This window comes from Engraulis encrasicolus, chromosome 21 (genome assembly GCF_034702125.1).
Source record: "Engraulis encrasicolus isolate BLACKSEA-1 chromosome 21, IST_EnEncr_1.0, whole genome shotgun sequence".
Taxonomy (NCBI): domain Eukaryota; kingdom Metazoa; phylum Chordata; class Actinopteri; order Clupeiformes; family Engraulidae; genus Engraulis; species Engraulis encrasicolus.
In genome coordinates, this window is record NC_085877.1 from 22,513,571 (window position 1) to 22,585,659 (window position 72,089).

At 41.7% G+C, this 72,089-nt stretch overlaps 3 protein-coding genes across 4 annotated transcripts in view; 2 read left to right on the forward strand and 1 right to left on the reverse strand.

Annotated features, from left to right (window-relative positions):
• Positions 1-23,697: 23,697 nt before the first annotated feature.
• LOC134437633 (uncharacterized) lies at positions 23,698-27,532 on the reverse strand. Of its 2 annotated transcripts, XM_063187116.1 has the most exons (4): positions 27,116-27,532; positions 26,297-26,890; positions 25,975-26,162; positions 23,698-25,468 (listed from the first exon to the last, which is right to left on the reverse strand). In XM_063187116.1, exons 1-4 carry the CDS (start codon positions 27,467-27,469, stop codon positions 24,775-24,777), a joined length of 1,830 nt encoding a protein of 609 aa, XP_063043186.1. In that variant the 5' UTR covers positions 27,470-27,532; the 3' UTR covers positions 23,698-24,774. The 2 variants fall into 2 exon arrangements, with proteins under 2 accessions (XP_063043186.1, XP_063043188.1); XM_063187118.1 differs by lacking the exon at positions 25,975-26,162 and having other exon boundaries at positions 25,382-25,468.
• Positions 27,533-32,065: 4,533 nt separating this feature from the next.
• LOC134438105 (nuclear factor 7, brain-like) lies at positions 32,066-47,298 on the forward strand. The gene is made up of 4 exons (XM_063187688.1): positions 32,066-32,177; positions 33,045-33,497; positions 34,917-34,940; positions 46,582-47,298. The coding sequence occupies exons 1-4, from the start codon at positions 32,066-32,068 to the stop codon at positions 47,127-47,129; spliced, it is 1,137 nt and encodes a 378-aa protein (XP_063043758.1). The 3' UTR covers positions 47,130-47,298.
• A 20,546-nt stretch (positions 47,299-67,844) lies between these two features.
• arsj (arylsulfatase family, member J) overlaps positions 67,845-72,089 on the forward strand; it is a 36,163-nt gene continuing 31,918 nt past the window's right edge. The window contains exon 1 of the mRNA XM_063186375.1: positions 67,845-68,764. Within this exon, the coding sequence (XP_063042445.1) occupies positions 68,460-68,764 (305 nt within the window). The 5' untranslated portion in view covers positions 67,845-68,459. The remainder of the gene's footprint in view (positions 68,765-72,089) is intronic.

Genomic DNA, 72,089 nt, shown 5'->3' on the forward strand with positions numbered 1-72,089 from the left:
CCTGCCATGGCCAACTGGTAGGACACTCGCCTGCCATGCGGCTGACCCGGGTTCGATTCCTGACCCGGGTCCTTTGCTGACCCCACCCTATTTCTCTCCCAATTCACTTTCTGTCACACTGCCCTATCAAATAAAGTCCAAAAAAACAACAATAATAATAATAACAACATAATTGAAGGCAGAATTTGACTGTTTTGACAGATGTAGGTGGCAAATGTTGCAAATGCAAATGTTGAGATATGTTGCAAAATGCCTCCTGTTGCTTCATTTCAATGTGTGAAAGATAACAATCAGTGGGCGGTTTGTTTTCACGGTCTGAGTGCTAAGTAATGGCTAATGCAGGATCCTAATGTGAAGCATATATAGAGAAAAAAATGGCAACATATCTGTTTTAGCTGCGTGTGTGTGTGTTTGTATGTGCTTGTCTCTTCATCAGATGCGACAAACATCAGAAACAACTTGGGGTGTGTGTGTGTGTGTGTGTGTGTGTGTGTGTGTGTGTGTGTGTGTGTGTGTGTGTGTGTGTGTGTGTGTGTGTGTGTGTGTGTGTGTGTGTGTGTGTGTGTGTGTGTGTGTGTGTGTGTATGTGTTTAGTGCAGGTAGAAGGTGCGGTGTGCGTCTTGTGTGTGTGAGAGAGAAAGAGAGCACAGGTCTAACAGAGGGCATGAAGTGCTTTCAGCAGTTTGATGACACTTACTGCCCCCTAGTGGCCATGTTTCATAATGTATTTCTTGAACGTATTGCCGAATTGTAGCCTGTTTCATCCAGATACCTAGTCTCAAACCTTTAAAAAAAAAAAAAAAAAAAACTCCCTCTTTTGGTAGCCAGTGTCACAACTGGTGAGCCTTAACCCATGAAAAATATTTTCCACAGATGAAGATATACAGGGTGCGATTTGTCAGAAAACCAGAAGGGGGTATGTGTTTCAGATTTCAAACAATTTCAAATGGAGTTACATGACTTATGATTAAAATCATGTAGAAAAAGTGACAATATCAAAACCAGAAGAGGGGACAATCCCCCCATCCCCCCCTACAAATCGCACCCTGAAGATATATATTTTTATTTTTGCTATAAATTGTAGCAGGGGTGAGTTTAGGATGTTTTTAGTGGTGGTTCGGAATCGGCACCACCGTGAATTAGATGGGGACCCCCTAGCTCAGCACCCTTTTAAAATATTGCATTGTATAAAAATCTTTTGACGCAATTAAAATGACAAAATTAAAGAGGAGACAGTTCGTAAGGAGTTTCTTCCGCAACTCCCTTGCTGCCATATCCCTTTCGGAGGCTATTTGGGGGTCCAGAATAAATGGAGTTCAATGGGAAAGGCATGGGCATTTAGGAGACTGGAATGTACCCCCACTTTCTTCTACGTATGCTTTATCTCGTTTACCATATCGAAAATATCTGGCTGGGGTGTTGTGGTGGCTCTGTTCTTCGTCTGAGCAATCATGGGGTCAAACGAGGTCAAATGTGTCAATTAACAGATCTGTCACTTTCTTTTGTCAATGGAACCTTCTCAGTTTCATTGGCCCTATTCTAGACATGGAGTGGGCTTAAGGGGAAAAGTAGGGACGGCTCATGATTTATTAGGCCCAAGGGCCAGACAACAAAAAAGCCCCCCTCCCCCCTTCCAGGTATGGGAAATTGTTAGAGAGCCTTTGTTTTGAGGGGTTTGGAGGTTCTCCCCTGAGAAAAAAGTAAAATACAGTAGTTAACAGTCCAATTTTAAGACAATAGGAGAGAATTCATATAAACCGGTGATTCTCAACTTTTTTTGAACAAACACCCCCTTAAGGGTAAAAGGAAAAAGGGAAAATAAATACCAAAGCAAAAAAAAGCTGAAAAAAACAAAACATATGCCTGTTTTGAAAAAAAAAAAAAGCTTATAGTGTGTATTTAGTCACTCTCTCCTTTTCTGTCTGTCTGTAATCTTTCTTGGCTTTGACTAATCTTTCACTCTTGTTATGATAGCGATAGCGATATGGGATATGAGCTGGCCTTTTCCTTGACAGGAGCTCTGGTGTCTCTCATTCAGCGACTGAAGCTCTCTCACCCAGAAGTCTGAAGGCCTAGCACTGGTGATGTGTGCATCTGCAAAAGGGTAACATGCCAGAGTGAAATACCGATTTTAAATAGCAGAACATACAGTATAAAACACAGAATATGAGTTAGTGAATCAACGTTTGGGTAGTTGACGTTTAAGGGCGTAACGCAAAAAAAAAAAGTTTTTCTTTCAAATTCCTGACAAAAATGATTGATAAAAATTGAAAAAAAATAGAAAAAATAAAGCACTTAGTGGTCTGTGGAATTTCACCTTATTTTTGCATTTTTTGGGAAAATGTGTCTTGCATCAACACATTGCATAGGCATGTCACACCGCAGGAAAATGGAGTCACACCACAGGGAATTCGCATTGCGTTGCATTGCATTGCATTGCATTATGGCCATTTTAATCCTTTTGTATAGATGACTGACACCTGAGCTCAATCTAACTTGATAATGGTATTGTGTTTAATCTTAATATGTGTTTTCATTTATAAAAAAAACTTTTTTTCCTCCTATAAGAACAGTCACACCACAGGACACCATAAAATGAACCTAAGCATTGCGTGGCAGAAAGATTGCAATATGAAAATATATTAAGAGGTTAAGAGTCACCTTAAACTTCCACAGCACTCTCCAATAACTGAGGTACTGACTGGTTAGGAGCCAGTCTTTAAGACCCTTGTAGTTGGCCTTGCAGCTGCCCATTCACAAACATTGACATACATGTCACCCCACAGGACGCAATTTGTGTTACGAAATTGAACTTGTAGTTAATATTACTGTCTTGAGTTTTTTTTCACATTCACATATCTTAATATAAAGTTAATATTTATGCAATCATGCCAAATGCTTCATACATTATTCAAAATGTTGTTGGTTAATTATATAGGCCTATATTATATTCCAGGTTTCATTAATGTTACAGTCACACCGCAGGATATTTGACATATAAACCTTTACATAAATCTTAACAAAAATGTTTCTTCTCATCTAAGACTAATATGAAACATAATGTACCACATCTTCTTTCATTGATATATGTTTTTATAGGAAGAATAACAGTTTTGTATGTTTTTAACCAATGTTACGAAAAAACAAGGCGTCACGTCTCCCACCCGTTTAATGTAGGCCTACATTATATATTACATTTATAATCCAATGTAATATCCAGGATATGATTTAGTGATAGGCCTACCTTTTACTGCACTGAACAGGCAAATGAAAATAGTCCAATGATGTGATTTACAGAAGAACTGGGCATTCCCTTGAACAGGACTCTGTGGACTCTCACCCATAGACAGTGAATCTCACCCAGGAGGAGAAGTCTGAAGACGTGGCACTGGTGGTGAGTCTGTGCGTCTGGGAAAGGGTAACATGCCATTGTAATATTGAATATAAACAGTAGAACATAAAGACAGAATATGATTTAATGATTCAACGTTTAATGTACATGAAATTATATTTAATATCCCAGGTGAAAAACCCATATACTTAAAGTGTACTTTTTTTGACTGTACTAAGTACAAAGTGTACTATTTTCGGCGATTTAAAGTGCGCTTCATTGCACTATTAGTGCGCTGAAGCACTACTAAAGCAGTACTTCAGCACACTTGCAGCACACTGAGGCTGCTAAATTGGCACCGCTTTTGGACAACTTTAAGTGCGTGTAACGCCGCATTATGTAATAACGGTGCAATATGTAATAATGTAACAAATTATTACATAATGCGGTGACAATCGCCGCATTGTGTAATAATTTACGCATTTCGTAATAAATTTCTTGAACGCATTTCGTAATAACTTTTTTCTCATCTTGTAATAAATTATTACAAAATGCGAAATTTATTACGGAATGCGGCCGCAACTTTTTTTTTTTGATGGAAATGTAATAACATGGTGCATTATGTAATAAACTATATGGATATGTATTTTCTGCACTTGGATTCACTAGGCACAACACACACACATAGTCTCAGTGACATGGTAGTCACTGCCCTCTCTCTCTCTCATTCTTCTCAGTTATCAAACTGCTCGAGAGTCGCGAATGATGCGGTTAAAACCGTTAAGAAATCATTTCACAACTTTCTGCTACATTACACCAATTTACAGCGACATTAAATATGTGGCGAGAGAGAGAGAGAGAGAGAGAGAGAGAGAGAGAGAGAGAGAGAGAGAGAGAGAGAGAGAGTGTGTGTGTGTGTGTGTGTGTGTGTGTGTGTGTGTGTGTGTGTGTGTGTGTGTGTGTGTGTGTGTGGTGTGTGTGTGTGTGTGTGCGCACGGAGACAAACCTGGCCCATATTGATCTTAAGCCCCATCTTGGCTCTTTGGAAATATTCTTACCATTACAAAGGCTATTTTAATATTTTCCCCCAAACAACATGAATCAAACCCCAGGAAAAGACCAACCATTATAAGTGACTCGTGGGGAGCTGTCCATGCTGGTGGTGCTTAATTTTTCCCGATATTTGCCCGTGGAGTAGTGAGTCTTTCATGTCTGCCTACATGACCTTGCGCGCCAGGGTCTGACCATGGTGCTTTTTGCTTTTTAGCACCCGAGAAAAATGCCACTCTTGTTAAAAATTACATAGGTATGCTTACGTCCTATTCAATTCAATTTCAGTCCACTGTTCAGTAGGCCTATTAGGCTGCAATCAAATTCAATAGCCTATGCTCATCCACATGCACGCGAAAAACAATAACCCAAGCGGCGGGACTAATTCGATTATATTCCTTCCAAAAATGTCCGAACGTCACAAAAATCAGTTATTTGCATTGTCCGTAATTATACCAAACAAAAAGGTATCAATAGAAGAAATCAAGTCTTCAGTTTCGATAATCCACGTTACAAATCCTCAACAACAGCAAGCCATTCCTTCTCTGCTATGAGGCAGGCAACGGAACAAGTGCAGACAGTAGGCTATATGACCACGTTGATGCTGCACGGCTTGAAGGATTCTGTCTAAATTAAATATCTTGGATAGCCTATATAGACCTAGGCCTAACTAGATTTGTTGCAATACAGATTCATTTTCTATAGCCAGAAGTGTTCCATTGGACTGACGAAACCGAACACGATCAAGTTTGCAACTTCTTTCCCTCATGCGCTGTCCGTCAGCACCACCTGTCATTGGACGTCCGATTAGCTTTCATTACGTGCTGAGGGAAAAACTCTCGCCATTAGGCCTATGTGCTGTTGCACTGTTGTGAGGGATATCACCAAATAATTTAGATAAAAGTCAGAACATTATTTTGGCAATGAAAGGCACACAGGTGGCTGGAAGCTCAAGCAGTCTTCAGTCTGTTCATTTAAGTTTGTTGGGTGCTCTTGGATATCGGGTATCAGTTCATGTAGAGAGAAGAGTTCACCCAGGCACTCCAAAATAAGGTGTCCAAACGGGAAGTTACATTAAAAAGCCTTAAATGGTACTGGGCTGGGGTTACATTAAAAAGCCGACATGTTTCGACCTCGCCAGGTCTTCATCAGGGCTACGTTCACCATTGAAAAGAAAGGCCTCCCTTAAATAGTGACATCACCACATGTGACCCATTACGCACTACACACATTTGCGCACACCAGAGAAAACAAAGATTAAAAATAGCCTGGGGTAATAAGTGATGCCACAGAAAAAAATGACCAGAAGTACAAATAAGCATAACAAAAAAACAAGTAAAATCAATATCCTCATTTAGACCAGGATAGCGCATGGCATCCAGTTGGTGTATCCAAAAAGTCTCCCTCTGATTAAGTCTTTTTAGCCTGTCCCCACCCCTCGGAAGAGGTTTGATATGTTCGACGCCCTGTATGCGCAGCAGAGAATCATTTTTACCATGGTATTCATTGAAATGTTTCGCCATGGGATAGTCAAAATTGCCCACTCTGATAGCATATTTATGTTCTGCTAGCCTATCTCGCATGCGCCTTTTTGTGCGTCCGATATAAAAGAACCCTTCAGCGCAAGGACAAGTTAGGCGGTATATGACAAATGTAGAATTGCAATTAATGAAATCTCTCTGTCCGTATTCTCTCGTGGTTTTAGTATCCACAAAAGATTTGGCTTGTGAAACATTTGGGCAGTGAGGGCACTTCATACATCTATAGGTGCCAATGGGTTTACGCAGCCAGGTTTCTCTCTTTTTCACCTGTAGGTGAGAGCGCATTAATTTATCTCCTAGGATGGGTGCACTCTTTAAAGACACCATGGGTGGTTCTGGGAACACCTCACGTAGTTGCGCATCACTTTCAATAATGGACCAATTGTTCTTAATAATTTGCCTGATCCGCGTCGCTTGTGTAGCCTACTATATGTCGTAACAAAAAAGGACGGGACTGCTGGTGGCGATGATGTTTCTTTTTGGTCAATAACGTGTTGCGTTGTAGGGAGCGCGCTTCACTGTATGCGTTTTGGATGGCTTCAGGGTGATAGGCTCTATCACTGAATCTTTTCTCCATCAGCTCGGCCTGCTCGTGAAAATCATTTTCGAAATCACAGATACGCCTTAATCTCTGGAATTGGCCGTGTGGAATATTTCTAATGAGATGCGGGGGATGGAATGAATCCGCTCTCAGAATGGTGTTCCGAGAGGTCGCCTTTCTGAATAAGGTGGTGTGCAGCTGTCCCTCCGCGTCTTTATATATCGTCAAATCCAGAAAGTTAATATTAGTTAATGAATATTCCAAGGAAGCCATCCAAAACGCATACAGTGAAGCGCGCTCCCTACAACGCAACAGGTTATTGACCAAAAAGAAACATCATCGCCACCAGCAGTCCCGTCCTTTATTTGTTACGACAGTTCATAGATGTATGAACTGCACCCACTGCCCAAATGTTACACGAGCCAAATCTTTTGTGGATACTAAAACCACGAGAGAATATGGACAGAGAGATTTCATTAATTGCAATGAGGATATTGATTTTACTTGTTTTTTGTGATGCTTATTTGTACTTCTGGTCATTTTTTTCTGTGGCATCACTTATTACCCCAGGCTATTTTTTTATCTTTGTTTTCTCTGGTGTGCGCAAATGTGTGTAGTGCGTAATGGGTCACATGTGGTGATGTCACTATTTAAGGGAGGCCTTTCTTTTCAATGGTGAACGTAGCCCTGATGAAGACCTGGTGAGGTCGAAACATGTCGGCTTTTTAATGTAACCCCAGCCCAGTACCATTTAAGGCTTTTTAATGTAACTTCCCGTTTGGACACCTTATTTTGGAGTGCCTGGGTGAACTCTTCTCTCTACATGAACTGATACCCGATATCCAAGAGCACCCAACAAACTTAAATGAACAGACTGAAGACTGCTTGAGCTTCCAGCCACCTGTGTGCCTTTCATTGCCAAAATAATGTTCTGACTTTTATCTAAATTATTTGGTGATATCCCTCACAACAGTGCAACAGCACATAGGCCTAATGGCGAGAGTTTTTCCCTCAGCACGTAATGAAAGCTAATCGGACGTCCAATGACAGGTGGTGCTGACGGACAGCGCATGAGGGAAAGAAGTTGCAAACTTGATCGTGTTCGGTTTCGTCAGTCCAACGGAACACTTCTGGCTATAGAAAATGAATCTGTATTGCAACAAATCTAGTTAGGCCTAGGTCTATATAGGCTATCCAAGATATTTAATTTAGACAGAATCCTTCAAGCCGTGCAGCATCAACGTGGTCATATAGCCTACTGTCTGCACTTGTTCCGTTGCCTGCCTCATAGCAGAGAAGGAATGGCTTGCTGTTGTTGAGGATTTGTAACGTGGATTATCGAAACTGAAGACTTGATTTCTTCTATTGATACCTTTTTGTTTGGTATAATTACGGACAATGCAAATAACTGATTTTTGTGACGTTCGGACATTTTTGGAAGGAATATAATCGAATTAGTCCCGCCGCTTGGGTTATTGTTTTTCGCGTGCATGTGGATGAGCATAGGCTATTGAATTTGATTGCAGCCTAATAGGCCTACTGAACAGTGGACTGAAATTGAATTGAATAGGACGTAAGCATACCTATGTAATTTTTAACAAGAGTGGCATTTTTCTCGGGTGCTAAAAAGCAAAAAGCACCATGGTCAGACCCTGGCGCGCAAGGTCATGTAGGCAGACATGAAAGACTCACTACTCCACGGGCAAATATCGGGAAAAAATAAGCACCACCAGCATGGACAGCTCCCCACGAGTCACTTATAATGGTTGGTCTTTTCCTGGGGTTTGATTCATGTTGTTTGGGGGAAAATATTAAAATAGCCTTTGTAATGGTAAGAATATTTCCAAAGAGCCAAGATGGGGCTTAAGATCAATATGGGCCAGGTTTGTCTCCGTGCGCACACACACACACACACACACACACACACACACACACACACACACACACACACACACACACACACACAAACACACACACACACACACACACACACACACACACACACACACACACACACACACACACACTCTCTCTCTCTCTCTCTCTCTCTCTCTCTCTCTCTCTCTCTCTCTCTCTCGCGCCACATATTTAATGTCGCTGTAAATTGGTGTAATGTAGCAGAAAGTGCGAGACATTCGCTGGCCTCGTTGCACGCAACACGTTGTGAAATGATTTCTTAACGGTTTTAACCGCATCATTCGCGACTCTCGAGCAGTTTGAGAACTGAGAAGAATGAGAGAGAGAGAGGGCAGTGACTACCATGTCACTGAGACTATGTGTGTGTTGTGCCTAGTGAATCCAAGTGCAGAAAATACATATCCATATAGTTTATTACATAATGCACCATGTTATTACATTTCCATCAAAAAAAAAAAGTTGCGGCCGCATTCCGTAATAAATTTCGCATTTTGTAATAATTTATTACAAGATGAGAAAAAAGTTATTACGAAATGCGTTCAAGAAATTTATTACGAAATGCGTAAATTATTACACAATGCGGCGATTGTCACCGCATTATGTAATAATTTGTTACATTATTACATATTGCACCGTTATTACATAATGCGGCGTTACAACAGTGCAGGCAGGGGCTGTCTCTGCTGGTGTGGTAGGTAACAGGTTGGATTCTGTGTGCTGTGTATTGTCATGTGTATGCTCGTCAGTGTGGGTGTGATGATCTTCCTTGGTGTGCAGGAGATGTCGCCGGTTTCTCCTGTACTCCTGACCTTCAGCGGAATTACTGACCTTGGGCGACGACTCATGAGTAGTTGAGCTGGCGATGCGAGGTTATCCACAGGTGTGTTGCGGTACTCGAGCAGGCTCAAGTAGGGATCTCGCTTGTCAGCTTTGGCCTTGTTCATCAAAGTCTTTGCGATTTGCACTGCTTTCTCAGCGAGGCCATTGCTCTGAGGATAGTGTGGGCTTGTGGTGGTGTGTGTAAACTCCCACGCGCTGGCAAAGTCCTCAAACTCCTTACACTTGTACTGCGGGCCATTGTCTGATATGAGAGTCTCTGGTATTCTGTGTCTGGCGAATGTTGCTTTGAGCTTGTGTATGACTGCTGAAGCTGTGGTGGTGGTTAGCTTGTCAAGCTCGAAGTATCTGCTGTGGTAATCCACTGTGATGATGTAATGGTCGTTGTTCCTCATGAACAGATCAGACGCAACGGTTTCCCACGGTCTCTCAGGGATCTTGTGACTCAGCATGGGCTCTTTGGTGTTGGAGCGTCTGTTCTCCAGGCAGATGATGCATTTCCCGATCATCTCATCTATCTGTTTGCTCATGCCTGGCCAAAACAGAATGTCTCTTGCTCTCTCGGTGGTTCCAGAACTCAGCGATGCTCGGAGGGCACCTTCTCCTCTGCTCAGGCCATCCCTCTGCGATTGTTCTTTTCAGTTGTCTGAGCTGTGGATCTTTGTCAGTCTCTGTTTGGATTAGTTTAAGCTTTTCATCACTCACAGGTAAGTTGTCATAAAGCAGGTGTACTTGCATGTCCATACCTTCACTCAGGCTGTCATCCTGGTCTTCCAATGACTTTCTGGATAGCGTGTCTGCTACAGGAATGTCTTTGCCTTGCTTGTGGACGATGGTGAAGTCGTACCTCTGCAGCTGTAGGAACATGCGTTGCAGTCTTGGTGGTGCTGCTGCGAGTGGCTTGCGGACGATCGACTCAAGAGGCTTGTGGTCGCTCTCGACGGTGATGTGGTGACCATAAACGTACTGGTGAAAGCGTTTACATCCAAAGAGTATGGCGAAGAGCTCCTTCTCGATCTGAGCGTAGTTGACTTCACACTTGATGGGTTTGCCGTCTTGTAGTAATACTGCACCTAGGCCGTACTTGCTGGCGTCGACTTGCAGTGTGAGTTATTTGTCGGGATTAAAGTATGTCAACACTGGACCTGGTTCGCGAGTGATGAGGTCTTTGATCTTCTGGAAAGCTGCCTTGTGCTGCGTGTCCCAGATGAACTCACTGGACTCTTTCAACAGGTGACGTAGTGGTGCGTTGATGCTTGCAAGTCCTGGAGCAAACTTGGCCAGATAGTTGATCATGCCAAGGATGGTTTCGAGCTCACCTTTGTCTTTTGGCGGCTTCATCTCTCTCACGGCGGTGATCTTGGCAGGGTCTGGCTTGACTCCATCTTTGGTGATGAGGTGACCAAAGTAGCTGACTTCTGTAGCGCAGACGATGCTCTTCTCTGGGTTCAGCTTCACTCCGCGTTCTCTGGAACGTTGCAGCATTGCACGCAGGTTGTCTTTGTGTTCCTGTTCGGTCTTTCCGTAAATGAGGATGTCATCCACTATTGCCATGACGCCCTGTAGGTCCTTGTAGGTCTCGTTCACCTTCCTCTGAAACTCATCCTGAGCTGATTTCAGGGCAAAGGGAAGACGCAGGAACCTGTAGCGCCCAAACACTGTGTTGAATGTTGTTAGCATGGAAGACTCCTCTGTGAGCTTGATAGCCCAGTAGCCTGACTTCGCGTCCAGGTCTAGGCATATCCTCAGCTTGCCTGTGCGGGGTTTTTCTGCTGCTACCATGGAGTTGACCCATTCGGTTGGCTCGGTGACTCTTGTGATGACGTTTTGCTAATGTCAAGTCAAGTCAGTCAAGTCAAGTCATCTTTTATTGTCACTTTCTTCATATGCACATACAAGGGAAACTAAATTACGTTCTCTCTATATACCATGTCAGTACAGACATATACAAGACTGACATGTTACAGACTGACATAAAGTGCAAGACATGACAGATAGCAGTGATGGACTGGTAACAATAAGTGGTCAAATAAATAGAGTACAAATAAACATTTAACATTTAACATCAACATTTAACATTAAACATGTAAACAGAAGATTATGTTGATGTTAAATGTTAAATGTTTATTTGTACTCTATTTATTTGACCACTTATTGTTACCAGTCCATCATTGTTATCTGTCATGTCTTGCACTATGTCAGTCTGTAACATGTCAGCAGATGTAACAGCAAATGTCAAGTACTGATGTTGTACTTACAACACTGCATTATTTCAGCATAGCTTTGCCACAAGGTGGCAGTAGAGTGCCGTCACAATTTGCAACACACACACACAAAAATTAAGCTTTGACACAATGAAACGTATTCATTTAGTGTACAACTTAGTTTATATACTTAGTACGTGTATACAGTGAGTCCAATATGTATTTGATCCCTTGCTGATTTTGTTGGTTTGCCTACTAACAAAGACATGATCAGTCAATAAATGTTATGATAATATGTATTCTAATATGGAGAGACATAATATCAAAAAGAAAATCCAGAAATTAACTGAAGAGAATATATATTAATTTATTTCCATTTCATCGAGCAAAATAAGTATTTGATCCCCTGCCAACTGATTACCGTTCCAGGCCCACAGACCAGATGGGCACTTCCGATCAACTTGTCATCTGAATTAAAGACACCTGTACATACTAACATGCATAAAAGACACATTGAATCAGCAGAATCAGTCCATAGTATGAGTGAATCAGTCACACTCCAACCTCACCAGCATGGGAAAGACCAAAGAGTGGTCAAATGATATCAGGGACACGATTTTAGACCTGAACAAAGATTAAATGGGCTGCAAAGCCACAAGAAAGAGACTGGTATTAATGACCCAGCTGTTGATGCATTTCTTCCAAAATGTGAGGAATACAAAATGACTATCCATCAGACTGTCTGGGGTTCTATACAAGATTTTACCTTTTGTAGGGATTTGATAATCATGAGAACAGAAAGAAATCACCCTAGAGCTATACGGTATGAACTAGGCAATGATATCAAAGCTACTGACCAAAATCACAGAGAAAACTACTGGTAGCACTTAATGCCACAGAGGTTTAAATTCCTGTAGTGCACACATGGTACCTTTACTTCAGAAGGAACCTGTGCAGTCCCACTTGAGGTTTGCCAACGGACATCAGACTGATTTAGGATATGATAAGGAGGTGCTGTAGTCAGATGAAACCAAAATCAAGATGTTTGGCATTATCACAATTCAATGTGTTTTGAGAAAGAGTACTACTCTCCATGGCCGTAGTTACATTTGAGGCTACCGAGGTCCGGACCTCGCCTATCGTGAGAGGTTTTTTTTATTATTATTATTATTTTAACGGCAAATATGACCAACTGAAACACACAAAAACATCTATAAACCTTTGTGAAGCGTCCTTTGCAAACTGTGTTGTTAACATCCATGTGCTATGTGTTCTAGTTTTGCCTTTGTGTTCTGTTTTTGAGAGTAAACAAGATTGATGAATATCGCAAGTGGTGCGACTCGTGGGAGAGAACGCAACATCGCAAGTGTTTGGTCGCGTTCATGACAGAGCATTGCCATGCTTTCTGGTTGGAAAAATGCATTGAAATGGCAAAGTGTGCGTGTGCAGCCTGCGCAGTAATGTGCCGTCACGAACGCGCCCATTAAGCACGCGCTTGGTGAGATCTCCGCTATCAGAAAGCCCGCGCTTGATGAGATCTCCGCTGACAGAAAGCCAACCGTTGTATAGCCTACATAAAGCTCATGCGTAACAAGTAGGCTATGGTGTCTTAAAAAGCCATTTGAGTCATTATTTTAAGAAGGCCGGCTGCTGCATCAGCTGCTGCATAAAGGTAAACGCAGGATATCCATGAAAGGTAATTGATTGTAAATTGGAAAGCATGTGATAAACACTGATAGAGGAGGTCACCGGAACATCTTCAGGTGTGGATATTTTCCTGCTCATTTGGACAAGTGCCAAGACTATCGACGTTGCCACGTCTTCGTCAGAGTCACTCGCAGTAGCCTAAATATCCACACCTGAAGAGGCTCCCGTGACTACTGTCTCTGCACAGCCGTGACGCATCGGATGGCTCAGGAGCGCGGAGGATAGGCTACTTTTCTTTCTCATTGAAAGACTTTTGTCCTCTGCGCTTGTGAAGATAACTATAACAAGTAAATAAAAACAAAACGTTTGATGCGACTCTAGGGAGAAAAAAGTTTACTCCAAAATAGGTGGTTTGCACTACAGAGCTATCCCTGTATCTTTGGAGGAAAACAGCTGAAGTGTAATTTCATTGGGAGAAAAATATGAATGGCTGAGCAACTTGCCATCTGAGGATGTAGCTTATTGTGCAACTTCAGGGTCAAGCTTTAGTTTCCTTACAAAGGGCTTTACTGATTGGGAGGATGCTGTTTATAATAAAAGAGGCATGATACCAAAGCATAGCCATTCAAAGGGAATAGGCTGAGTTGGCAGAAAACTACAAGATATTTATTATTATACATGTCTACATATTTACTATTTCACATTAGGCCTATACATTCATAGAGGAGGGCCCTATATATAGGCTTGTGTAGCCCATATTTATTTATTTTATGAATTAATTTTTAATTTATATTTTATATTAATAATAACATTTCGGCGCGCGCTTTGCGCGCGCATCATGGACCTCGGTTACTTCACATGGCTGGCTACGGCCATGCTACTGTCTATGATCCCAAGAACACCCTCCTCACCATCATGCATGAAAGTGGTATCATTATGGTTTGAGGGTGTGTGTGTGGCCAAGGCACAGGACAACTTCACATCGTCAACGAATGGATGGAGGGAGACATGTAATGTGCAATCCTGAGTGCAAACGTCCTTCCCTCCACCACTACACTGAAGGGTGGGCCATTTTTGGATCTCCCAACATGACAATAATACACAACATACAGTCAAAGCAACGAAGGAGTGGCTCAATAAGAAACATATTAAAGTCTTGAAGTGACCTATACAGTCTCCAAATATTAACCCTATAGTAATTCTATGGAGAGAACTGAACGTCCCATTTGCCAAGCTACAGCCACAAACTATTAATGTTTTAGAGATAATGTGCAAAGAAAAATGGGCAAAAATATTTTCTACTATATGCACAAACATTGTCATCAACTAAAAGAAGCATCTGACCTCAGTGCTAGACAACTAGGGCTTTTCCACAAAGCACTTTATCTTCTTTAGCTAGAGGGGTCAAATACTTATTTGCCTAAATTAAATACAAATAAATTAAAATATATTATTTTAAGTTATTTTCTGGAATTTATTTTTGATATTCTGTCTCTCCATGTTTGAATACATATTATCATAAATTTATAGACTGATCATGTCTTTATTAGTGGGCAAACCGGCAAAATCAGAAAGGGATCAAATACATATTGGACTCACTGTATTTGGGGGCAGGCTTTTTTGCCTTTGTTAGGACAGTGTAGTGAAGAGTCGGAGAGAGAGAGACAGGGTCGGTTTGGGAAGTGACCTCAGGCTCCGCCTCCCTCCATTTTCACATCTCCGAGATTTTCACATCAGGGGGGTTAGGGATGTGCGTCTTTTCTTAAGAAAGCCCAGACATCATTGATGCTTAGCTGTCAGCTGTTTTCTGTTCTTTGTTCTGGTGACCCACACTTCCCTCTTCATTATACTCCATAGATTTCCATACCAAGTTTTTCTATTTTTAAGAAAAATCTCATTCTAATTTGCCAGAAATGAAACTCCATTGAAAGTCAATGGAATGTTCTGTCTGGAAAATTAGAATTGAAGAGTTCAGATGCAAAACCCCCTAAGTGCCTTTTCAGAAAATAATCTTAATTCATTTTTATTTCATACAAAGCTATCAAAATTACATCTTTTTTATTTTATTTATGGAATATAACTATTTATATGTATTATCACGTACATGAATGTAAACAAAACCAACAACAGGGTTCTCTAAAAATATAGAAGTGCAGGGGGCGTATTACAGAAACTTCCTATCTTGAAAATCTTATCTTATCTGTCTAGTTACCGCGGCAACGGCACTTTAGGACCGAATTTAGGAAAAGCGTATTACAGAACAGCGTTTCCTAAGTTGTTTTGCGCATCCTATCTTAAGTTAAGAAAGGGGTATTACAGAAGCATCCTAACTTCGAAAAATCCCAAATAATTGGTCCTAACTTTAGGACAGCCACCCAGCTGTCCTAATTCCAGTTATCCATTGATTTGTTAGCCAAAATGTAGCTGGTGTTTATCACCATTTACCCACGCTCAGCTTGCTGTTTCAGCCAGAGCTAACAGTGAAGTCTATCCGGGAAAACAACGCAATTGTGAACGGATGAAATGTTAATTAAATTAGGCTATATTGACTGACCCAAACGATGTGTGAAGGGCAGAGTTGATGATAAATATACCCGACTTCGATGTGAAGTCCGATATCAACTTCCTTAATTGACAGCCGACCATGGGTCAAGCCAAGTCGGCTAATTGTCATTTATTTATATACATGCGCTGGCCATACAAAGACATTTCATGAAATTACGTCTTAACTGTTTTGCGTGCATTCGCTTGGAAAAACAAAGCATTGGGATGAAAATATGGAAAATGGGAAGCACTTTATTGGGACTGAAACCACAATGCATTTGGTCAACTTGAGGTTGCAGGCAGCGAGAGTGACCTAATTTCGTCCTCACAGATGTTGCTGTATTATAAATCCGTTCGGTGGAACGTCACTAATAAGTGCGTTATTTAAAAGTAATGATCTTAAAAAGTTTAGCGAAATATTTACGTCCTCTTCCTCTCTGGTTTAGTATCACGCAGACCGCGAGATGCAGCAGCAGTCAAATCTGTGTATTCTAGCTTGCGTCGCACTACTGTTGCTAGGTAGCGGTGCATTTGTTGTCAGGTAACAGACATAAAAAGTAGATCGTAGATGTTTAGATCGCTACTTTAGGATTCCTAACTCAAGATAAGATAGGATTTCCAAAGATAAGATAAGAATCCTAAATGAAGTTAGGATTTGTTTCTGTAATACCAAACTGGAAAAAATCTTATCTCAAGTCAAAAGTTAAGATAGGACGACTGAAGATAGGAAGTTTTCTGTAATACGCCCCCAGGTCTTNAGAAATGGAGTNAGGAGGTTTTGCATCTGAACTCTTCAATTAGATTTTTCGGTAACGCTTTAGAATAAGGATCTTCCAATAAGCGTTTATAGTCACTAGCAAGCAGGTAGTAATACCCTTACAAGTGCCCAATAACATGCTTATTAACTTTGTTAACATCTTATAAGCTGCTTATTATGTGGTTTATGTTTTTAGTCTTATTATTTACATCGGTACACATATCCATCTTGATATGCTGTCTAATACTAGATATGGAGGCGTCGCGAAATAACAACATTTTCAAGATGGCTGCCATGTGTACCGATTTTCATGCTTTTGCTCATATAAAGTTACTCATCAGATGTTAACAACGTTAATAAGCATGTTAACAAAGTTAATACGCATGTTATTGGGCACTTGTAAGGGTATTACTACCTGCTTACTAGTGACTATAAACACTTATTAGAAGAACCTTATTCTAAAGCATTACCATTTTTTCTTAACCCTCATGCAATGCCACTGCCATTGACTTCAATGTTAAACACAGTCAGGTCAGCAGTCTAACCCATGACTGCGGTTTTGAGTAATGAACAAGGCTGAGACTTTTTAAAGGCTCAGGAAGCTTTTACCAGTGTTTAGAGTTAATTGGTTAATTCAGATGATTAGGTTAATAGCTTGTTTAGACAACCTTTTCATGATATGCTATTTTTTTTAGATATGAATATTGGGTTTTCATGAGCTGTATGCCAAAATCATCAATATTAAAACAAAACAAGACCTGAAATATTTCAGTTGGTGTGCAATGAATGTAAAACATATGAAAGTTTATTTTTTATCATTACATTATGGGGGAAAATGAACTTTAACACAATATGCTAATTATTTGAGAAGGACCTGTAGGCCTATATTCACTGTAAAAGCATGCTGGATTCATGATGAAAATCTGTGCTTGTTGAGGCAAAAACTGTGAAAGTGAAACCTTAAAATTGTTGCCCAACCCAGGCCATATGGGTGCCCCACAGATTCATACCATTCTGCCGTTTTCCTCATGAAAGTAGCTGACTACGCTTTTCCAATTTGCCTGGTCAGTTACAGTAAAGGGGTTTTCAAGTATAACCACAAGATACCAGAGTATTAGTTCAACCAACCATGAAATCTATCTGGCTCTCAGACTTTAAGACTGCTGCATATAGATTTTATGTTATATTACAATATTTTACATTGTTTTACACTGTTTTTCTGCTCAATAACAAATGTTCATCACAAAAATAACCCATCTTGAATAAAAAGTATTGTGCATTAACGCACACGCACACGCACTAGTAAAAATGTTAACATTGACAACAGACTTACAAACACAAGTGTGAGCACAGCAGTTTAATATCGAGTTCGTCTGACACCAATTCTTCGCACATTACTTCTGGCTTTTATTCTATTGTTATTTAGGTTGCTGCACATCATACTACAGTATCTCTTCTAGATTGTTTACCTATTCCAAATATGTATGCTTTCTCTAATCTCTTTACTATTGTCAGTTAACACCGCATTTATTTCACATTTATAGCCTACAGTTTTCTAGAAAACTTCTCAAGCCCTACAAAACCTGAGACACAGTTTGTTTTATACAATGATTGCTAGCCATTCACGTTTGCTTACCTGTTTCCAAAGTATACGAAACCATTGTAAATGTTCATGTAGCTTTGAACTTTACACTTTGACACTATTAATGTCTGAGTTATTCGACACAACACCTTTATCTACTCTGTACTTTCTTTTTTCATTTGGCATTTACTATAAGGTTTAGATTCATCATCACAATTCCATCAAGTCCTTTTCCCATCAAGTCACATGTACATAATACCAAGATTTCCCATGAAATTCCTACAGACAGAAAATAGATAGTAATAATACCCTGCATATGTTATGGTGCCTTTACTGATATGCTGAATATTCCTACTCCTGGTATCCTGAAACCAGGCTAGCCTACCGAGTGCATTGACATTCCATTCTTCTCTGATGCTGGGAGTGTGGACGTGAATGGCTGTAGGCCTATACATTCATATCCATGTGGGGTAACTGTTCACAGAACATATCTGTAGGCCCTCTGACCAAAAAAAAAATATTAGTCGTGAATTTCGAAATTATCGTATGCTTAATATAATATAATATAATATAATATAATATAATATAATATAATATAATATAATATGAGACTTGCAAGACACTGCCAAAGGCACCAGGAACTACCAGCCAGCAAAGTGGTGCTGTGGGAACCATCACGTGGGTGCCGGTTAAGAGGATGTCCCACATTAACATATGTGGACATAATCAAGAAAGACCCAGAGTACCAGTGAACTGAAAAGATGTATGGAGGATCAGGATGACTGGAAGCAACGATGGACGGCTCGTCTGAGGACGACCTAGAAAGAGATATAATATAATATAATATAATATAATATAATATAATAAAATATAATATAATATAATATAATATGTATACTGAACCCCATGATTTTTTTTTCCAATCATATATTTATTCAGATTTTTTGCAGAAGACAAAACAATACAGAAAGGGAAAACAGCAATATACACACAGAATAAAACAAAAAACCAACAACACAAACAGCGCTGGGTGAGTATGAAAATTAGCAGTAGTTGTGCATCATAAATATCGATTATATTATTCACACAAAGAGAAACGAGGTATCGGTACACTCATTCTTGACTGCAGTCATGATCATCCTGGGTAAGGTGTACTTATTCCAGATGTAGTACACCTGTCAGTTCTGACTGCCAATCCTTGAATGTCGGAACAGTTTCTGATTTCCACAGTCTCAATATCAATCTTTTAGCAATAACCATGCCATACATGAGCGTGTTTTCAACAGAACGGCTTTTGAACCTCGTGTTTATTTACTCCAGTTTTGATTATTCTGTGTTTCCTAGAAAGGTACTGATCACTACGCTTTCTACTTTCCATAATGCACTTTCCATCCCTGTAGTTGCAGTGATCACTGACATGCCTGTTTTGACCATTTGGGCTCCAGACTTGTTGACCTCCAACTTGCCTACAGTTCCTCGAAATGTGGCCTAATCCACCACATGCCCAACACTGAGGGGGTTTCTTATGAAATGATGTGTTACCCTTCCTCATTCCTTTGTAACTTCCTCTCTTCTTGCTTCTGTCTCTAGCCTGTTCTCTCTGCTTCCCCTCATCTCCTCTCTGTTCTCTGCCCATTAGTTTGAGGTAAGATAACCGTGGGGGGTGTGAGTATGAAAGCTAGAAATTGCTGTTGTATCACTGCTATCAACTGGGCTCAGGCTGAGCACAAAGTAGATGATGTTTTGGGTCTACTAACGGCCCTGCATGTATGTTGTCATTGCTGGGTGGTAGTAACTGGAAGTATCTGGTTATTACTCTCCTGTATATATGACACCAAAGTTTCATCTGCCTCTTACCCTAAACTACATGCCCTTTAATATGTCTTTTCCATAGTCTGTCTTACTTTCTGCTCTGTCCTTTGCTCCCTTACCATTTTTCAAAAAAATCTGGTTTAAAAACGGTCTCCCTTTGCCTTCCACCGTCAGCATACAAGCTTGTAGTCTCCCTAATGTTCCACACACAGGGAATTTTCCCTGTGTATCTATGCCACTTGCATATAACTCTCTCAGCAACACATTCTGCTCCAAACTTTGATGAATGTCTTGCAAACATCCTGGGCTATGCATTGGAACTTCATCAGATTTACTCTGATGTAATCCCATAGTTAGTAGTTGTAAAAAAAAATGGTGCTAGTTGTTGCAGCCGGAAAAGGACTTTATGACAGGGCTGGTCCAGGAATACAGTAAACTGTCTGGCAAGAACAAATTAGATCTCCCCAAGAAGCCACATACACACAAAGTTGAAGACCTTCACCATGGTTTTGCTAAAAATAAAACAAATGACAAGAAATGAGAAACATACTACAGTAGCCCTACATGGAAATTCAGATGAATACATAAAATATATACAAGAGAGTGAAGATGGACAGCCGCATACGGCAGACTATCTGGAGACAGGGGAAAGGAGGATAAAGCTGCCTACAGCAGCTATCTGACCAAGGGGGAGGGGAAACATGAAGATGTCTGCCTACAAACAGGGGCAGCAGCTCACCAACAATGGGCAGCTGGCTGACTGGTGACAAGATGTGAAATGACCAGAAAAAGGGAGTGAACTATCAGACTCATCAGGGTCAGGAGTCACCATTCTGAACAGTAGTACTTATTGCCTAATTAGGTAACATATAAAGCAGCACAAGCACAAAGACAGTTTTTTTTTCAGACACAAGTCTCTTGCTAACATACAGTATGATGATATATGACCAATACAACATTATTTGTCTTTCCCACTTCCTTTAGCCTTCCTAAATGCTCTCAGTTAAACCTTTCATTCTCAACTCATATTCAACTTCTCATACCATCCTGGACACTATCCAAAAACCCATTACAACAGTAGGCCTACACACGTGTGAGAAAATATCTTCTTTGTCTTTCTTCTCTTTTTTCTGTCTTGAGAAAAAACCCTTTCCTTTCTGTTTAACTAATTATTGGTATTGGAAAAGATTATCTTTTCACTAGAGAGATCTTCTCTCATTTCCTTTTCTTCTTTCAAATTTCAAATGTATTTTTCTTAAGGGGGATAGCCCCTTGATATATAATGTCTCATTTTCAAGGGGGTCCCCATATAACATGACAGTACAATGCAACAGAATACTGACAGGACAACACTAATGCACATACAATATATTCGCTCAGTCTCCCCCTCCCCCCCCTCCCCCCCTTGGCCTACACATTGATAGAGAACGTATGCACACCACTTTATCATTAAACACTTGTTTTTATGAAGCTTTGACATAAGAAGTGTAAATCACAGGTTGAAGGACACATGGGGAAAACAATTGCATTTATAGGTCTCTTGCAGGCAAGTCAGAAGTGAGAGTTTAAAAGAATGAAAAGAAACATCTGATGTATCCTGGAAGGTTATTCCTATCGGAGGGCACTATACATTTAAACTCCCACCTTCTTTTCTGTGCACAACTACTACTACTAGGCTACTACTACTACTACTACTACTAGGGTGTATACGTCAGAAGGAACGTCTCGAGGGCCGTTTTATCCGACCTCCAATATAATTTTAATGTTATGTAGCTTCAGATGAAATATGACATATTTTGCAAATTAATCTTAGAAATTACATTTGCAATACAATTAGGTTATATTCATGGGAGACCTACAGGTAGAGGTAGACTCCACCTGTAGAGAAGGTGATGTCTGTTTTAAAGGTGGCAGCCTTCAATATAGGCCTAAAGTGCAAAGGGAAATCCTGGTTTGTGTTCATAGTAGCCTACAGCCCTTGGAGGACTTTTACAGCCCTTGGAGGACCTTGACAGCCCTTGGAGAAATTTGAAGTGGCCCCTCGAATGAAAAAGGTTCCCCACCCCTGCTATACTGTAGTCCTGGACCATCCATGTAGACCCGTTCGCAATTTTGAGTTGGGGGCGTTTCTCACTGGAATTGAGTTACTGGGTTCCTAGACATTAAAAATCACGGAGGTGCTCGTCCACCATAGTGCCAGATTTTTCACAATATGGCCGCCAAATATGGCCGCTATCGCCTATGACAAAAACCTGTGTTTTTTACTTTTAAACTGTTTATACACATGCCATACATCAATTCTGACCAATTTTTGGAGAGGAAATCATTTCTGACAATTTCATGAGGAGAATGTGTGATTGTGACCTTAAAAGGTCATTGCCAAGGTCAAATTTGCTATTCTGAAGAATGTCAATAGACTTTCATTGTAAAAATGAGAAACAAATTCTCAATTATGGTATGAGGAGTTATTTGCTGATATTGCCATGATTATATTGTGTCAGTATTGAGTTCCTGCGCCCGTCGTCATAGTTGCTGGTCGCGTGCCGAAAAATGATGGGCGTAGCCATTTTGGCAGTAAACGCGTCAGTAGATTGGCAGACACTGACTGGCTGTCACGGTGAAGGAGGACGGACTTTACAGTGACACTTGACAGGATGGTAGACAACTGTTGTGCTCCAGGTTGTCGAAACAGACGGGGCAAGAAGAAAGGAGGATTAGCTCTATCATTTTATCGCATCCCAAAAGATGCTGCGAGGAGGGAAAAGTGGATAAGTGCTATCAAAAGAGCCAGGAGCCATCAGAAGAAGACTGAAAGGTGGGACCCGCCTGCCGTAGGATTTCGTTTGTGCAGCGAACACTTCATATCAGGTGGGTGACCAATGTTACAAAACATTTCTGGAAGTTTAATTTTAATATTTATATTTACATATGTATATGTATACCTGAATCACAGCACGCAATTATTATAATTAGTGGACACCGTGGCGTCCCTTTTTTACACAACAAGGTTCAGGCGCAACCTAGCCAGTTAGCAGTAGCTTGTAGTAAGCTAGTGGTAAACAACCCCGTGTTGACATTCCTTTTTATTTTGTAGGGAGAAAGAGTGATAACCCTTTAAGTCCAGACTTTGTGCCATCTTCCGTCTCCAGAGAAGAGGAGACGGACAGCTAGACTGGAGGTGTTCAACAGGAGGCAGAAGGCGAAAATATCGAAAATAGAGCAGGCAAAGCTAACTGCAGAAGCCATCCGTGTAAGGTGGGTAAAACTAGTTGTTAAATCAAGCCCCCGTCTGATTGATTATTTACATGTTGCTGCCATGATGTGGTTATAAAGAAAAGCGCCACACCAGTAATTTAATGAAGGAATAACATATGATTTGCTTCCATGAAACATGTCAAACGGTAAACGTGTAAACATGTCATTGTCATTAGTATTTTATGCATGATTTGCTGGTTCTGTGTTTCATCAGGGCATCAATTGATTGTCCCCAAAACAATGCAGCAACAGAAGACCAAACCACAGAGCCCTCCATCACAGAAAACCAAGTCATAGAGCCCCCCATCACAGATCCTTTGGAAGACTCGGGTGATGAAGATCCTGTCCAGCCTGATCCAGCAACACCACCTTGCACCTCTGAAACCTGTAGTAAGCACATCCAGTCTCTTGAGCTAGAATGCCAAGCTCTAAGGACTGAAAATATGTTGTTAAGGGACAAAATAAATAGAAAGACCCTGACAGAGCTTAGTTTGCAAAATGATGATAAAAAGGTGAATACCCTCACTGGGTTAGCAACCTATACATGTCTTATGACCATCTTTCAATGTTTGACTCAATTTCTCAAACTTAGAGCATCAATAACATGTTTTCAACAATATATGTTGACTTTGATGAAGCTGCGGATGAACTTGACTTTTGACTTTTTAGGTTTTTATTTTGCCATCGATCCAACTACTACCTCTAGACACTTCAAACACTGCGTTAATTTGATTTATTGTAGACTGGTGCCAAGTCTAGTGGTGTGGCCTGATAGAGAATCTTTAAGAACATCTCTTCCATATGTATTTAGAAATGGTGGCTATGAGAAGACTGTTTGTATCATAGATTGTTTTGAAATATTTTTAGAGAAACCAAGTAGATTGCGACCCAGTGCACAGTGTTACTCAAAATACAAATCACATCACACCATGAAATATTTAATTGCCATTTGCCCTCAAGGTTCAATTTCTTTCATCTCTAATGGATGGGGAGGTCGCACCAGTGATAAATTCATTACAGAACACAGTAATTTTTTACCTAATATTCTCCCAGGGGATATTGTTTTGGCAGACAGGGGCTTTCTGGTGAAAGAGGCTATTGAAAGATGTCTGGCTGAATTGAAAATCCCAGCATTTACTCGTGGGAAAGCACAGTTAGATCCTGTTGACATAGAGAATACAAGATCCCTAGCCTCCTTAAGAATTCACATTGAAAGAGTCATAGGAGTACTTCGTCAGAAATATACTATCTTACAAAGCACTGTGCCAATAACTTTCACAGACATAGAGACAGAAAATGATGTCACTTATCTTGATAAAATTGTAAGTGTATGTTGTGCACTAACAAATGTACCAGATTCTGTGGTGCCCTTTGAGTGAATATGTGTGCCAACAGAAAATAAACCTTTTATGATGCCTTCTCACTTGTTTGTTGTGACTACTTTTCTCACACACTAGATTTGAGTGATCTATCCATGTTTTATGCTCGTCACAGATACTACTACAGACAGAAGAGAACAACATTGTGGCATTGCGTTTACCAAGATTTCAACCTTTTACTCAATCAGGTTTCAAAAGGTGACTACCGGTATGCTAGTCTCATTAAAGGGTGAGACAACCCAGATGTTAAAACACAATTTTCCCCGACATGTTCTGGATGATAAAGGAGGACACAGCTATTACACATACAATTCTTTTTATTATCTTCTTACTGTGCAACCATGAGTACATAGGAACAAGTTAGTAAGACTAAGTAATTAAGGTTTTTTTTGGGCATTGCGTAGTTTCCTACAGCTTGGACACAGCCACTGTTTTGGTACCCTTTTCAGCTGGAGGCAGGTTTGGTGGAACCTCTTCACGGCACAGAACCCTGAGGCACAAACGAGCATGTTCCCTGCCGCAGGTGCACGGCAGTAGCACCACTGTTGCTGGGGATCGGAGTCAGCAGTTGGTTGTTTAGGTGCAGAAAACCATTTTCCTAACAACTCTGGGATAATACATTTTGTGAAGAAGGCACGAGCGAGTTCAAGTTGTACTTGAAAGAATTCTGAGTCGAATGCAATGCGTTCTACAAAGAGTTCCTTTTCCGTCCACAGAATAAAATCACAGTAATCACATTTTGTGACAAATAGCTGCATCTGGACTTGGTAGAAGTATGGATGGTCTCGCTTGACTTCAATTTTTCCGTCAACATTTTTTTCTAGGCAAAAGTGTCCACCAGAATTTACAGCTTCACTCACAGACAAGTCCTTTGCTGAAAATGGGCATTTGATTTCTATTACCCCTGTGCCACAGCAGCTACAGGACACATACCCATCAGGTGAGGCCCCGATAAATGGGTGCTGAGTAGAAATTCTGAATCCGGCTGGTCGCACCAGGACATCTGTGTGTGATAGTCGATGCTGCATTTCGTAATAACTTCTGGCCAGTTCTTCATTCTTGCATCCCCATCTGAAGAAACAATGTAAACATTAGTTTTGAACAATAGTAATGCCACCCCACAGTGCTACCTCCCTGGACTTTACAAATGTTTACTGCTGTACTTCTGCTCTTCTTCTTTTTTTTTTTGAAAGAATAGCCTATTACCTACTGCATTTACCCTCTCTGTTTGCATTTACCTCACACTCATTTTCTTGTACACCATATGGACTGTTAAAGAAATAGAAGAGACTACATACTGCACACCCTATTTTACTTCACAGGGAAATTCCAGCTGATTTCAACATGCAGTTGCAATGGTCATACACACACTACCCTGGACTTTTCCATGCTTTCCTGGAGATGTGGCATTTACATCATCCCACATGATACTGCTGTATTGTAAAGTGTCAGCTGACGCACATGTCACAATAATACGGTATATCAAATGCATACGCCCATCACTTTTTGGGATGATGTGTGTTATAATATTCAGCTGCATGTTGACATTGGCTGGAATTATCTATGCTCATGAATACCTGGTAGCCTCACTGGTGAAAACATGGGACTTTGGGTAACAAATTTGTCTCATGAGAGACACTGCTGGCTTTCTGATGTCTGTTCTGGTTGCTGCTCTGAAGGTAGATCCTGTCACCCTACCACTCCTCTGATCGTACCAAATTCTGGATTTGGACTGAGCTTGGGTCTCCTCCTCTACAATATCACTCTGAAGAAAACATGGCAATCCAAATAGTTACTAATTTACATTGCAAATTAGCACACACAGTACACGTGCACATAACATAGTAGATATTACATTTCAATCATTAGTTCAAAAAAAGAAAAGAATATGTTCTGTACCTGTTCTTCAGTGACAGCCAAGTCATCAAATATTCCTTCTGCCTGTTCTTGTAGCTCAGCCAGGCTCAGGTCTCTTGCCTTCTTGTCGTACAAACTGGTGAGGGGTTCGGGTAAATCCAGCTTGACAGCCTTGGGTATATAAGATGTGGCATACCCGGGAACAACTGACAGGACGGCAGGTCTGCAGGATTTCCCATCTTGAGTGTGGCACTGAGAAAGGTTTTTGTAGAGTTGAGCTTGCTCGGCAGCAGTCAGGGGTGGGAAAGATGGTGGCGCAGAGGTACCCTTGGTGGAATTACCCTTCTTGTTTTTTTGACTGCTGTTGAATATGATGTCCTTGCCCTGCTGGTACTCCACATTCTTCGCAGCATCCTCACTGGGCGAGGCCCACTTGCACTTTTTAGACGTGCAGCTGATCTCTTCGTGCCTTGCGTTGTTTTTCTCCCACAGTCTGAAGAGCACAGCTGACACATGAGAGCAGCTCTCCCCGAGTCCCGCTGTACAGTTGCAGTGTGCTCCTAATACGACACCGTCACTCCTCACCACCACCCATGGCTTTAGCTGACTGTCATTCAGCCGTTGGGAGTGATTGACCTATGAAATTAAATATATATATATAACTACAGGTTGAAAACCCCAGCCTCTTTGGTTGAGTACGTTAGAAAATACAAACTTAGCAAGTTACATATGCATTGCAGTAGCTACCCAAGATAAACAAACATGGTAGGCTACTGTGACACTGCTGCAGCTAGCAAAGCTAATAAACAAACAATGCTAACTAACACTGACTATAACACTGACTGATAATTTAATACTTACCCTTGCAGTGATGATGCCGCAGTTTTTGGATGCAATACTCCACAGCTGAATGTGCGTGACGAAGCCGGATTGACACCATTTATACGCCTCCAAGCTTTTATACGCTCTGAGTGAGTCCCCAGAGTAAACGGATGGGAAGTTTACCAGATAGCTGTGGATGTCAGCATAGCGCAAGTCGGGTAAATCATCTTCAGGGCAGGATGAGATGCTCTTGAAAAGCACACCGGGTGCATTATAAGGGTCGCTGATGTTTAATCTTTGTAATTTTGTTGTATAAAGCCGAATTTCACTGGAATTAAAATGAGATGTGTACTCGCTCTGTTTAAAATCGCTGGCGCCGCCACTGGTCGTCATGTTTACTGCCAAGATGGCGTCTGACAACCAGAATTTTGCCGAAAGTCACGTGACGCAGGAACTCAATAGTGTCAGTATAGTCCTTAAAAGGTCAAGGTCAAGGTCATGTTCCAGGTCTTTTCCCTATTCTGAATAACTCGGCCATGTGCTTGCCTATTAGGTCATTGTTAAGAATAAGGAACAGTCACTATAAATGTAAACCTAACATTTCCACACAGTCAGAGGACAGGACAGCACATGCACTGCAACAGTCAACACAGAGAGGAGCCCCCACTAGAAGAGGAGAAGTGTGTCAGAGATCACAAGAGTACACAACTTCACTGCCTCTTTCAAATGCTTGTGCATGAGATTCAACGCGGAATAAGGCGAACACCATTGCATATGATGCTTCCCACACAGCAAAAGCCTTCACATCAAGAACCTTCTTGCAACTTTTCACAGGAGTGGTTCATGTTCAAGCTTCCAGACAATCAGATCTGACCAGTCTTCTTGCTAGCTATGTTGTGGAATGCTCGAAATACCGACAGAAAACCATACCTAGCACTTACAAGGGAGGATTATACATCCATTATACATGGGGGCATCTGTGGCCTAGTGGTTAGAGAGTTGGTCTTTCAATCTAGGGGTTGCAGGTTCAAATCCCCCCTGACCTCTCCCTACATCTCCATCCATGGCTGAAGTGCCCTTAAGCAAGGCACCTAACCCCACATTGCTCCAGGGACTGTAACCAATACCCTGAAAAATAATAACGGTAAGTCGCTTTGAATAAATGAAAGCGTCAGCTAAGTGTAATGTAATATACATTGGCAGGCATCCAGCTCTGATTATGCTGACAAATCATCACTTTCTGGTACCAAGGGTTCACACTATGCAGCCTTATTACTGTTTCCAGATGCCTCAGTGAACAGACACCTTCAAAAGTCTCCAGTGTCGGGCACAGAATTAGGCCAAGCTGATGATATACTGCAGAGGAATTTACCATGCCAAGAGGTACCTGATCATGCAAAGCCAGTGGTTCGACCTGCCCTACCACCAGACATGCTGCTGCATCCTGAAAACAAACAAGCAACATTACTGCATGTTGCCACTGCAAAAGGTTTATCAGGAAAGCATGAATTCTTGATCAGCCTGATTCGCTCTGGTGTGTCAGGAGGAGACCTTTTGATGCAGGCTGCTGTACACACACTTGTCTCATCTGCTGTTGTGCCAATGATACGTGCTGGCTTCCTTCCTATAATACCAAGACCCATTACTGAGTGTGCCACTGTCAGACACTGCCTATCCAACTTCCAGTGTTCGCAGGCAGATGATCCAGGCATCAATGGCAATTTGGTGTGATGAAACCTGCATGAGACAGAGCACTTCAAGGATCTCTTCCACTGTATTGGCCCTTTCCATTGGACGCATGTTATTCTCAGATATCAGGGAAAATTGCCTCGAGGTTCTGGCCTAGATAATGCATTGATGCATGTCTCTCCAGTGGGAGGTATTCTGGACTCACAAGGACAAGGCAGACTGTCCAGTGCTTGCACAGGTACAGGCATTGCACAGTTCACTGGCTTCAAATTAGCGTTGCCCAGAATTTGAGTTTGAGGCCTTGACTGAGCAAGTGGAGAGCTTGAATCAAGACAAGTCAGAGCTCTGCCAATTCTTTGAAGTTTGGCGGCCATCATTAAAATTGCTGTTGTCTCTGAAAGAGAAGGAAAATAAATCAATATGAGGCTACCATAACGTCCTATGTCAATCTTTGCAGAATGTAACTGCAGTAGCCTCTTACTGCTGTGGGAGGTGAAATAAAGGTTGAGCAGCATTCAGAGAGTATGCAAGGGTCATGGAGGACAGTTTGTAGTAGGAGCCACACGCAATGTTAATGTTGCAGCAAAATTTGAGTTCTTTCCATCAGATTAGAATGATCACTGATGTCCTCAACTTTCTCACCAACAACACCACTTTGAAGCGGACAGAATACCACCTCCAACATGCACTGAGCACCGCTCCGTGCCTTACATTCAACCGAAATGTGTAATTGTTGCTAGACTTTGTGGTGGATCCGCAGAATCCATACTCATTGACCGTTAATGCGCCCGTTCCACTGCACAATCTGCTCAGCAACCAGGTTGTTAACAGGAGTGTTGCACCTCGCCTGCGCAACCGTCTCCAAAGCTTGTTTTCAGCTTATACTGGCAGGATAGGTTAGTTCTCAAGAACATAAGATAAGTGGAACTGTTTCAAAAAGGAATCTTCTGCAGTACAAAGATCAGCCATAGAAGACACTAGCAATCATTGTAAAGGAGCAGAAGTTGGTCTCATCTAAAGACATAGCTGAGGCACATAGGAGGATGGACATTGCTGAGGAACGGGGCATGAGTATTCAGCAGATCTCATGATGTCCTTTCAGCATCACCCCTGTTAGATGGTGACCTTCTGTTGGTTGTTAACAAGTCAAAGCTTGTCAGTGAAATTGAGCCTCACCTTAATCTCACCCAATGAAGCTCTGAGTCTACTTATTGCCCTCATGTTCGGGTAGACTTCATGTCAAAGATCCGTCATATGCCTCTGGCAGAATTTAGGTGCTGTCATCATTGCCTTCATCAACTCAGCAGTATCCCTCTGCTGACATCCAGAGCGCATCCATCTTGTGACTCCTACATTGAGATGTCATTGAAGGAAGGTGAACGCATGCTGTGTACCAACTCAACAACAGCCGTTGACATCATTGGCGTGAACGGACTAACACCCATTCCTCACCAACTTGATAAGTTCCGGGCCTCTGTGGAGAACAAGTGAAATCTCCAATTGTTAGTTCCAGACATGATTTATCATCAAACCAGAGGCAATACTACAGCCCTGTTGTTCTTGATGATGAGGTGCTACCAGCAAAGTCATTGTGAAGAGATTCCAGAACTCTTGAACTGTGTTGATGAGGCTTAGGCCAGGTTGCTGTTGCATGTTGAGTGGGCTGTTCGTGTGAAGCAGTGCAGAAAAGTTGTTATAGACTCAAATGATACAGACACATTCGCATTGCTTCTCCACTACAGCCCATATTTCCAGGAACTTGGTATGCAGGAGATTTGCCAGCAGTATGGCACTGGCTAGATGCGGAGAATGCTTCCCCTCCATCAATTAGTCTCTCATCTTGGACCATCACTGACAAAAACTGTGATCAAAGAACATATTCTGTAAGGAGATGATTGCATGAGTAGAGGGGTTGCATGAGGTTGGGACTAAACATGCAGCCATGGTTTCTGATCCAGTCCAGTACTTGCTATCTTTGGAGAGGCCAAAATATTGACCGAGCAAGCTGCAACATTGGCTGAGAAGTACTTGGTGCGTGTCTGGGCTGGGGCCAGATCAACCACAACAGCTGTAATATTTGATGATCACAGAGTATAAATGTACAGCATTGGTGATGGAATCAATGCACTTCCTCCCATCAATAGTGCTATAAGAGGGCACATTCACAGAGGGGCATTTCTAGTTCATAGAGTCTGCAACATACTTACTTCTCCTCTAGTGGGGGCTCATCTCTGTGTTGACTGTTGCAGTGCATGGGCTGTCCTGTCCTCTGACTGTGTGGAAATGTTAGGTTTACATTTATAGTGGCTGTTCCTTATTCTTAATAATGACCTAATAGGCAAGCACATGGCCGAGTTCTTCAGAATAGGTAAAATACCTGGAACATGACCTTGACCTTGACCTTTTAAGGGCTATACTGACACAAAATAATCATGGCAATATCAGCAAATAACTCCTCATACCATATTTGAGAATTTGTTTCTCATTTTTACAATGAAAGTCAATTGACATTCTTCAGAATAGCAAATTTGACCTTGACAATGACCTTTTAAGGTCACAATCACACATTTTCCTCATGAAATTGTCAGAAATGATTTCCTCTCCAAAAAATGGTCAGAATTGATGTATGGCATGTGTATAAACAGTTTAAAAGTAAAAAACACAGGTTTTTGTCATAGGCGATGGCGGCCATATTCGGCGGCCATATTGTGAAAAATCTGGCACTATGGTGGACGAGCACCTCCGTGATTTTTAATGTCTAGGAACCCAGTAACTCAATTCCAGTGAGAAACGCCCCCAACTCAAAATTGCGAACGGGTCTACATGGATGGTCCAGGACTACTGCACATGAACACAACACAACACAACATACAGTACATGTACACAAGTTTAAACAGTCATGATTACTGAGAATACCCAGTAATCTCTTACAGTAGCATGGACTTCCCCTCCACAGCATGCTAACTCAACAGAGGAGGAGGGAGAATGGGGAACTGCCGTTTAATAACTCTCTTGTTTCTTATAACTCAGCTGGCTGTACTTCCCCTTCTCTTACTGAGTATAAATGTTGTACAATGCTTCACTTGGCAAGACCAATGTACCCAGGCCAATAGATTGGAAAAGATCTCACGGGAGTCTAATCCTTTGAGCTGCTGGTACTTGTGAGACCCAATCTTGCGAGACCCCATCTTGCTTCTTGAACATCTGTCTTTGGCTCCCCGCCCCGGTTTAGTAGGCCTACCTGACATCTCGATTACAAAGGTGCTCCTCTAAACAACTGGTAGAGAGCAGCAGGGCGGGATGGAGATGACCGAGAGCATCTATCGAAAATTTGACCCAGATGAAGACAGCATCAGCCTCTCCACTGTCAAGTACGAGGACCTCAACAAGACTTCAAACCATCGACACTCTGGTAAGTAATGAAATAGAATAACCACATCATTATTATCATACAATGGCACTCCAAATTGTTTCTAAAAGGTTTCAACAAAAAAGTTTAACAAGCAGGTATCATCCTCACCTGGTCAAAGCCTAGTTGAAAATGTTGCATTAAAAACACCAGAACATTCTGAGTATCATTTGTAATGACAGAGTCTTAATCTGTTACGAAGCCTCTTTGTGGAGATGGGCCCACCAGCAGTCCTGAAAAGACTCAGCTACATCACAAAAACATTGCTTTGACCATTCCAAGAGCCTTAGATAACAGTTTAAGACTTGGTTATTGCAATTTCTGAGACTACAGTGTCTCTCCGCAAAGGGGTTAACCCATTGATGCCTAAAGCACCTGCAAAAAACGGCTGGTGAATGCCTACGCCCCTGTTGGGAAAGTTGCCCTCAGCCTATAAAACCCTAAATATTTCAGCCTCTGATGCACATGAAAACATGAAATAAGTTGCATTTAAGTTACGTTACATCAGAATATGTTCATTCAGCTGTAACATACCCACATTTTTATTAAAAAAGGTAAAATCTCAAGAGTTTGACTACAGCATATATGTGTCTCCAGGCACCAAAGGTAAAGCAACATATACGAGTCATCAGGCTAAAATGGGTTAAGGCACTTTCTGTATGTCAGAGCAGTGTTATTATGATGTAGTTGAGTCTTTTCTGCAAAGAGTAGGCTAAATGGCTAGTGGGCCCATCTGCACAAAGAGGCTAATTAACGCTAGTCCCATGACCCTTGTTTTTACTCAGTATGCATGTGAGTGTTGCTTGTGTGAACCCAAAAATGAACAATCAGTTGACCTTATTTAAAGTGTTCACTGCCTCTCTTTTGCAGGGCCCTGGAAGAGTGGTGCTGTGTGTCTGGGTCTGCTGTGCACTCTCCTGCTGTGTGGCATTGCAGTCCTCAGTGTCCAGATGATAATGATGAGGACTAAACAGTCAGAGCAGAGCTACAGGGAGAAACTACATATGCAGGCAGACTATGACAACATGACCTCAGATTACCAACAGTTGCAGATGAGTTATAACGACCTGAACAGTGTGAAAGCTCAGTTACAGGACACAAACAACAATCTGACAAGAGATATTTCTCAGCTACAGACACGATTTAACAATCTGCTCTCAGAGAAATCTAGTTTACAAGCACAATATGACAGTGTTAATAGAGGGAAATCTCAGCTCCAAGATAGATATGACCGTCTGACTAGAGACAAATCTCAGTTACAGGAGAGATGTGATGCCATCACTGCCGAGAGGGACACCCTACTACAGAGGACAGTAACTGCAAGTGAGTATTAAAGTAAACAATAATAATACTAATAACAATAATACTAATATTAATAATAATAATAATAATTGTATTTGTATAGCACATCATACAAGGCATGCGACTCAAAGTGCTTAAAACATGGGGGGGGGGGAGACCATCATTGTTAGAGGTGGATTTAAAAGGAGAAAAGAGAGAAGAGACATGAGACAGCAAGAATACAGAGGAAGAAGACATAGATAGAGATTGTAGAGCCATAAGGTCCACGTAGGTTGGGCCCAGGATTCTTAGAGGCGCAAGGTCCACAGTGGCTGGGTCCAGCTTAAGTCATAGATAGCCATACTGAATTTGGGCACTCAGATGTGGCCCCTGGTGGCATCAGGGGTGAGGAAAAACTCAGTTTTCACTTGATTCATAGTTTGTAGGGGGAAAAAGCTCAATGAGTTGATGACCCCTCAATGAGGAGTCGATGGAGCTGGCTGACCGGATCTCGATGGGGAGGGCATTCCATCTCTTGGGCGCATAGCACAAGAACGCGACGTCGCCAATCTTCTTTTGCGGGGGGTGGGAGTCCTTAGCAGCTTGGCGTCAATGGACCTGAGAGCTCGAGCAGGGGCATAAAAAGAGAGCATGTCAGAGATGTAACTGGGGGCAAGTCCATTTAATGCTTTAACCCTGTGGTTGTGTTAGAAACATGGTTACGTTCATGGTGTTAACGGTCAAAATTGACCGCCTACACAAAAAAGGTAATAATACATTGATTAAAAATCTGATTTGCATATTTTGTGATTAATACCTTTTAGACATCCCTTTGAAACATTTCCAAGGTGATTTAAATGTTATTCTGCTTTGTTTTAGTGATTTGTAGGCTTTTTTTCTTATCTTGCACCAAATCGTTTTATTAACCCTCTGGAGTCTAGGGCCTCTCAAAGGCTTTCAGGCAGTTTGGAACACCTTTGCTCTTTTCAAGTATTTCAACTAACTGTAAACATCTATACTAATGTGGCACATATGGTTGTATTCTGAAAAGCCTAACAAAAAAGAATATGAGGGTAAAGTGAATGTGATATAACTGTATATAATTTTAGGAGATGTTAGTTAATGGTCCGGTCATTTTTGACCGAAACACCATGAATGTAACAAGTTGGTGCATCTTCCACAATTCTTTAGGAATTTCATTATATTTCATTTTGACCATTTGAATAGGTTAGCTGGAGGATATCATGAAGTGTCATTTGTGTATGATGAAAAATAGATAAGTTATTTAAAAATGAAGTTTCAAAACGGTCATTTTTGATCGTAACACAACCAGAGGGTTAAATACTGTCCGCAAGATCTTAAACAAGGAGCCTACATTTTGATCAGTGTGATGTAGAGGTGAAAATACCTGAACATTTATGAAACTTCATTAATACTTTCAATCTTTGTTTTTTTATACAGAAAAACAGATCACACAGTATGCAGGTATGTGTTTTCATTTGCACAGACAGATACATTTGATTTGATGTATAAACTTTCATGTGTGCTTTGATGAATATACAGTGTCATGAGAAAGTTTGGGGACCCCATTGGAAAATCATTACATCCGTTTATTAGGGCCCGAGCACCGAAGTGCCACGCTGGGCCACGATGTGGCCCTTCGCCCTCTCGTTGCGAAGCCCTATTGTTTTTCGAAAGATTATTATTATTATTATTATTATTTATTTATTACTCAGATACCAAATATTAACCCCTGAGGGTGTAAGGGGACGAGGACACGCCCCCTAACGCATATAGGGGTGGGTCCAAAGTATAGTTTAAGCTACGGACTCAGGAGTTTTTTTTGCTGTGTGTATCTCACTAAGACAAACAGAAAAGGCCAATACAATGCCATAGCCACGCCCAACAGGAAGTGAGATTTTTGGACTTAAACATTAGTGAATGGGCAGCATGAATTCTGGAAATAAACAACTAAAAATCTCACACAGTGTCCCTTTAAGCATTTTTCAACACTGTCTCTTCTCAGCATAGTTTGTATGATGACTATGAACATTTTTATGTGGAAAAAATGGCAATCTGACATAGTGCCACCTTGTGGTAGATGAAGGAATTATTAGAAATAAAGTATTTATGCATTAAGAGTCATGGCAGGCATACATCTCGGGTGGAATCGTGTATCTCATTAAGACGAACAAAAAAGGTAATAGGACATGGCCATGCCCAAAACGAAGTGAGATAATTGGACTTTTTTGAGATATGCATACAATGGAATGTGATGTACTTGTCCTTCACCATACATCCAATGTGCTTCATAATTTTTGTACATGAGCTCAAGTCATTGATGATGAAGAATTACGGAGCATTTTTTCATATATTGTGGCACAACATAATTATGACTTATGCATTTACTTTCCCTTTTTATTATTATTACCTTCGCCAGAAGGTTATGTTTTGACCGCTGTGTATTTATTTATTTATTTGTGAATATGTTTGTTTGTTTGTACTTCGTATAACTCAGACAGAACTGAGCCGATTTTTATGAAATTTAGTGGGATGATTGGTCATGACCCAAGGAACAATCGATTACTTTTTGGGAGTGATTGGGTCAAAGGTCAAGGTCACGAAAAGGTCAAGTTTGTTTGTACTTCGTAAAACTCAGACAGAACTGAGCCGATTTTTATGAAATTTAGTGGGATGATTGGGTCAAAGGTCAAGGTCAAGGTCACGAAAAGGTCAAAAACGTAAATTTACGATATCTCGGTTAATTGGCATCCGATTTGCCTGAAACCAGTGCTTAGATGTGCAGAATTCAATTCCCAATCTTGTGATGTGCCACACAGGCACGTGCACAGCATAGTTGCCCACGGTGCCCGAGCAACTGCCCTTTTGCCCACATTGGCTGATATTGCCCTTCCAAGGGAGGGGAAAATAATATGGCAATTATAATTTCATATTTCAATATCATTTGATCTCTTTACAATTCATAATTTTGATTGAAGTTCTGTACAATAAAGACTTAAGTCAGTCATACAAATTCATCAGACACGTCGAGAATGGGCACCAGCGATGTGAGGTAGGCCTATGCAACAACTCCGGTGGGGAGGGAGAAGGCGACAGGCGCTTGAGCGCCTATAAGAGACACGAAAGATTTTGAAGATGCCTGGGAGTCGGCTAGCCCTACACACAGTCTACATATTAGGGTACAAAATATGCTCACAATCAACCTCTCTAATACAATGTTGAGTTTAGAACTTTTAGTTATCATAGGTAGCAAAAAAACCCGACAGCCAGCTGTAGATATGCCTCGGAAAAATAGGCTAAGATTCCATGTTTCAAATGATTTGCTTTGAAATTCGTATTTTTGATTAAAGCTTCCTAAACTAAGTTTTCACATTCAGATTCACCTGCACCTCAAGAGATAGGCAAAGGGAGGGGCAGCATGCGCGTTGCGGGGGGCACGCGCAGCTCTACATAGGAGGGAGGGGGGAGCAAGCATGCATGCAACCAGGGCAGAGACGCAAAATATGTTGAAGATGTCGTGGGAGTAGAGCAACTGCCCTGACGGCCTGAGGTGAGCCTGAAACATAGCAGACTACACAGTATTACACTACATGATCACAATTAATGCCTCTTAAAGCCGATGTCGAGTTTAGGACGTTTAGTGATCCTAAATAATCTGACAGCCGGTGTGCCACGTTCAGATATTGGGGAAAAACGACAGCCAGCTAGCTTGCAGTCAACGTTTTACACGGCTCAGGTTGTTTTGTGGAAGGCTAACCTAATAAACATGCAGATGACATGTCGTTTTATCAAGCAAGAGAGAACGGGGGTATGCTAGCTAAAGGAAGCACATCTCTGTAGAGTTGGCTGCGAAAAAAACGAACAGGTGCAGGTGAGGCAGAGAATCTTTTCAGGATTGTAGAGGTTTGATCGTGGTGAGACCGCTAGGAAAGTGCTTTTTCTTACGCTGATATATTCTCCGACCCAAAGATAGGCTACTGTTTCCACTGTCAATGTCCATGTAATTGAAATAAATCCACTCCACATGATAGGCCTAACTGATGTTTACTGTTCTTCTCAAGACACTTAGGCCTACAAAATGTGCATGAACTAACTAAAATATCTGTAATGAAAATAAAAGCTTATAAAGTCTGCGAGAAGCTCTGAGCTTCAGAGCAACAGATAAGAACTGGTCGCTCCCACGCCATGGTTCTTTGCGATCTGAAATGAAAGCCAGCTCGTCAATTTTTAAAGCGACAGTACACATTTTTAATATAGGCTACAAAAGACCCAACAAATGACCTAAACCTGTGAATTCTTATTGTTTTAGCTTTCCTATATAATATTCATCATTTTAATCATGGAATATGCCTATTAATGCAATTTCAAATTCAAATTAAATGATCTTTTTAACCATTTTTAAGCTATTTCTATTTATTATAACTTAAAGTCTACTTTGGCTGCTACAAGGATTATAAAGATGACAGTGGGTTAATTGATTAAGCATCCTCATATTTAGCCTATTTAGCCATTTACTCATCATTTCATTTCATTTAAGATGAGGATGACTCAGAGCCACAGACCTCTGCACATAGGGCAGGTAGGCATAAGACTGATCATCTCTGTGACTGATACAGGTTTAAAAACTATCAAGGCTTTTTCTCATAATTTCATTTAATTTAGGGGCAGCCACATACCACACATGAGGAAATGTGGATCAGGAGACATTTAGGGCAGGTGGGCATAAGGCTGATCATCTCTGATATGATTAATAGGTAGGCCTACATGTTTAAAAACTAGCATGTTATATCATATGGTACGCATATTCAAGATACTATACAATAAAATAATATTAATAATTATGGCAATAATATAGTACTTCTACTACTACTACTAAAAATAATAATACCCATGGTGAAGTTTCCTAAAACTTCTGAAGGCCTGTGCACGTACGTCCCTGGTGCCACACGTCATGATGGTGTCCATACGTTTTTTAGCGGTTGGGGGTCAACGGTCAGTGGGGTCAAGACCTTGCGAAATGCACGTTTCTCATCTTAACTCAGTCAATTCTGGACCGATTTCTATGAAAAAAATGACATCAACATTTAAATGAAACTAACACCAACATTTGGAGAATGTTATGCCCCACACTCTGAAGATGGCCAGAAAAAAATAAGTGGCGTAGGCGAAGGTTTGCGCTCTACCGAATGCCCATTCTAGTTACTGCATGTTAGATGAACGTAAGTTGCGTGTATCTTGCTCAGACACACAAAAGATGATGATGGGGCGTTGGCGGTATGCCCCGGCCCTGCAACGTGGATGCGAGGGCCCCTCATCGCCGCTTGCGGCTTTAATTTCTCATTGAGCTTTTAAAGTAGCAACTTCAAGTTAACATATGTTAAACTGTAGGGAAAGAGAAACATTTCAGCTATGAAATAATTTTGATATGGTGTAACAGAAACAATTTTATGTGGATTTAAACAAAAATGGGCATGTGCATAAATATGGGCACCCCAAAGAGGGTATACCATTAACATGAAGTAGAGCTCACCTTTGTAGCACAAACTGCTTTTCACGACTTTGGAATGCCTTCAGTCACCAAGACAGATGTGATTGGTCATTAAATTGGTATTTATCATACATAATTGCAGACTAGGCTTGTCCTAAGTTCTGTCTTGGAGAGTGGCAATATAGTGGGCTCTTAACAACTCTTTGCAGACTTCAAACAAAGATAATTCATCGCTATGAATAACGAGAAAGATACATTAAGTAATCTGGAAGTCTTGGACAATGTTTCTTCACAGCCAGAAATGTATATCCATTTGAGTGGATAGCATGGAGAACCACAGAAATGATCCTCGTGAAAGGTAAATGTAGTTTGTTGAAAAATGGTTAGAAAGGCATGGGTAAAGGATGGAAAGAATGGTAACAGGCACACTACAGAACACCTCCATAGAACTACAAGACCATAGCTGCTGATAGTGCAAACTTAGGCCGGCCGCACACTGGCTCCGACAGCACTGCGGCGCACTTTTGCTTCCGACAGAATTCGGACCCCCAAACCCAATTTCACACGAACATTGCATTGATAGTCAATGGGCGGCACCGACAAAATAGAACTTGTCTCTAATTGCTATCCGACATCGGCGAATGTCCGCGGACATCGGCGCCAGTGTGCGTGGTTCTATTGAAAACAATGGAATCGAATTTTAGCTGAGCAGTGCTCAACACTCTGTTGGAGCCGGTGTGCAGAAGCCCTTAGGCATGGGTCCTTCCGTGTGCACTTTTCATAAGGCAAAAGCTCATTGGATGGTTGATGCATAAAAAGGCTTTCCTGTGTATCCATCAGAAATAAGTTGCTAAACTTGTGCAAAAAGTTTATCTGGACAAGCTAAAAACATTTTGGGAAATCATACTGTGGTCAGATGAAACTGAGCTAGACTGCCCTACAATTTCAGAACGCAGTATAATTCAAAATGCCAAACTGAGAAAAAAGGCTTTAAAGTTTCCTTTCTGTCCACGCGACTATGTTGGAGGTAAAGTGTCGATGACACTTCCATATAATACTTTTTTATGGTGAAAATTTATGCACACAAGAAAAAAGCAAAAAAAACAACATTCTCATTACTTTTTAGCTGAAAAATCATTATACTGTGTTCTGTCGTGGTATTACTGTCTACACCAAAACCACGGTGTCAATGGAGAAGTGCAGTATAATTCGCATTATACTGCGTTCTTGGCTAGTACGACGTAACCTCCTAAAACCAAAAAGCGCAGTATAATCAGTTTTTTGCGTTTTTTTCCGAAACGGGACCAAGTTGGGCCAAAAAATTTTAACACAAGAAAAAGAAGGTATTTTAAAGCCAATTTCCGGTCTAAACCCATTTTCGACCATTTTCAAGATACTGCGTTCTGATATTGTAGGGCAGTAGAGTGTTTGACCTTAACAATGGGAGGTGGACATGGCAAAAAATGCACACATAAATTCCATGACCTCTGGCCTAAAGCACACCCTGCTATAGGTCTGCGTGTCTGGCATACACACTGTAAAACTTATTACAGTTATTAAACATATACTATCCACCAGACACTGGTATAGAATTTATGACTAAGTTAATAGATTTATTAGTGACAAAAGCAAAAGGAATAGCTGTATTAGCTGGGGATCTAAATCTTGTCATGAACGCAAAAATAGATTCAACAAGTACGAGACTGCATAAATCCGAAAAGAATGCTGATTTATTAAGGAAGGCATGCCAAGAATTTGGACTGGTAGACGTATGGAGAGCACTCCACCGAAGTAAAAAAGAATACACTTGCTACTCAGGAAGACATTCTGTGTATAATAGGTTAGATTACTTTTTCATGTATAGACACAATTTCACACTAGTTAATTCATGTCAAATTAGCTCTATAAATATTTCAGATCACGCTGCCATCTCTCTGTCTCTAAAACTTAATTGTAAAAAAGGTAAATCCCTGTGGACATTTAACAATTCTCTTTTAGAGGAAATAACTTTCGTAGAAAAAATAAAAAAGGAACTACAATTTTATATAGAAATAAATGACACACCAGATATAGATCCCATCACACTATGGGAAACAGTAAAGGCTGTATTAAGAGGTATAATAATATCCTACTCCTCGGCAAGGAAAAGATCTAAAGAAACATTAGAAAAACAACTACTTTATGAAATAAAATGTTTAGAACAACAGCATAGTGCAACAAACAATTAAAAGGTTAAGATTGAGTTAGAAGAAAAACGGAAAAAAATAGATAAATTACGCATGATGGAAATTGAGAAACTAATGAAATTCACACAACAGGAAGGGTGTGATGGTGGACCAAAGGCGTTAAAGATACTGGCATATAAATTAAAGAAACAGCAAGAGAAGACACATATAACACAACTAAATACCCGTCAAAATAAAGTTATAATGGATAAAGATGAGATTGCAGAAGAATTTGCTAAATATTACGAAGATCTCTATAAAACAGAATTGAAAGATGATAAAGGACTAATTCAGAATTATCTTAAAAAACTTGAAAATACCAAAAGCAACACAAGACAATAATATTGAATTAACAAAGCCTATTACACTTAAAGAAGTAAATGAGGAAATACAAGGTATACAACAAGGAAAAACACCATGAGATGATGGCTTTCCAAATGAATTTTATAAAGCATTTAAAGATCAGCTTGGTAGCTTATTGGTGAGAGCCTACAATCACGCACTGGACACCGGCAGATGGGCTCCAACATGGACTTCATCCATTATCACTTTAATTCATAAAGAAGGAAAAGACCCGAAAAATTGTTCATCCTACAGACCAATATCTCTGTTAAATACTGATCATAAAATAATAACATCAATCCTTGCCAAAAGGCTAAAATACATTATTCCTAATTTGATGAATACCGATCAATGTGGCTTCATCTCAGGACGTCTCCTGGGTGACAATATACGATGAACATTAAACATAATTGATTACTCAAAAAAAAATGACGAAAATCTGATTTTATTGACTTTGGATGCAGAAAAAGCGTTTGAGACAAAATAGAAATGTTAGACAAAATTGAAATATTAAAGGGATTACAATAGGACAGGAAACACATAAGCTAGCACTATTTGCTGATGATATAATACTTTACTTGACAGCCCCAAAAGAATCACTGCATCAACTGATGGGAGAAATAGAAAACTATAGTACAATTTCAGGATATAAAATTAATAAAAGTAAATGTGAAGCCTTAACAATTGGCAGGGGAATGGACCAAGAACTAAAGCAACATTATAATATTAGATGGGACACACAAATAATAAAGTACTTAGGTATCTATATTAGCCCGGACTTGAGTGACTTATATAACAATAATTATAATACTTTAGAATTAAAGATAAATCAGGATCTCAATAGGTGGAAATTAATCCCTGATGGTATTTATAGCAGGGTAGAGACAATTAAAATGATGGTACTCCCACAGATTCTCTTTTTATTTCAAGCACTTCCAATCTCACTACCTCCAACTTTTTTTAGAACTTGGAATAAAACATTTGCAGATTTTTTTTGGAATGGCAAAAAACATAGAATCAAATATGAGACATTAACTCAACCAAAGGAAGAGGGAGGTTTAGGGGCGCCACAAATACAAAAATACTATTTCGCAGCACAAATTTTAACAATAATGAATTGGATGGGAGAGGAATCACAAATAAAATGGATCAATATTGAAAGAGAATTGTCAAATGGAATACTTGGCTCTTTACCTTTCCTTAAAAAAGCAATATCTACAAACATTTTGCATTGGAAATACATTAAAGACCTGGAGACAATTGTGTTCTCATTTAAAAATTAATAGTGAAAGTGTACGGCTAAGAAAAATGAGATACGACCCAGATTTTAGAGCACAAAAAGATGACAACATTCTGGACGCTTGGGCAAGTACAGGACTGACCATATTCGCACAAGTTTTTGAAAAAAATATAGTAGTTTCATTCCAAACCCTTGCAGAGAGATACAATCTACCACAAAAACATTTTTTCAAGTATTTACAGGTCAGGAGCTATATACAACAAAAGGCGGAAAAGGCAACTAATGAAGTTTTAATTTTTTTGTTAGAAAATAGAAACAAAAGTAGAAGGGGAGGTGCTCTACCAAAGGCCTATAAACTAATGCAAAGGATGACAAAAACAAAGTGCAAGGCAAAAGAAAAATGGCAGAATGAATTACTAATTACCATTATAGATAGTGCCTGGAGTGAATTATGGAAAGAGACCTTCAAAACAACCTAGTCCAAATGCTGGAAAGAGTTTGGCTGGAAGGTCAATCAAAGATTTTTTTATGGTACCTAAACAATGTGCCCATATTTCAGGAGCTGATATAAAATGTTGGAGAGGATGTGGAGAAGAAGGGTCGCATACACACATATTCTATACATGTCCTATAATAAAACCATTTTGGGAGGAGGTAAAGCGAGCTGTCACATACATTTTTGATCTTAAACAACCTCTAACACCAGTAAATGTATTAGGCATTTGACCTACCGAACAGTATAAAAAGAACGCACCGTAATTTTTTTCATATTCTAAGACTTACTGCACTAAAGCAAATTACAAAACTCTGGAAACAAAGCAAACAACCAGATGTCCAGCTATGGTATAATACAATAGAACATGTTTTGGAAATGGAAAAAAATATATTATTTTCTAGAAAGTGCCCACACAAATGGGAAGAAATGTACCCAGAAAATCTTTGCAATAATATGTGTCTTTATTTTGAAAATAGATCAACAACATAAGCTTCCAAATTTTTCACAGCTTATGCATGCCCTCACACACCCACCTTCTACACCAGCACATACATACATCCAATACAACACCTACTTCACACACACATACACCTACAGGTGAGCTATAGAATGTCTCTTTCTTTCTTTCTCTCTCTCAAGCAAAATAAGACAGTTGTTAAGCATGTATTCACAAATGTCTTGTTCATGCACAATAAGGGATTTATTACCAATATAACCTTAGTAAGGACCTAGTAGACCTAGATTTCTATTTATGTGTAAGTAGTAAGGGCCAGAATACAATGTGTATAAGCTCCTGGTACACTGTGTGAACAAATCCTGAACAGTGTGAAAACAGATGTGGAATAAGGGTCCCTATTCTAAAGTGATGCATTGCTCAGCCCAGATGGCTTAGGGCCCCCGCACTACCTAGGGCCCCCACTCTCAGTAGGTATGAAGATCTCACTTATTCTACTTATTATGCTAATGAGTAATTGGAAGCATTATATAGCAAGGATTGGACGTAAAGTTATCAATGACGGTGGGTGGTGAGATGTCATTTTTTCATACACCAATTAGTTTTAATTGTAAAAACCCTGCAATAAATGCAGAATATAACGATGAGTAATAGTTTGGAAGTGAAACTAAGCTATTCCTTTCTGATAAATAAGTTAATGTTTGAGAAACTTAGCTACAAGAAGTGCAGTGCATGATGGGTACGCCCTTAGTCAGAAATGCAATGCATGGCCAATGCAGCAATGATAATATTTCTGTTGTTACGTACATGGCAAATTGTTTGGATAGCAACTAAATTTCACAAGTGAGGGGAGGAGCTAAGGACGTAGGCTCAGAGCTGGGTAGGTTGTCTGTTGGCCTAGACTGCGTACCCATCATGCACTGCACTTCTTGAAGCTAATGTTCTCAAACATTCACTTAATTATCACAAAAGAGTAGTTTAGTTTTGCTTCAAAACTATTATTCTAATGTTCTGCATTTATTTTGGGTTTTTTTTACAATTAAAACTCAGTGGTACATGAAAAAAAAATACATCTCACCAACCCACCGCCATTGACAAGTGTACGTTCAATCCTTGCTATATATAGGCTCTTGTTACCTCCCTCTCATTGATATGAACAAGAGAAAACTAGATGACTCGGCTGGGTAAGTATCAATTATTTGATATACCCTTACACTTTGTAGATCGGGGGGGCTAGGTAGTGCAGGCCTGGGTGGTGTGGGGGCCCTAGGACTTTGGTAGTGCAGAGGCCCTGAGCCATCTGGGCTGACCAATGCATCACTTTAGAATAGGGACCCTTATTCTGCATGTGTTTTCACACTGTTCAGGGTTTGTTCACACAGTGTGTCGGGAGCTTATACACATTGTATTCTGCCACTTACTACTTACTAATAAATAGAAATATAGGCTTACTGGTCCTTACTAAGGTTATATTAGTAATAAATCCCTAATTGGGCATGAACAAGACATTTGTGAATACATGCTTAACAACTGTCTTATTTTGCTTAGTACATGCCTTACAAGTTACTTACACAGGCATTAATATTGTATGTATTAGTGCTAATAGATGTGTCCCTAAAATAAAGTGTTACCATTTATTCTCTGTCTTTGTTGGTTTGTTTATTTTTGTCTGTATGTTTGTCTGCGTCAACTGTCTATTGTCATTTATGTATTTGGGGGGAAAAAAAAGGTTTATTTGGTAGTATGCTGAAAAGAATTTAAGTTTTGTATGGGCATATATCGTGAACTAGAAGAAGAAACAAGAAGAGAGAAGGAAAAAAAAAGGATGGTGATGACGATGATGATGATGATGATGATGATGATGACAATGATGATGATGATGATGATGATAAATTTGTTATATTGAAATGAACTGTAAGCCTTGTGAACAGTCCTACCAATAAACAAAGTAACAAAAAAAAACTTATTACAGTTGAGGGCCTCACTTATTCTTTTCAAATAGCATATTTTTCAAAAGAATGTTCAAGCGTCCAGCAGGACAGTGTTTGCACTGCACTGATCAAAATTCAACAATGAGTTAATGCAAAAGAACAAGCACAATGTCTTGAAATGGTCATACTAATCTTGAGATAGCACCATCATTGAAAAAGTATGAATTTATTTGAACCAGGATGTTTGAAGAAGACAGATGAGTAACCTGACTGAATTAGAGGGGTTCTCGACAGAATAATTGGCAACTATTCAGTAGTACCAGGCAGTTGGAACTTGTCTTCTTGTATAGCAAGTATCCACAGGCCATTAGATCAGCAAGGGTGAGCTCTACTTCATATTTATGGTATACCTTCTTTGGGGTGCCCATATTTATGCACACACATATTTTTGTTTAAATCCACATAAAATTGTTTCTGTAACACCCATTCAAATTCGTCCACTGTTGAAATGTTTCTATTTCCCTGCAGTTTAACATATATTAAAATGAAGTTGCTACTTTAAAAGCTCAACGAGAAATAAACCGATATAAAGATTTTCAATCTCCAAACTTTCTCATGCACTGTATTTTGATGTAAATTGTATGTAGTTTAATATGTGTGGGTTTCCTTTGATGCAAACAAATTATTTTGGTCTGATGTAGTTCAGTATCAGCAAATAGTGTTTTGGCATCTACATCCGTTTTGAAATTTGAGAGCTAAAAATGATTTCAAAAGAAGACAGACAACAAAATTAAACTTCAGTATACTGTATGTCTATTCTACTCTAACTTCAATATCTCTCTCTCTCTCTCTCTCTCTCTCTCTCTCTCTCTCTCTCTCTCTCTCTCTCTCTCTCTCTCTCTCTCTCTCTCTCTCTCTCTCTCTCTCAGTGGATGTGACTCTGGATCCTGATACAGCTAATAACTACCTCATCCTGTCTGCTGATGGCAAACAAGTAAAACATGGTGATACATCACAGAATCGTCCTGACAACCCCAAACGCTTTGATCGTTATCTTGATGTACTGGGCAAGCAGGGCTTCAGCTCTGGTAGATTTTACTATGAGGTGCAGGTCAGTGGGAAGACTAAATGGTCATTAGGAGTAGCCATAGAATCTGTTAACAGAAAAGGGGAAACCAGCCTGAGCCCTACAAATGGGTTCTGGGCAATATGGCTGAGGGATAGTCAGTATAAGGCACTAGCTGGTCCCGATGTCACCCTCTCCCTGAAAGAGAAGCCAGAGAGGGTGGGGGTGTTTGTGGATTATGGGGCAGGTTTGGTCTCCTTTTATGATGCAGACAGGTGGAGTCTAATCTACTCTTATGAAGGTGAGTCCTTCAGGGAGAAAAATCTCTATCCCTACTTCACTCCCAAGAATAATGATAATGGCAAGAACTCTGCTCCACTGGTCATCACTCCAGTGTCCTGTTTAAAGTAGTTTGGATCAGTGAAGGAGATGAAATGCTAAAGTTCAGTTGTAGCCTATTTGATGAGCCTAAACTTAAATTGTTTCACAGACATCAGTAGGCCTTCATTTACGAGTTTTTGTCACATGCATAGAATAACTAAAAGTAAAAACATGCTGTAAAATGAATGTAACTTTATTTCCGGAAAATCATCAAGTGTACACAGGAATGGCATATGTGCATTAGTTTATGTCTGCTGTTATAATTGAAATGCTGTGTATCTCTGTGTGTGTGTGTGTGTGTGGGGGGGGGGGGGGGGGGGGGTTGGTTGTCTTGATTTTTGTTCATTTTGTTACTAGGCCTACTTTATTAAAATACAGTAATTCTATCTACAGTACTTTAAAGGAAAAAAATACTTTAAAACTGTTTTAAAACCTGTCATCATGTCAATACTAAGTCTTGTTTATCATTCTTAATTCATTATATTATTCATTATATTGTTTTGCATTAAATTTAGCTATTCATTGCCATCATGTACAATTGTATATGTCCTCTGTTTTCCACATTTTCCATACTAAATTGTCTAACAAGTGGCCCATTGTCTTCATTTGTTCTTTTGCGTAGTTAACAATTACTTGTAATTAAAACAGACTCCTCCCTCTGTTTATAACATGTCCAGTTCCCCAAGAAGGGCTTACACATGTTTATATTACAGGCCTAAACAACTGAATGGCTTTTCAATGAGGAATCATCAGTTTTCAGCACGCATCATCATTCAGTCCCTAATCTGCTGTAATGTAAATGTTTGCCACAGGGGGGCAGTAGAGTGCTTGTAGATTCAGAGCAGCTCATGATACACGGCTCTGTGTTTGTTGAGTTTCAAGGTGCTAAAGAAATTCAGTTTTCAGATGGAAGAGCACAACACTGCTTCTTTATGATTGCCCACTTTCTTTGTCGGTGTGTTGATATTTCAGCACTAGGCCACCATTATTCTATTGCTGATCACCCTAAACTACGTCATAGGCCCTATCAGCTTTGCCATGCCAGGACAATGCCAAGGTTACATGGGGCTATTCCGACATGCCACTATTCCGACATTGATGTCTATTGTCTGAATACCGGCACGTTTCCCACCCGGATATGCCATGTCTGTGGTTTGTGCTACGTTGCTCAGCTTTTAGCAGTTTAGGGAGAGTGCATGCAGTTACCCTAACCCTGACCTTAACTCTAACCCTGACCCTAACCCTACGGTATGTCGGATGTCGGAACAGCTGCATGTCGGAATAGCGGTTGCCCCCCAATATGAGGAGTCTTAGGTAACGGATTCAGACTTGGTCATTACCTGTACCATTCGATGGCAATTAGGTTATAACAGAGGCTCTACGCTAAGGGGTCAATAGATTTGATGACTCATTAACCCTTTTTAACATGTTCATACTCCAGTGTGTGCTTTGAGAAAGTGCACTATCATACAAGACAGTGTTTAAGACTTGTGTTTTGTGCAAGTCTGACTGCCACAGGGGGATAGGACCATAGCCTGAACAAGACGGCTCAGTAGACTGTTAATGAGGCCTGTAAGCAATCTGTTAAGGTTTTAGCTTGCTCACACGCACGCTCGCACACACACACACATACACACACATAAAACAGGACTATGGACAGAAAGAGATATAGAACGTTAAATAGAAAAAGAGCAAGAGGGAGAGTAGAAAGAATGAATGAGAGAGAGAGAGAGAGAGAGAGAGAGAGAGAGAGAGAGAGAGAGAGAGAGAGAGAGAGAGAGAGAGAGAGAGAGAGAGAGAGAGAGCAGGTCGAGCTGTACGTTCTGCATCTTAACCATAGCAATGCTGGATAGATGCAGAGGGCTCTTTTCAACAGGGACCTTATTATATGGATGGTGAAAGCGTTGCCCTGTGCCCAAGTCAAACAGTCCTCATTTATTCTAGCAGAGAAGCCGACAAGGGAGAGACAAAGGGGTCATTTTTCCCAGGCCGAGGGAGACGGGGTGTGGGGGGAGGCAGCATTGGGTCCCCATTATATTGCATGTATTGAGGGGGGTTCGGGTGGGGGCTTTGCCCAGGGCCCCGCCAAACTAGCAGCGGCCCTGATTGTATCGTCTAAAGGGGTCTCCTGCATGGCATCATGGGCCCCTGATTACCACATGCACTGCACACATCCTACGAAGTCTGGAGAGGAAAAAATCTCCCAGCATGCATTTGTATGTTGCATGCTAAAAATAGATCTGGTCGGGTCCAACAGTGTGCTTCCTGTGCGTAGTGTTTGGCATCTTGTAAAATGGGGGCAAACTAATTGCGTGACACTAACAGCGGTGTGTTGACATAATGCCACGTGCACCCAGAAGTCCAAGCGAAGTGGAGTGGAGCCTATTTGCCATTGCCATAGCTTTAAAGGTGCACCGTGTAATATTTTTAGTAGTTTATTTCCAGAACTACTTTTGCCCATTCAAAAATGTTACCATTTTCATGAATACTAACCACCACCATCAAATTCATCTATTACAGGTTTTTAAAAAATACAGAATTCTGACCACATCCCTCACCTCACTCATGAGTGACAAGTGGTTTGGCCCATCACATGTTGCAGTATATGAAAAAAGCACACAAATGCGTATAGTACAATGTCAAAATGGTCCAAAACTCACATCACATTTAACACAACTTCAAGAGAGCTACTAAGACTTCCATAGATTTCCCACTGAATCTTTGACTTGGCTATGTGAAAATCTTAAAAGATACATGTTGTATGTAGGCTACCTACAATGTCAAATTCATTAGCCTATACATAACCATGTTGATTCACTTGGTACATCCAATCTGCACAATTGCGTGGAAAGTTACTAAGCATTTTTACGTGTAAGCAGGCTTTGCACATAAGGCCCAGGCTGGGTAGTTAGGAGAGTGGAGGATGGGGAGGGGGGGGGTGCCTAGGGGTATGTCGGGGTAACAGATGTCTCCCAAGGGAGCTTAGAGACTAGCAGGCAGGCACTGTGTTTGTCCATGGCCCCTATATCTGTCTGCTCTGGCCATTACAAAAAGGCTGGTGAGTTCATGCAAATACAGTACAACTTCCAATGCTACAAATATGTGTGCTCTAGGACCAGTTAAAGGAATCGGGGTGTACAGAAGCGGAGGGTATAGGCATAGGCTTCCCTCCTCTGAGAGTTTTCCCTCCTCTGAAAATGTCAGGAAAAGGATTTCTGCACCTACAGTACAAGGCCATGTATTCATCCTAGAATGCATGTAACATATGATACAATACAATACAGGGATGCAGTTTATATATTCACCTTATACAAAAGAATGCTGTTTGTGACTGTGTGTGTGTGTGTGTGTGTGTGTGTGTGTGTGTGTGTGTGTGTGTGTGTGTGTGTGTGTGTGTGTGTGTGTGTGTGTGTATGTGTGTGTGTGTGTGCGTCAGTGGCGGCTGGTAGTCTGTCAAGCAGGGGAGGCTGTTCAATTACAATATGTCCAGAACGCAAAAATAAAGGGGGGGGGGGATTTTGACACACATCTTACATTGGTCCTGAGCCACATATGGCCTCACACACTAAAGGACTCTTGTTGAAACAAATTTGTTAATCATTAATCATTATCCCCCTTGTAGCCTATTCATAGGGAAATGTTTTTATTATTATTATTATTATTATTATTATTATTATTATTATTATTATTATTATTATTATCATTAGGCCTACCTCCGCCACATAATGATGTGATTTAGTTTGCCTTCGTTGTCTTTGTTCATTACTGGGTGCACGGCTTAACTTACCACTAGAGGTCGCAAAATCTTTAATTATTTACCAGACATTGCCAACACAGTAGGAAACAAGGACTCGCCACTCACGGGACTTGGCAGTTAACCAGTTGATAAGACACCACGAAAGCTCAAAAGAAACGGTTGTTCTTCCCTACCTTTTTCACCAAGTCAATATTATAGGCAGTGCTCTGCTCTGCTCCTTGATATTCATTTTCTCCTCATAAGGACGACTGGAATTCGCCAGAATTTAATCCACAATGCTTGGCATTTTGCATAGCTCTCTAGCTTTCTTGCAAGCTAGCCCTAACGAAAAGTAGGCAACTTCAACTTTTGAATTGGGAGATTAAAAAGGATAAGGACATGCCACTATTAAGACTTTATTCGCAACACTAGTGTCATTAGGTTTACAAGAATATACAAAACTGGAGTACACCGCAATGAATAGCTTCCCCACTGGTTACCACGACAAAACTTCTCAGTCAAATTAATAACATATCCGCATTTCGAAAAAATCAACTACTGTAGATACTGACACGGGGTTCACCCAATCACAAGTCGGAGCTCCAGTCTCCGGTCCCTCCCCCCTCCTCTCTCTTCTCCATTCACTCCCAGTGAGGCTCAGTCTCAAAATCAAAAAAATTTCACGGCAATAGCCAATGACCGTTTAGCATTTTGCCATTGAAAAATCGTACAATCCCACATGCCATTGAAGTCCATTGAGACTCGACTCGCTTGCGTTGTCATGAGCGGAAGAAAAAAACTCGCGCGAGCCTCGGGATCTTATAACAGATTGGTTTCATCTCTAAGTTGAGCACATGCATTTTCTATGGAGCTGGGTCTGAAATAGCAATGTTATTAAGTTGTGTAAAGCATTAGTTTACATACTATTCTCCGTGATTTTGGACAGGAGGCGGCGCCTCCCTTGTACTCAAAGAGGAATCGCCTCTGGCGTGCGTGCGTGCGTGCGTGCGTGCGTGCGTGCGTGCGTGCGTGCGTGCGTGCGTGCGTGTGTGTGTGTGTGTGTGTGTGTGTATGAGTCAAGGTCAGAGAGGTGGAAAACTTAACAGTTTCCTCCTAACTTTAAAATGTTTCCTTGAGGACGACAACAGCACCATAAAAACAAAACAAAACACAGTAAATGTAATACTTGATATACTGCGACAGAAGTCACAAACACATTGAACATTAGTTTTTTTTGCTATTTCACCAAGCCTATTTGTTCTATGGCATGAAATATATAGGCTACACATGTTAGTTCCAGCTCATAAGGAATTGTGTAGCTATGTTGTGTGCTATGTTGTGATGTTTTGCCAGGTTATGTTGAAACCAAAAGCATGAGTAACTGAGCATGTGAACTTCTTGTAATGACTTGACTCAGACTGTGAAACAATGATGTAGCGTTTGCAAAACCATGGCTCTCCCTTCAACCCCCGAAACCATTCAGAACAAACAAGAATTGGCATCAGTCCACAAGGACCCAGATACGTGGTGGCCAGTCCACAAGGACCCAGATACGTGGTGGCCAGGGCCGGCTTTACCAATTAGGCAGACTAGGTCATTGCCTAGGGCCCCACCAAAATCTCGTCTCAGTAAGAGGCCCCCAACCGTCAACTCTGACATACCGTAGTACAGTTTTTCTCGATTGGTTTGGCTATCTCAAAACTGAGATGACATTCTCAAAACAACATGGACAAATCTCCAAACCAACTTTCAATTTCCCACAACAGAATGCCATTTTTCATTGCTTTCATCAAATTTCACATGCTTTGTACATGTCTCAAATGTTTAGTCTCAGTAAGAGGCCCCCAACCGTCAACTCTGACATACCGTAGTAAATACCAGCAAAAATAATTCAAAAGGGCTGTGTGTATATTTTGTGCATGGCCCCAAAAATGGTAGAAGCGCTGCGGATGAACAAGCACTACAGTAATGCCAAGCTCGCACACTCCATGGACCTAGAAACAGCAATTCCTTCAGGTGAGACAAAAGCTGATGGAAAAAAAGACAGAGAATGCCCGCACATCAGTAGTAGGCCTACAGGAGGTGGAACAAACAGATGAAAATCGAAAAGATATGGTAGAGCTCAGTCTGCAACAATGATCGAAATTGTTCCCCCGCCCACCCCCATGATCACGTATGATTATGTATTACATGTGATTATGTATATGTAGTAGAGATGTCTTATGTATTATCGGCCCGATAATACATGAAAATGTAATATCGGTCAATATCGGTATCAGATTTTTGACCTATCAAAACCGATATAATAATGCTTGAATTACTGTATACTTTTCTCCTTAATTATTTTTCTATTTTTCACAGACGACGTGAACATTTGGAAAGCTTTGTTGCATTCGAGAATGCATCTAGTGGGGTGTTACAATAGCCTAGAAATCTAGACGCCCCTAGCCAACCCAAATTGAATTTGCTCCCGGGGGCAGTTTAGCGGACCCCGGTCGTTTTGCAAGGCTGAAATCTATATGACATATTACGTCCTAGTACGAGGCCACAAGCATGAGTGGAGGAAGCAAGGTCGCATATTGGAACGCACCCAACATGATTGTTAACCCATCATCCATGTCAATAAAATGGGAGCAAGTTTATATCCTCCTGTCCTTTTGTATAGCCGGCGGGCCTGTGACGCAAGGCTTGACGTCATGGATGATTGATGAAAGATTTATTCAATATCTTGCAAAAGCACAATTCAAAGGTCAGTATACTCATTTGCAATATGGATGTTGAATGAGTAGCAATCCTCAGATGGGCATCCTGACAGACAACATGACTGCTAACCCATCATCCATGTCAATAAAGCAAAAAAAATTGCTGAGTCGCGTTCTGTCGGGCTGTAGGCCTACCAGAAAACCAGCAGTGGAACAGAGTCGTGAAATTAATTAGGTCATTATTTTTCTGTCTTTCTTTTTTCTTTCTATCTTTCTTTCTTTCTTTCTCTCTCATATGGGAATTCACCCGAAGAAGCTCTGAGGCTTGTGCAGTCCCAGGATGATCACACGCATGCACACACACGCACACACGCGTGCATGAACACGCACACACTCACGCACACAGGGACAAATCAACACAAATCATTCGTTGTGGATGGGTATTTAGGGCCTCATGGTATCTTGGCCTTTTTTTCTTAGCTCCTGCTCGGTTATAGAAAAATGAAAATATTTAAATAATATTAAAAATAATTATGAATGCAAGCAGGAGGTTCAGGCTGCCTTCCTTCCTGATAAATAGAGCCCGTATCATTTGTACCCACAAGTATATCCCTGTTGAATAAGAATCCAACTCTAAGATAACGGCACTTTACCACTGTATTCTATGTATGTCCTATGTCATGCTGTGTTTCTGTTTTGTTGGGGAGGGGGGGGGTGTATCTGTCTTTTGTGGGTTTTTTGTTGTTTCTGTAACTATTGGATGCACTGACAAATGGCACAAAACAAGTTTCTGTAAAGACGAATAAATAATCTATCTATCTATCTATCTATCTATCTATCTATCTATCTATCTATCTATCTATCTATCTATCTATCTATCTATCTATCTATCTATCTATCTATCTATCTATCTATCTATCTATCTATCTATCTATCTATCTATCTATCTACCATGCTGCCCTACAAAAGCAAAGTGCAGTATCTATGCTAATATTGAAGCTGAGGAAAAATGTCTTCAAAGCCTTATATTAGATTGGAAATTGCAGTTACTGTAAATTTGACATAGCAAATTGACACATTTGGCCCATGAGCATTTGTCACAAGATAAAGGAGGTGCTATGAAGAGCATTTTCAGTCCAAGCTCAATATTGACAAGAGAGGCCTATGCAGTTACTCACTTTACCTTTGCAAGGCAGCATATATGTGGGTGAAGAGAATTGAAACAGAAAACCTCCACTCTGCACTCGACTTTGTAATGTGTATGAAGTTATCATTTTATCCTGTTTCTAAATTTCTTTCTGTTCCGTCTATATTTCTCTCTCTCAAACAATCACTCCCCCACTTTCTCATGCACATTTGTTGCTTTTCCTCACAAATTTCGTCACAAGTTTGTCCTCATCCCATGCCCCATCCTACAACAGTCATGGTCCACCTGAGCCTGATCTAGGTCTATTATATAGTGTTTCTCTCTGAGCGTATCAGATATCAAGCACCTTCATTAAATCCCTTTCATCATTCATCATGGTGACTGATGTGGTTCGTTCCACTGTCATGCCATGGTTTTGGATAACAAGACACCCACACATCTTTGCTCACAAGTGTTTAGCGGTTCAATGTGGGCTGTTCAGACTTGCATCCCTCAGTCCCCTATGAACATGCACTGAAGTGGAATAGTTCTAAAAAAATAAATACAAAATAGCCTACATAAATATGTAACAAAAAAACAGTTCAGTTTCTCAATCAATGTTATGTGTGCATTTCTTCAGAATGTGACAACTTAGGCCTATTTATGAATTTTGACTGAATTTTGAAATCAAATGTGAATGAAACGATGGTTTAGTGTTATGCTAACCTGTACTTCACAGCCAATAATGCTTTGTGCTTGGTTTACATTAAATCATAATCTCTCTCTCTCTCTCTCTCTCTCTCTCTCTCTCACACTCACACACACACACACACACACACACACACACACACACACACACACACACACACACACACACACACACACACACACACACACACACACACACACACACACACACACACACACAGTTACCTGCACCATGACTTTCACCCAGATTCCTGCATCTGTGAAGAAGTACTGTACAGGCAGCCACATCAGGGCCGGCCCAAGCCTTTATGGGGCCCTAAGCAACATTTCTTCCGGGCGTGGGGCCGTAAACATTTGAGACATGTACAAAGCATTTGATATTTGATGAAAGCAATGACAAATGCCATTCTGTTTTGGGAAATTGAAAGTTGGTTTGGGGATTCATCCGTGATGTTTTGAGAATGTCATCTCAGTTTTGAGAAATTAGCCAAACCAATCGAGAAAAACTGTAATGGTCTGGATCCTTGATGCCCTGGAGCGCTTGAGTCTGGTTTGGAGCTCAGCTCATGGTTTGAAATTGCCCTGACCAATCGCCCTGACAGGTGACGTTCATGATGTATGTTATTATGAGCCCAAGTGCGTTTGCTTATTGGCTGCCCGTCTGGTAAGCGAAGCGTAGTCAGACCATTTGTGAATTACAAAGTAATTCGAAATGAATGGTCTGGCCTGTCAGGCTAGCTCCTTTCACCTTTTGAAGTTAGAATACCTCATGCTTTTCTGCTTTCTTGCCATAGAGGGCGCCCTTCAGGACGAAGTAGAAGACAATGGGTACATTCCATTATCCACACTCCTATCCTTTGCCTGTGCTTGTGGCCTCGCGCTTCATTTACCTGTCTCATGCCCTGTCTCTGTGGAGAAAACAATAATAAGCGTTCCCCACTGACAGCCTAGCCTTTGCGAGGTTTAGAATTTAACTTCTGTCACCAATGATGTCTTGCAATGTGATCACGAGACCACAAGTGCAAGGGAGGATGGGAGTAAGAATAATGGAAAGAACACAGTGGGTGCAAGTTTACTTCCTCCTTTCCTTTTGTGACACAAGGCACAACATAATTTATTCATCCTATCTTGCAAACGCACAATTCAAAGGGTCAGTATCTCATTTGCAATCAGGATGTTGAATGGGTCCTCAAAAGTTGCTCTATAACTGTGTTTCTCAATCTTTTTTGAACAAACACCCCCTTGGCCTCACCACAAGCCTCCCAACGCCCCCTTGACCTCATCATAAGACTGACACGCCCCCCTTGGTATTAAAAAATTAAATGGACTAATGCCCCCAAATGGCAACTAAGCACCACCCCCTCTCAGATGTATCCTTCTTAACAGGCTAGAGCTCCCCAATGCTCACTGGAAGGCTGTACAGCCCCCGTTGAGAAACACAACTCTATAAGGTTGACAGCAAGGAAAATGGTTTCTCTGCGGAGACAGGGTAATACCAGAGAATTGTATATGATGGGAGATAAAGCAGGCGGGTTTTTTCCAGTATCCACTCTACGTAGGGTGAACGCCCCTTTAGGAGACCTTTGATTACGAGACCTTTGGAGTCTTGAGGTTGAGAATAAATGGAGTCCCCTTAGCGCTGTAGATGGTAGTAGCGCACATCTTGCGCAAATACCACGAAAAGAGAAGAAGAAGGAGGGACAACGCCCCCTTAGGAGACCGAATTTTGAGCACACGCTTTTGCATTGAGTGGCCGTGTTTTGATTCCTCTTATTATATATCCAACCTCTTTGGTAATACCAAGGCAAGAGGCCACAAGCAGCCGGGAAGAAGTAATTTGACTTGTACACACAATGTGCTTGAGAGATACACAAAGACTAAATCAGACATACACTTGCACTTTGCACTGAGACAGACTGTGGTGCAAAAGAGCCAGAATGACATTCCAACGCAGTGCTTTCCGGTTAATTTCAGTGTCAATCAAGTTGTGGAGAGAAGGGTGGGGAATCGGGGGCACAGCCATACCTACCACGGCTTCAGGGCTGCTTCAAAGTATTTGGGTGCCCCAGGCAAGGAGGGACTTGGGGCCCCTTTCTTTCTCTTCAAACTATTTGAGAGCGCCTCCTTCAGAGGGATTTTGATAGCAGCATTTTTTGGTCACTTAATTTAGAATTTATTTGCCTCAGTCACAAAGTTGTCATTGCTATTATTTGAACACAAGTACTGTATGACCAGTCAGTACCCTGGTTCCCCTTTTAGCTTTGGGGCCCTAGGCAATTGCCTAATTTGCTTGCCTGGTTGTGACAGGCCTGGACAGGCGGATTCTGCTGGGGAAGAGCTTCCTCAGGCAATCCAGGAAAACTCAAGCACACCGGCAGGGCCGCTGACAGCTTTTGCTGGGCCCGGGGGAAAGTCATCTGAAAGGGCCCCATAGAGATATAATCAATGTATTGAGGACCCATTTCTGGGCCCCCTCTCTCCCTGGGCCCGGAACAAGTGACCCCTTTGAGCTGGTTTAATATGGCCAGATTAGAAAAAAAGCTAAGAAATACAAAGAAATGTAGGTTGCGTTAGTTATGCCAGGAAGACTCAATTATGGTTAATCTTCTAATTCACCTCCTCTCTGTTTGAGTCTTTCTGGCTAAAGTAAATATCTAGCCTACAAAGGTTACTAAGGTGCTCCAGGTGTCTGTGACTGCAGGTTTTCAATACGAATTTGTCTTTTTTACTTGGCATTTAGAGTTAATTCTCCTGATATACCTGCTGGCATCCACCTCAACGTGATTGACTAGCAATGTAATTCTCATATAAAGCAAAATTTCCGATATTTTGCAATTAGGTTTGTCCCACTTGTGATCAAATAGGCTGTATGTGGCCCTGAGCCGAAATGAGTTTGACACCCTATGTTACAATAACCTTCCTCCTCCACAGTCATCTCTATGCGTAGGATAGGCAGTCTGAGGGACATCTGAACCAACGTGCATTGGTATGCAAGCAATCATGACAACCTGGAATGCCTGACACGAGCTTGACACTCAAATTCAAATAATGTTTTTATATGTGCTGCTTTGAGTGCACTTTAAATGCATTACATTGAGAGGTTTGTGCGGGGACATGGTGCAATAACCTTTTTAAAAAAAGAGTTTGTTCAGGTTGAAGTACATTGAACCTTTTTCAGTAAGAGAATACTAGTAGGCTAACAGTAAAGCGTGTGTGTGTGTTTTTTCTGCTTGACCTGAAATGCCTGCTGCCATGCCACTGTGAAAGACACAGACGAGTGCCTGTGATCCGACAGGTCCTCACCTGTGCTCCGCGTCTCCCACCTGTGCCCCAACTCCCCCAAACCCCCACCTGACAAACCCACCCTTGTCAACACCTGCCTGTGTAGCACGGCCCAGGAGGGGGAGGTGAGAAGGTGTTGTGTGTCCTCTTGCCATGTGGGGCCCCCCATCCTCATCCCCATTCATCCTCATCAGGGCCGCTGACAGATTTGGCCAGGCCCGGGACATATTCATCTTCATGGTCCCCCCACCTAATACATACAACCAATTTCTGGGGTCTCCCTCTACCTGGGCCCGATGCAACTGACCACTTCACCCCTCAATGTCAGCTTCCCTGGTCCTCATCCCCATCCCCCTCCTTGCTCCTTCTACGGCAGGCTTCAACAACGCAAGTTAAGCTGCTGTCTCGACAGACACACCAGTGCCACAGTGCCTATATAAGCCTCCCTAAGATGGATGGAATTCACAGGTGACTGCTCAGAATGGTTCGTAAACCAAGAAGCTGCTGTAGGCTAAGCTAATTCTTCCCTCGGGACAGTTAACGGTAGCAGGGAGAGGGAAAACATAAACACACCACAATAGACCTACTTAGACACACAGATAAGAGACAGAACCAAGTGCTGGTACGTGGACACTGAAAAAGATCTCTGTTAGATCAAATGTTTAGGTATGCAATAGTTAATTTATCTTGTGTTTACAAGATTGAATGTCACACGAAAAACGCACTGTACACAGGACTGGGGCTGGCCTGGACATAGGGCCTAGGGGCCTTTGCCCGGTGGACTATTGATGATTTTGGCCTTAAGTACTGGTATCAGTCCTCATGCCGCTACAGCAAGCCTCTCCAAGTCAGATTCTAATACATGTATTAATTCTGGCTGTTGTGGTCGATGCCCGGGCTTGATTTTTCGACCCAGTCCAGCCCTGACTGTACATGAATGAACTCACAAACTGCGTCTCATTATTCATTTATATTACCACCATGTCCAAAAAGCAAACGCGTTTCGGCTAACAAGCCTTCATCAGTGCATGGTACCATGCACTGATGAAGACTTGTTAGCCGAAACGCGTTTGCTTTTTGGACATGGTGGTAATATAAATGAATAATGAGACGCAGTTTGTGAGTGCGGATTTTTCTTCCTGAAGTTGACGCTTTTTATCTCGCACCCAAAGACTTTCGTTTTTTCAAGAAGTTGAGCGCGTCCTCTGCCAATACTTGTACATGAATGAATGCAGTAACTGCAACAGAACACAGAAGCACAGCGCAGTCCATTCTGTAGGCTGCGATGCTCTACTGTACCCTCTGCGAGGATCTCCACCAATGAAGTGAAGCCAGTCTGTAATGAGGGACAGACACAAGATTGTCTAACAGATGTGAGCCTGCTGTTTTAAAGGGCAACCATTTTTTGTTAATAAGGAAAGTCACGTCAACACAACAAGGTGATTAAACTGAGATGGTGGCTTGCATAACAATGCATGGAGAACGGCTGGCGGCCAAGCACCGTCTTACCCTGAATATTGAAGAAGTTTTCAGAACAGGCCACCATTGTCACACACAGAAAATGTTAACAGATGTTATTCTCATTGTGTTGTAGTGCACCCACCTACATATGAGCACACGCACACGAGCACAGATGCACACACACACACACACACACGCACACACACACACACACACACACACACACACACACACACACACACACACACACACACACACACACACACACACACACAGACACACACAAAGACACAAAGACACACATGCACACGATAGGGGATGCACACATACGCACACACGCAGGCACACACACAGGCACACACGTGCAGGCACACACACGCGCAGGCACACACACAGGCACACACACACACACATGCACACACGCACACGGGCACACACACACACACACATGCACACAGACACGTATGTATGTGCTAGGGGATGCACACACATGCACACACACACACACACACACACAAACACACACACCTGATACATAACTGTATGAGCATGCCAAACTCAATATAAGGGGCTTCACCAGATTCCACATCTGAAACTTCCATCCTGCAAAGCCGGTTCTAGTCAGTTTGGAGCCCTAGGTGAGCACTTATACACACATATTTAGAAATTGGCATCTGTAAACGTTGTATCTGATTGAGCACAGTTGATCTGGTACCATTGCTCTGGTGCAGTTGACCTAAATGTACATACAGAGTACCTGTGTGTAATTATTGTCAATGTTAAGCTTAATGCTTCAATTTACATTCAAATTCTGTGGGACTTTCGTTTCGAGCATTACGGCAGGGTGCCTCCAAAATATTTGGCGCCCTTGGCGACCGCCTTGTCTGCCCATACCTAGCGCTACCGGCCCTGTCCTGAGGGGTGGGAAGAATTCTCAAGTTCCTTTGCAGAGTTCTCGAGTTCCAGACAGACCTTCGTGCTTGGACAATGAATGTCATTAGGGGCCAAGCAGCGAAGCTGGCGAAGGCCCCTATAGAGTTAGTAGGTTTTCTTCATTATTATTATTCTCTAGTCACCATTCTTCTCCCTCTGCAAGTCTATGGCAGCCCATAGAACCGTAGGCAGGAAAATGCTGTAAATTGGCACACACATTCGGGGCAGTCTCAGCATTACCCACAGCGATTTACAGGTCCCCAGTCCCAACACTCTAGCGCCACCAGCAGGTCAAAGTTGCAGGTATATTTCTGCTTGTAACTTTTGAACCGCTGGGCCAATTTTCATAAACTTGGTATCCCTGGAATCCTTGGGCCAAGACGAATCCAACGCACCCTATGACGTCATTTTCCGCCAGGATAGTTTTCCCGCCATTTTGAATTTTGTAAAATTCAATAAAAATGCTATTTTTTCGGCAATTTTTGACCAATTCGCCCGAAACTTGGTATATAGTATCTCTGGACTGAGCTACACATGGGGTCTTCAGGAATATTGGATATCGTTTATCGTTTAGCCGTGAGAGCCAATCAAAATTGTCGTAAACGTGGCGAAACAGGAAGTGAGGTCATATCTCAGCAACCGTTTGTCGAATTAGGCTGGGATTTTGTACACACATAGTAGTCCATCCCATGACCTACCACAAAGAAAATCAGATCCCCAGCTCAAACTCTGTAGCGCCACCAGCAGGTCAAAACTTTAGCTACATTTTTGCCTGTAGCTTTTGAACCGTACTCCCAATTTTCAAAATATTGGTACACAGGTCATCTTCACACTATGCTGCACCCAGGTATGGATTTTCGTAACGATTGAAAAAACTATCAGCTCTCAGCAGCCATTCAAAATTGTGGAAAGAATGGAGGGATTTTTCTCATCTCTCTGTCCCCTTTGCCAACGGCACCTGCGCACGTTCACTGACACCATTCTCGGCAGGGGGTCTCTGGACACACAAGAGACGAGAGCTTAGGTGTGTGCGTAGTCTGCTATTGCTCTAGTGTCAACCAAAGCCCCACTGCCCCAGCCCCTGCACATACCCCCCCACCCCACACACACAGACAGAGGGAGAGGGAGAGGGAGAGGGAGGGGGAGAGGGAGAGAGAGAGAGAGAGAGGGAAGGAGGGAGGGAGAGAGAGAGAGAGAGAGACCATTGTTGTTCTCTCGGTTCCTCTGTCTCTCACACACACACACACACACACACACACACACACACACACACACACACACACACACACACACACACACACACACACACACACACACACACACACACACACACATTACTTCTATGTACACCAATTCCTCAGACCAGTCTCTCAAAAGGCTGGCCAACATTACATTGCAGCCTATAGGATTCTTATGTTTAGGATTTCAAGGACATATCTATTTTCAGTAGGCTCCCTATTCTTTTCCATAATATATGTCATATAAACAATTTTACTAAATAAAATGATCACAGAGGATTATAATTGCTGTCCAAAAAGCAAACCTCTCAAGTATAGAAATGACTTGCTGATATTTTATAGACTAATTTGAGAGGGAATGGAAATGTGTTACTCAATATAAATCAAGGGCAGCACAGACCCTGCCATGGCCAACCGGTAGGGCACTCGTCTATCATTCCCAGCCCAGGTCCTTTGCCTACCCTCCCCGTCTCTCTCCCCATTTTCCCCTCCAAGGAATGCACCCCAACATTGGTGAGATTTGGGCCAAAGGGGGCGCTGCAGTTCCTTCTGTTGCCGTGGCAACTTTGGCAAGTTTACTGCTTGGCCCCGCATTGCTGCTTGCAGCTATATTTTTAGTTTGATTTAGCTTGTAGTTAAGAAATGTGAGTTATGAATGATAGTCTTAAAAAAAAATGAAATGATTGTGCAGCCCTGGTTATAGCTCTTGATATTTGAATAGAAAACAAATGCACCCTGTTCTTAGAAACCAAATGCCAAAAGCCAATTTCATCCACAGACAACTTCAAGAGCGACCTAGATTGGTCATACTTATACTATAGGCTACAACACAAGAAAGTAAATTCTCTTGTCTAAATTGACTAATGGTCGTTGGGCAGATCTTGACCAAGAAAAAAAGCTGACCTCATTGACAGATTTAATTGAAATGCATGATTCCCACTTTCAACAATCCTTCATGCCAGTCAAAAGCATCTCACACATACGCCTACTAGTGGAAGAAAGTGAAGGAGAAAGCACAACAAATGCACCACTTAAAGTTGTGGTATGATTAGTGATCAATAACCAAAACATAGGATGCCACACCCTCCTTCACAATCCATTGCAGAGAATCTCACAGCAAGACCTAATAAATAAAATTAAATTAAATTCAAATCAATTAATTTAAAATCAATAGTTCATCACCATCATCATCAGTGTATCTCTCTCTCTCTCTCTCTCTCTGTAAATATCCTGAGAAGACAGAATATGTCAGAGACTACATGCATACTGGCATGTCTGTGGCCCTTATTGTTTTTGTTTTCACACTGTTATAGCATCGTACATGTGCATACAGGTTCAGCCACCTGGAATGTTGTTGGAAGTGGATAGTGGTAAATACTGTGGAGTTGCGTGTGTGTGTGTGTGTGTGTGTGTGTGTGTGTGTGTGTGTGTGTGTGTGTGTGTGTGTGTGTGTGTGTGTGTGTGTGTGTGTGTGTGTGTGTGTGTGTGTGTGTGTGTGTGTGTGTGTGTGTGTGTGTGTGTGTGTGTGTGTGTGTGTGTATTCCTTTGTTTGTGATGGGTAGACACGCAGTACAATAAACTCTCTCACTTGGCAGAGATGCTAAGAGATGTGCAATTTATGGCATTCTTTGTGGCTCGATACTCAAAGCATGAATGAAACAAACTTGTCTGCGACACCAAGTCTCTCATTACTGTTACTTTTGATGTTATGTTGATGTCATGCAGCCCTGTAAGTGAGTCAGTCAGTGGTCATGGATAATAATAAAGTTGTCATGACACAGGCATGGGCAGCCTTTGTCAGCTAGGTTATTGCAGATGGGGTCGCCGGTGGGCCTATTCACTATCAGTGTTGGGCAAGTTACTCAAAAACCGTAGTGCATTACAAATTACATGTTACTGTCTTTTGAAAATAATCCCTTACACTACAATATTACTATTGCATTACTGGTACTTCAGTTACCTTCGCCAAAAGAACTCTAGGCCTAAATATGGATCTGGAAATGTATTACAGAGTAAATCAAGCTCATTAGTCATGACTTGTTCACCTCCCATCCAGGAGGTGTTTTTGGCTACATGCAGAGTTTAAAAAAAATGCCAGGTTTAGGAATAGCTTCTTTCTGACCCATCACACTGAATACCACTAAAATCCAGGCCATTGTAATGCATTGTAACTTATGTTATTTAGCATTGTAACAAAGTAAATATTACAGTAGTAATATTTTTGCCCTGTAATGCCTTAAATTATTGCATTACAGAAAAAAGCAAAAGCAACTTTTGTAATGCATTACTGCCCAACACTGTTCACTATTTGCTGGAAATACTCAACTACATCATAACAATATTTCAATGTCATTACTGAGAGCGTTAAGTAACAGATTAAGACATAGCCATTACAATTTTGGTGACAGTAAAGTTATAAGTTGTCATAACAGGTTGACCGTAAAAAGTCACATAATTAATCAGACACATCATGACAATTAATGACAGCAGTCATTGACAGTCATTGACATTCATTGACGTTCATGTCAGGTGTTATGCCATAGCGAGGAATATATATGTGTATGCACGTTAGTACGTGGATGTGTGTGGATGTGTACATGGTGTGTATGCATGTATGCTCCTCTATCTATCACTGTGTAATGGGTGTAATTTTAGGTGTGGATAGTGGGAATATGTCCATGACACCTTTGAAATGAGCCTAGCTTGTCCCCACCACTTTTCCCACAGATATAATTCAAAACTCTAACCTGGACAATTTGCCATTGAAATGTCCCCACCACTTTCCAAGCCAAACACCTACACCCAAAAGACCTGACTAATGCTAAGCCTGATGCAATTGACTTGTCTGACGATAAAGGCTCCAATCTAATAGCTATGACACCGTCATGTTAGTCTTATGGGTCATTATGTTTTCATGTGAAATGACCCTTATGAAGGCTGGTGTGATGGAGTGACCATCACTAGGCTTGTGGGTGTGTTCTGACTGTCATGCTAACGAGCCTGGCTCTTTGGTGTAGCGGTCAGAGCCCCAGTTTACTTCACCAGAAGGTCTGGGTTCAAGTCCTAGCTGGGTAACTCTACTCCCCTTCGCTACAGGTGGTGTCAAGTAAAGTGTTACTCAATTGGGTACCTTGGCCTATTTCTCTTCAAAGGGTACTGCCCCAGCCAGGGAAAAGCTGTGCCACTGTGTAGACAACCAGCGGTACTGCCATTTCTATGTGTGTAAAAACATAGTGTGCAGTGTATGGAATGGTTTACCCCATTAAGACATGGCGTTATGAATTTGCTGTTACCAGAATGGTAATGACCGAGCCATAGTGCATTACTATAAATTTGCTGTTACCAGAATGGTAATGACCGAGTCATAGTGCATTACTATAGGCCCTCTGTTAAGTCGGCATGCATTATGGGACAACGCCAAACTTTCACCGACCATTGCAGGCATTTTATGAATCTCCTCGTTCCAACTCTCCTTAGCTGTCGCAAGCCCTTTTGCTGCACAACACTTACCCAATGTTCCCGTCATTTTCCCCCTAGCCCCAATAGGTTTGCTTGGCTGAATAAATGGCTGACTGATTGAGACCCTTACAGCAGCGCTGTCAACAAGACCACAGTATTGACACACTTGGCCCCGCTACGCAGGGACGTGTTAAAACTCCATGGGCCCCTGGACCAGACAAACAAGAAAGGTGCCCCCTCCATGGCATCACAAGGTTTGAAAATAATTGGGTGTGGAAATAGGATGGTTAAAAATGCAGCTTTAACACAATACTGTATGACAACATGAATTAATAATGAATGCAATGTATTCAATAATAATGTATGCAATGATTTATTTATGTATTTATCTTTTTGAGCAATGGAATGAATGTCAATTTATGTTTTTATATGGTGATATCGAAGACAAATGTTATGCTTGCATGTCAATAAAGTCAATTCTATTCTATTCTTTGAAGGTTTTTTATAGTGTGGACGCTTGCCCCCCCCCGACTCCTGGGCCCTTGGGCCCGGGCCCGGTAGGCATTTTGCAGCAATCTGTCCTGGCTGCAGTGTTGCCAGATTGGGCTGTTTCCCGCCCAATTGGGTTGCTTTGGAAGGCTGTCTGTGGGTAGAACCGGTCAAGAACAGGCATTGACAAGGTTTTCCTGTAGTATCAATACAATCGGTTTGAAATTGGGTGGGATTTAGTGCCTCCAGGCGTTTTTTGGGCATTTTTGGGTTGGAAATGATCGGTCACATCTGGCAACCCTGCCTGGCTGCTACCAGCTATAGTACCTGCTCTGTTTGGATACATAACACGTCTTGACCTATGCGTCCCTGAGCAAGCTGGCTGTGACCACAGAGTCACAACACACACACGCTGCTGTGCTGTTGCAACGCCGTCCTGGTGCAAGGGGGGGGCGGGATGGGGGTTGAGGTGAGAACTGCTGCCGTGCGGCAATGAAAATAAACACGGCCAGCCAGTGAGATAACTAGAACGTGAATGAGGCCATTCTCGCCGGCTAGTGGCTGTGGCTGGATGTTTCGTTGAATTGGCGGGTGCAGGGAAGCTGACAGGAGGGGGCGCGCACACACCCATACATGCACGCACGAACACACACACACACACACACATGCACGCACACACGCACGCACACACACACACACACACACACACACACACACACACACACACACACACACACACACACACACACACACACACACACACACACACACATTCAAAAACACACAACACACACACACACACACACACACACACACACACACACACACACACACACACACACACACACACACACACACACACACACACACACACACACACACAATTGGGTAAGTTGTCCTGGGCCGGGGAAAAGAGGTTGCACAAGAATTGGGTACTCATTACATTGAATGTATTGGATGGAGGGGGGGGCCTTTCAGATGTCATGGTCCCGCCGGGGGCAGGCAAAGCTGTCAGTTGCTCTGGGCGGGTACAAAGTGAGGTCCAGCCAGAGAGAGATACTATGCCAGCTCACTCAGTTGGTGACATGATGACAGTTTAGCAAAGCTGACAAAAAGGTGGAGTCTATGACTGGCATTTTTGTCAGATATTTCAAGATGCTGAACTGAAACGTGAATCTACACAAGATCAGGCACTATCCTTTTTTTATTTTTACATAAACTTTTGTGTGAATTTAGAAGTTGGCTGCAGTGAACACAAATGAAATCCAATTTATATTTATACAATAATTTATAAATAAGTCCTACTCAGTCTACCCAGCGAATATTAAGTGCATTGTGAACAACAACTGTAAACAACACAGGTGGAGCTTTTGAGGGCTTGCAGACATTATTTAATGCAAATCATGTTTATTCTCTCCCTCACTCTATATTTGAAGAATGTCTCGGTGCAGACAGCGCAACGTTTGACCACCAGTTACTTTTCGAGTGCGTCTCGCGCACTGCAAGCGGTGTCGAGTTGACGCAGTCAGTTGGAGGGAAGGACTGAGCTTCAACGCACTATCATTGGTTTGGAACATCGTGCAGTGGCGAATTTAAGGCAGATGTGCCAAGCTGAGAATGCTGAGACAGAACATGACCAGAGGGATCATCCCACTCCACGTTCGTTCTTTTGGTTACATCCATGGAACACTTAGCGCAACTCCAAATTTCGGAAGCATTGTGGTTATTATTCCACTCAGAAAATGTTGAACATGTTTGTTAGTAGGCTACAGGATGGATCACTGTCATTGGGATACGATGATAACCAACTTTAGAGGAATCTACCGCTGTTGAGGGGAAGTGTCCATTAGCCGAGATCTGTGTAAAAACAACTGGATTGGGTTAACATTTGGTCTCACAGCGGTTTTGATTCGGTGTCCTTATTTCATGTGTTCGTTTTCATTAAGAGCTTGACTCAAGAAGAGGTGGAACTCAGCGACCGCGGCACGTTGGACAATGCGAACCCGATTTCCAAGCGCTTCTGTTGCGCCCGCGAGAAAGCGAGCGGACCATCTACATGCAACGCTTCATGGTCTGTTGCCACAATGACAACACATGGCGATATTCGGGGCTGTGCGCATTATCAATGGTGACATAGCCTATCTGTCTGGTTTACGGAGAGTGTCTGTCTATTAGTACCTCTAGAGCTCACGACTTCACATTAGAGAAACACCGGGGGTTGCCAAGATGTTTGCTTTGGAGGTGCTTTTTACTTCCTTATCGGTGCTTAGTTGTGTTGTGGGCAGTTATTCATCCTGGGGAAATCTTAACGCGAAACTACCGAATCATGTCAACAACGTGGACAAAACTTCATCCCAACCGCACATCATTTTCGTCATGGTCGACGATCAGGGGTTCCGCGACGTGGGGTATCACGGATCAGAAATCAAGACCCCGGCGATAGACAGGCTTGCCGCCACTGGCGTGAAGTTGGAGAATTATTACGTGCAGCCGCTGTGCAGCCCCTCCCGGAGTCAACTTATGACTGGCAGGTGAGATACGCCGTCTTTTATCAACAGACATTAATGCATAGCCTAATTGACTGCTTAACGATAGCAGATTAAGTCATGGAATTTGTTCCGATAAGTCTGGATCGCAGCCCCTCTTACCCCAAATTGAGCGCTGGAACTTGTTGCAATTAGGCCTACTCGAGGTTGGTGTAAGCTCATAGCCGTTTTCCTGCATTCACATCCACAAATCCCCACCCCTCATCTAAAGAACCCCCATCCCACCCCAACCCCACTCCCAAGAAGTGACTTTATTGCCAGTTCAGGGGAAAGTATTTTTTAGGTGGAGTGTGGTGGTGGAGCATGATGGACTGTAGGGGAGAGCGGGGTAAAGTGAGACACCGGGTAATGTGAGACACCCCCTATATCTCAGCATTAGAACAAATTTGTGATCATTTAACCACATTGTTTTCATCCCCCTCACATTCCCTAATTACCAAGAAGAAAAAATGGTTGTTTAGCTTTATTAACCATGCTTTTTTCACAAAAATGTGTTTTTGGCACATGAAAGTAAAATTTTGCCCGGTCGATATTGCCCGGTGGATGGTGGAATTGGATAGACTTTTCGCATTTTGACCCCTGTCCACAAATCAAAACTTTTTGCAGTATGGCTACTGATTTGTGTTCAGTGAAATGTGATCATATCAGTGGGTATGTGCACCCCCCCCCCCTTCCTCCCCTTCTCTCTCTCTCTCTCTCTCTCTCTCTCTCTCTCTCTCTCTCTCTCTCTCTCTCTCTCTCTCTCTCTCTCTCTCTCCCTCAGCATTTGTCAAGTGATTTACTCCAGGTTTAGGGGGATGACTGACTGGTCTGGAGTGTTTGTAAGAGTTCATTCATTCAGGTTGAATACAAACAGGCTGACTTGGACTAGGGGGGGGGGTGTCAACCAGGGAGGGTTAATGGGGAGAGCACTGAATAATGGGTTTGGGTTGGTCTGTTATCCCAAATTAAGATGTGTTTGTAAAACTCATAAGAATGCTTATCTTATCTTAGATGGCAATGTGGGAAGGAGTTATTGGCTGTCAGAGAAACCCAAACCTCTCTCGCTCTCTCCCTCTCTCTCTCCCTCTCTCTCTCTCGTGCACACCCACATGCAGCATGCGTGCACGCACCACGGTCACACACACTCTCTCTCTCTCTCTCTCTTTCTCTCTCTCTCTCTCTCTCTCTCTCTCTCTCTCTCTCTCTCTCTCTCTCTCTCTCCTCTCTCTCTCTCTCTCTCTCTCTCTCTCTCTCCTCTCTCTCTCACACACACACACACACACACACACACACACACACACACACACACACACACACACACACACACACACACACACACACACACACACACACACACACACACACACACACACACACACACTAACACATCAATAGGCCTATATGGACATCCTCTCAGTCATTTGAGATACTTTTGCTTTTCGCTAGGTTTTTTTTATTAGTTTGCTCTGCCGGTAATGAAAATGCCTCTGGATTTACAATGATGATGTTGCTGGGTTTGGTGTCTGAGTAAAGGGGCTTGTTTGTTCTTTACAGATATTTAAGTGCAATAGTATTTGTATAAGATTCTTAAAGTTGCAGTTCTCAGGATCAGTTTAAAATACCAAGTCAAATAACGATTACTGGTATGCAGAGAGGAATGCATAGAAGAACCTCTAAAATGCAAAGTTCTTGACTGACCGGTTAAAAATATGAGGTTTTGGGTGAAACTGTTTGATGGTGTATAAGGTAAACACAGTAAGGATTCTGTCCATCAGCACAAAAGGAATCATCAAATTCATCACTGTGTTGATATAACATATTCTTTGTTTGAGTTTTTGGTCCCAGAGTACTCCCCAAGTGTTAAATTAACACTATATTTTTACTATGTTCAAACACATGCCGGCATGTGAAAATAATAAAAAAAAAACGTGTTTTAATAAGGTGTGGCCCCAGTATGTTATCATGGTGGTCTGGATGCCTGTCAACCCAAACCACTGTCTCCCTCATTGTGACTCACTGTGCTGTAAGTGTAGCATGGTGTGCCAATAGAGTGCATAGAGTGCATTAGTCAATAAACCAATCTTATTTCTGAAGAGGCTCTGGAGAGCACCACCAGAGAAGAGGACAAGAAGAAGGGAGGGGAGGGAGGAGAGGAGAGAAGGGTAAAGGAGAGGAGATGAGAGGAGAGGAGATCAGAGGAGAGGAGAGAAGAAGAGAAGACATGAAGAAGGGAGGGGAGGGAGGAGAGAAGGGTAAAGGAGAGGAGATGAGAGGAGAGGAGCGGAGATGAGAGAAGAGGAGCGGAGATGGGAGGAGAGGAGAGAAGGGAAGTAGAGAGGAGAGGAGAGAAGAGGAGGGTAGGAGAGAAGAATGGAGGGGAGGGGAGAGGAGGAGAGTGGAGTGAAGAGAAGAGAAGTGGGAAAGAGTGGAAGAGAGGAGGAGGGAGGAGTGGGACAGGAGTGGAGGGAATATAATGGAGGGAATAGGCAGTTTGAGAGAAATGGAGAGGAGGGAAGGGGAGAGGAGACTAGAGGAGAGAATGGAATTAGAGAGGAGTGGAGAGAAGAGGAGGGTAGGCGAGAGGAATGGAGGAGAGAGGAAAGAATGGAGAGAGGAAAATAGTGGAGTGAAGAGAAGAGAAGTGGGTAAGAGTGGAAGAGAGGAGGGAGGAGTGAAGGCAAGGGGACCGGAGTGGAGAGAAAAGAATGGAGAGAATAGGTTGTTTGGGAGGAATTGAGAGAAGAGGGAAGGGAAGAGGAGAAGGGAGTATAGGAGGTTAAAGAAAAGGGAAAGGAGAGGACTGGGGAGTAAAGAAATGAATGGAGAGGGATGGAGAAGAGAGGAGAGAATGGAGAGGAGGGAAGGGAAGAGGAGAAGGGAAGGGAGTATAGGAGGGAAAGGAGAGGATGGGAGAGGAAATGAATGAAGGGTAGGATAAAAGAGAAGAGGAATGGAGAAGAGAGGAGAGAATGAAGAGGAGTGAAGAGAAGAGACGTGGGGAAGAGTTGAAGAGAGGAGAAAGCAGGAGCGAAGGCAAGGGGACAGGAGTTTAGGGAATAGGATGGAGAGAATAGGCAGCTTGAGAGGAATGGAGAGGAGAGGAGGGAAGAGAAGAGGAGAAGGGAGTATAGGAGGTTAAAGAAAAGGGAAATGAGAGAATGGCAGAGGAGAAAAATGAAGGGAGAGGAGTGGAATGAAGGGAAGAAAATGAGAAAAGAGAGGAGGGGTATTGAATGGAGAGGAGAGCTTATCGAATGTTTTGACGGGTCGACATAGCAACCGCCCAGATGGGTCGATGACTGTGCAAACACGGACGTCTTATCTGATT

What these genes read in the sequence shown, in the direction of transcription:
- LOC134437633 (XM_063187116.1), bottom strand. Translation starts at nt 27,469, where the DNA reads ATGACGACCAGTGGCGGCGCCAGCGATTTTAAACAGAGCGAGTACACA. An exon ending in TGGCTGTCACTGAAGAACAG is followed by an intron (nt 26,163 to 26,296) that starts GTACAGAACATA and finishes TGTTTTCTTCAG; the next exon opens with AGTGATATTGTAGAGGAGGA. An exon ending in TTCACCAGTGAGGCTACCAG is followed by an intron (nt 25,469 to 25,974) that starts GTATTCATGAGC and finishes TTGTTTCTTCAG; the next exon opens with ATGGGGATGCAAGAATGAAG.
- LOC134438105 (XM_063187688.1), top strand. Translation starts at nt 32,066, where the DNA reads ATGGAGATGACCGAGAGCATCTATCGAAAATTTGACCCAGATGAAGAC. An exon ending in TTCAAACCATCGACACTCTG is followed by an intron (nt 32,178 to 33,044) that starts GTAAGTAATGAA and finishes TCTCTTTTGCAG; the next exon opens with GGCCCTGGAAGAGTGGTGCT. An exon ending in ACAGAGGACAGTAACTGCAA is followed by an intron (nt 33,498 to 34,916) that starts GTGAGTATTAAA and finishes TTTTTTATACAG; the next exon opens with AAAAACAGATCACACAGTAT.